The sequence below is a fragment of the Xiphophorus couchianus genome, chromosome 24 (assembly GCF_001444195.1).
Source record: "Xiphophorus couchianus chromosome 24, X_couchianus-1.0, whole genome shotgun sequence".
Lineage (NCBI taxonomy): Eukaryota > Metazoa > Chordata > Actinopteri > Cyprinodontiformes > Poeciliidae > Xiphophorus > Xiphophorus couchianus.
The window spans coordinates 184,486-256,574 of NC_040251.1; the positions used below are offsets into that span (position 1 = coordinate 184,486).

The window sequence follows — 72,089 nt, forward strand, 5'->3', positions numbered from 1 at the left end:
TCATTTTTTTCAATATCTTAAACGCTTTGTTTCTCTGTTTAATAACTATTGAACATTCTATTGTCCACCAAGGAACTATTTTTTTCTTTATCCTATTCCCATTACTTTTGGGAATACTTAATTTGGCCGAATTTATTATACCCTTGCTAATTTCAGAATTAACCTCATTAATTGGATTATTTACATCTACCTTTTCCAAGCATTCTTCACTCATAACTCCAAACATACCCCAATTTGCTCTCCCAAACTTCCACCTTCCCTCAATGTGCCGAGGCTTCGAGGCGTGTGTCGAGTAATGGAGGGGGCGTATCGAGGCTTGCTTCATTTAGGGGAGGAGCCGAAAACGATGACGTCCGAAGCCTCGCTGCCCGGCTGTACCACGTGACTGCTTCGGGAAGTGGCTCAGATGTTGGCGCGGGGTTTGACAGCTTTAGAAACCCCACAGGCTCCATTCAAAATGTGGGTTGTTGTAGGCGAGTTGCGGTCAGTTGAGAGAGTGGAAAGAGTTTGGATAGCGGCTATTTAGTTTGAGACAGTTAGTTCGGTGTTTGGAGAGTTTAGGAGAGAGAGAGAGAAAGAGATAGGAGATTTAGGAGCGCGAGGACAGGACAGGAGTAGGATGGAGCCGGCGAGAAAGAGGAGGATTTCCCCTATGTGGGAACATTTCGATTTGATAAGCCCTAACAAGGTAAGGTGAACTGAACATTTGCAGATGCATTAGGTTTGCTTATGAGGAACTGTATTTTTCACTGTTTCTTATTTTCTGTAAAGGTGAGGTGTTTATTGTGCTCCAAGGAGTTGGAGTACAATAATAACACCTCATCCATGTAGTGTCAAAAAAGTGAAATCGTTTGAAACCAAAAACTGTGGAGAAATTGTTGTTTCTTAATAAAAATGCATGAAATCATCCAAGTTACACAAGCATTAGCCTATGCACTACCCCCTCCCTAGTTCCACAAGCACTTTAACTGTCCTCTGCCTGATTAAGCCCAGGCCATTTTTCTAGAGTCACAGAAAAACTTTATTACACAACATGCCATATCACATGACACTACTATTTTGGGAATAATTACACACAGAGAATACATTCAAACAATATTTTATTATACACATATGTGTATACATAATTTATGTAGACAAATGATTTCGTCCTACATCTTTTGTGAAGTCATTCCCAAGAGCCATAATAGACAAAAATTCAATGCATCATACGTTAAGATACAGCTGGCTGTGATTATACACCTGGCCAGTAGGTGGTTTCGTGTGCACATGAAGCCTCAAGAAATGAACCCTTTCTCGAACCAGTTGGCTCAAGTGGTTCAATGCCTCATGAGGCTTCATCTCACCATCACTAGAGACAACGCTGAAAAAACAATTATCTTATATACTTTTACATCAGAAACGGGTTAAAATCTTCACTCACACTGAGATTCTGAAAGTGTCACCAGTTAATCCAGGTTTGGTTTGCTTCTTAAAGCACGAGGTGTCCGTTAGATCAGAATCAATAACAGGTAGGATTATTGGACTTCTGTCGGTCGATATACACTGCTCAAAAAAATAAAGGGAACACTTAAACAACACAATATAACTCCAAGTAAATCAAACTTCTGTGAAATCAAACTGTCCACTTAGGAAGCAACACTGATTGACAATCAATTTCACCTGCTGTTGTGCAAATGGAACTTTGTACAGAACAAAGTATTCAATGAGAATATTTCTTTCATTCAGATCTAGGATGTGTTATTTGAGTGTTCCCTTTATTTTTTTGAGCAGTGTAGTTTAGTAGATAAAACATTGCTCTCGGAGCTCAGCGACCGCTTGTACGAGTTCAGTTAGAGATGTAGTCTGATTCACTTTTTGGACCAGTTTATTTTATTGTCTAAAATAATAAAATTCACTTGCTGCCAACATTTTGAAGGTAACATCGTTTAACAAGTTTGCCAGGCAAACTTTTAACTGTAAGGATATTGTGAAATTACTAAATTACACAGCTTTGCGTCTGCAGCCCAGTTAAGGTGCAAACGAAATAATGTGGCTTCCATTAAATGAGCCAGGAATTAGTTTGCATATCAGAACTGTTTACATTTATTGACATCTTTGCAGAACATGTCAGTCAATATAAGACCGAGAAGATGTAAAATAATCGTAATTGCTCTAACAATGCTGGGTGATAGAAATTCTTACAGTTTAGCACAATGTCCTCTTGAAGTGTGGTATATTTTGGTGATATTTCAATATATTCTTAAATATTCCTTCACATACAATGAATTATTATTGTTTTGAAGAGATAATAGAGAAAGAGACATTTTCTAATCCGTTTATTTACGTTTGTCGCGTTTTGATCAGGAAACTACACATCCACCTAAATTTTACAAACATCTGCGTTGAGGACCCCGTCTGGCTGTCACTAGTTAATTCAGGTCTTAATGCGGCTTGTTTTGTTTTTAAGTTTATTTCCCCTCGTCACCAGCCTGCAAACTGCAGAGAACACACAGACAAATACTGTAGATATGGCTCATAATCTGTTGGTGGTATCTGACAGTAATGTAGAAACTTTTATTATTATAATTTTGGCTTGTCAATTTGGATATCACCACCAACTACAATATTGACTGTTAACTTTATATCATTTAGATTTAGTTTCTGACATTAAAGTCAGAAAGTCAGAATTCTGAGATCATCTGTATAATGCTCAGTTCTACCTTCTTCCCACTTTTTCTGCCATCTGTCCTTAACCTTTTGTTTAAGTAATTTCCTAGATATTTATATTTGTTGTATTTATTTAGTTTCTCTGCTGTTCGCTTGATGTCCTATACTCCAGTCCAGCAGGTGGTGGTAATGCATTTTTACAATAGTTGCCAAACGCAAACAACGTCAACAGAAAAAAAAAACGACGGGAGTTTGCAAAGTGCGGAAGGCGCGTCAAATAAACAGGGTGGTGATTTTGAATTTGAATTATTTTGCTGTACTTCTAGTGAAACTTTTGTTTTCCTGCATGGCTCAGCAGGACGACTCCTGGTCCAGCTGTAAGCGGCCTGCTGAGGTCGTTCGGCTGAGGAGAAAAAGAGCCCGTAGTGTCGCTGAGAGTCCCGGACCGAGCGGCTCTTCTCCGGCTTCTGGCCTCTCCTCAGCAACTCCCAGCCTCCACAGCCAGTCCACAAGCAGAGGGAAACGCAGGAATCCTTTTTTGACTTGGGATAACACTGTCAGTCGTCCGAAGAAAGTTTTAGTCGAAGACTGTGAAAATGTGTGTACTTTTATAAAGCTAATGTCCGCTGAGAAGACATCAGGGGACCGCAGAAGTGGTCCACCAGGAGACAGCTCGGCGGAGGTAGGATCAATAACTCGCTCTGAGACAAACCAGTTTTATATCTGCTCCGTAAAACTAATTTTTCCAACATGTCTGCCAAATAAACATGTTTCCTATGTACTGATTATGCTTACAACATAAAGCCTTTAATCAGGCCACTGTGTTGTTAAGCGCTCTGAATTACAACCATGACGCAATTCACCTAGGGCGTGGCAATAAATCAATAACAATACCATACCATGCCAACTTTATTTATGAAGCACTTTATACATCAACAGGACCAAAGTGCTATACACAATAAAATACAATGCGATTATAAAATAGAAAAGACTGAAATATAAAATACATACAGACCCAATAAAACAAAGTGTAACCTCTCAGATTGTGCCAAAAGCCAAAGAAAAAAGATGGGTCTTAAGAAGGGACTTAAAAACATCAAGTGAAGAGGCCTGTCTTATGCCCAAAGGGAGATCATTCCATAGCTTGGGGGCTGCCACAGAAAAAGCACGGCCCCCTCTGAGCTGCACTTTGTTGTTGGTACCTTCAGAAGCAGCTGATAAGCTGACCTGAGGGAAAGGGAGGGTGTGTAAGAATGTAACAGCTCAGACAGATAGGGAGGGGTGAGGCCATTAAGAGCTTTAAAAACAAATAAAAAGATTTTTTAAATGAATCCTAAAATGTACTGGCAACCAGTATAAGGAAGCTAAAATAGGGGAAATACGGTCATATTTTCGTGTACCTGTTAAAAGACGTGCAGCAGCATTTTGTACCCTCTGAAGCTGGGAAATATATAAATCACTGACTCCTATGTAAAGTGCATTACAGTAATCCAGCCGTATGGTCACAAATGCATGGATCACTGTTTCAAAGTGCTGTCTGGAGAGAATAGGTTTTACTTTGGCTAGCTGCCTTAAGTGGAAAAAGCTGGATTTTACAACGGCTTTAATTTGTGCTTCCAGCTTAAGACCGGCATCCATCTTGACCCCTAAATTTGTAATAACCTGGCTTGACATACTGGGCCAAAGTGCCAAGATTGGTCAGGGAATCTAAAGTGCATCTGCCAAAAATCGCCATCTCTGTCTTATCCTCATTAAGTTTCAAGAAATTTAGGCCCAACCAGGCCTTCAAATCTTCCAGACATAAAAACAGAGAGCGAAGAGAGGTGAAGTCTGTATAACAATGAAAAGCAATACAATAAAGAAAACACGTGATCAATATCAATAGAAAATATATCTAATGGAATATTTAATACTGTCACTAAACTTCAATCCAGAACCGCTGGTATAGTTTTTTGATTAACTATACCAGCACAGCATTCTGGGGGTTGTAAGCAGAGGAAAGACTCAAACTCTCACAGCAAGCTAAAAAGGTTGGTATAGCATTTGCTCAGTCATGGTTTCCCAGCAGCAACTTGTTGAGTAAAAATAATTAAATAAATGAATAGATACATAAATAAGAGATTAAAACCAATATCTAAGAAAATGAACCAAAAATGTTGCTAAAAAGAAATGTCTTAAGATCAGTCAGTGGCTTGTGATGCCCTCACATTGTCAGGTAGATCATTCCTTAGACGTGGAGCGACACCAGAGAAGACCCTATCCCCCATGGTTCTCAGTTTTTTTTGGGTATGTGGAGAAGGTTTGAGTGGGCGGAGTGGAGTGAAAGAGTTGTTTTTGTGGGTTAAATAGTTCTTTGAGATAGTTGGGGCTAGGCCTGTCGCGATAAACGATAAATCGATTAATCGTATGATAAATTAAAACTATCGACGTCATTTCAATTATCGGCATTATCGTCTCTTTTTCTCTTTCTGTTGATGACACCGAATGAAAAAAGGCTCAACTCCGGTGCTCTCCACCGACTCCTCCCTTCCTCATTTCCTCAGTGTAAAGCCCAGCGCGCACGACACGATCTTAGAGCTGTCGGCCGATTGTCGGCCCATTTTTAAAACCTGACAGACCAAACATTAGCCGACAGAAATCCTAGCTATAACGGTTCGATCGGGTTCGTTCCTGCCGTGTGGTGTCCAACAATGGGCACAAAATAATGGCTACAAGTCCAGTGAACTAATTTTAAAACCAGGCATTAATCAATGCTTTACTACAATCTACCTGCAATGTATGTTGCTAGTGTCAGCGTAAAGTCCTGACTGAATGAAAATCATTAGAACCTATTTACGTCACGTTAACGAAGAACAGCTGAAAAGTTACCGGGTTTATCAACTGCGGTAGCAATTTCGCTCCAACTCCTCCTCTTGTCATTTCTATATTCTTTGCATGTTGAATAAACATTAATATTGTTTCCACTTCGGCTGGACTTCGGGTTGCACCGTGTCAGCTGTTTGGGATTCCCCGACGTAATTTCCCCTCAGAAAACACGGAGGAGAATCCGTGCTTTCTGATTGGCTCTGATTGGTCACATTCAACAGGTGTAGTTAAAGCTGCCAGTGGGAAAAACCCCTGATTTGGATCGGAGCGAGAAAGACCAACGTTTTAAGATTGTCATAAGGGGAAAAATAGGAGCAAAAATATCATGTAGTGTGAACTATTGCATCAGGTAGTCAATGTGCCCATCTTCTCTATTTAAATCTAATTATTACTGAAGGGCAACATAATATACAGACTTCATAATCTGCAGTCTTTAGGTTGAATGCAGTATTTATTTCCACTTTGGCTTTATGTTGTTTAGTTTTTATCAAGTACATTTTTTGTTAATGGAGACTGAGAATCCATTTTGTTTTTGGTTGTTTTGTTTACTTTGTTTATCAGTTCCAGTGTTAAATATTCTTTTGAAAATAAAGTGTATCTATCTTTAGCAGGAAATCACATGCATTATTACATCATTTCCATTAAATCAGTGTAAAAATGTCTTCAGACAATATTATCGTTTATCGCAATAATTTTTTGAGACAATTAATCGCTCAGCAAAATTTGCTATCGTGACAGGCCTAGTTGGGGCCATTTCCATAGATGCATTGTGTGTGTGTGAAGAGGGAAATCTTGAATTCAGTCCTGGTGAAAATGGGAAGCCAATGGAGAGAGTGGAGGATGGAAGAGATGTGGCCATGTTTGCATTTGTAAATTAATATAAATAATATGTATTAATTTATAATGTATAAATGTAAATAAATAAATAATGTCACTTATTTGTTATTTTTGATACTTATCTCTGTGAAGAGAGAAAAATGTAATAGATTGCAGTTACATGAATGCATGCCTTTGTATCTACAGCCTATAAATAACGTAAGGTTGGAAAAGTTTTGATGATTGGGGTATGAGCCTTTTTCAGTTCATTTTCTGCTTTAAAGTACATTTAAGAAGTGATTTTAGCTGTTTCCACAAACCCCTTTAATTTCAGAGTAATAACTGATTTCTATAGAATAATAACAGCTAAAATTATTTTATTTACATATAAAAAAAGCTATTGCCTTAATTATCTGCCAACTGATTTATCTGTGCCCATTTCCTTAATTTTGCGAGATCTGTGATCAGCTGATACTTACACGTGAGGCCGATCTTATCCACCTCATCAAAGGTCTAAAAATCAGCTAGACGGACCACCAGGTTATGTCTGCACATTTGCAGTTAACAATAGTCACCCACTGTTACCAACTCAGCAACTTTCTTGCTATTTTCAGACAAAAAAATCAGTATTGGCCAAAATCAAAATCAGCAGGTCAAGCATTTTAAAGATCGGTAATCGTCGAAAACTGCAATCGGTCCTACCCTTAATAACTTCTGCAGCAAAGTCAGACTCTGCTGCAACCGTAGCGATGAAGAGTGAGGTTAATTGGAAATAAACCATAAGTTTTACTGTAAGAGCTGTATGTGCAGACGCACAAAAAAGGACAGTGTAAACTACAGACCACGCTCTTACAACCGTAACGTTAGTAACTAAAAATAACGTTCACCACTAAAATATAAACTCTTAATTCAAAAACTATACCCTAGTGTTTGATTACAATAAAACAAATTCACAATTTCAACCGATCAATATTAGAAATATCCTTATTTACAAAATAAACATACCATGTGCCTCTATTAAGGGGGACTTTAATAAGATACATTTAAATAAGGCTGTCACAACTTGTCTTCCATTCTTTTTGTCGTTAAGCTGCCACCCTATAATACATGCAGCGGAAGTTATTGTATCAAAATAAAGGCATCAAATCAGAAACCGGAAGTCAACGGTATATTATACGAATAAAACGATGTAACGGCAATGAGAGTTAAAAAGGTGACACAACAAATAAGGAACTTAATTTGGGGTTACTTACAACTTATTTTAAACAAATGTTGTTCAAAATTTCTAGGCCGAATTCCCCTGCCTGATAAACAAAAAATAAACAAGAAGTCAAAGAACAACCGCTTAATACCTTGTACACCAAAGGCTGTGAGATTGTTGAAATTTAGAACCTATGCTTATCAAGAATTTTACCAAAATAGTTTTTTTGTTTCAGCAAAAGACAATTTTTTTTGTTGAAAATTAATTTTTCAACAAAATTAGAAAAACTGATTTTGTTGCTCAGGGTTGAATTGCAAGAGCAATAAAAAAGAGTAAAACATTAAAGGTATTGCAGGGATCAAACAAAGAACAAAAACATGCTGATGAAAAAATTGCATGTATTTTGTTGTAGAAGTCTCTGTCTGAAGACAACCCTCTGTTGGAAACAGAGGAGCAACATACTGACAATCTGCTGTTCAAGGTGGGCTTTTTCTGTTATATTAATACAAGCAGATATGTAGCATCAGAATGTTAGTCTGTAGCCTTAAATGTGCTCACATGTCCTCACTGTTTTTCCATTAGAACCCACTGACCATTACACCCGTCTCCATAGCTCCTGTTAGCTGTGCAGAGTATCCAGCTGACTGGAGCTTGAAAACTCGGGTCATCTTCACCTCTCCAGCCTCCTTGTCGTGGACAGGGCAACCGAAAGCTCAGGAAGAAGCTCTGGGGCTCAGCAACAGCTGCAGAGCTAAGTTTACTATGCTCCCGCACAATCTGCAGGTAGTTAATGTTATTAGCTCACCTCTTTCTGAAGCAAATAGCGCTTTCCTCATTTATCTTTTTAACTTTACAATTGAATTTGAGAATTCCTTTTTGAGAATTCCTTTTAATGTTATTGTGCACGAATAAAGCAAAAAAAATTTTAAAACAAAGCAACTCTTGAAGAAACACAGAAGCAATGTTAACTCAGAATAAATAAAGAATAAATAAATAAGTAAATAAATAAATAAAGATCAGGTTTTAGATGAATTTGCTGTCTTTTGGGCAACAACAGCTCTTGGGTAGAAACTATTTTTTAGTATGTTTGTCTTTGACTTTAGTGCCCTGAAACGCCTCCCAGAAGGTAGGGTGTGAGGGATCCTTGATGATGCTGCGAGCTCTTCAGAAGCAGCGGGTTCTGTAGAACTCCTCCATAGATGGAAAAGGGCAGCTAATTAATCTCTGGATGGTGTTTATGACCCTCTAGAGCTGCTTCCTCTTTGCTGCAGTGCAGCTGGAGAACCACAGCAAGAGTCCATGGCTCAATCACAATACAGAACAGAGATAGGAGGACACCAAAAGCTCAGTTCTCAGGTTGTTCTGAGAATCCTCAGGAATAGACTGAAAGTAAAAAAAGAAAAAAAAATAATTTTTTGATCTGATTGATTCCTAATCAAAGTTTCTAAAACTCCCAGTGCAAACTGCAAACCTTGCAAAAAATGAAGTTCATGTCAAGCGGCTCCCCCACTCAGTTCCATCAGACTAGCCAGCAACAATTAGCAATAATTAGCAACAATTAGTTGGTGCCCCTGCAACAGACTGGCGACCTGTCCAGGGTGACCTCGCCTCCTGCCCGAAATGTTTGCTGGAGACAGGCACCAGCACCCCTCCTGACCCCACAAGGGTGTTAGAAAATGGATGGATGGATTGTAGGTGCCCTGTGCTCATTATATGAGCTACTTCTCAGTGCAGTGCTGGTAAAAATTGTTTTTAAAGAATTAATGTAGATCCAAGATGTTGTGAGGACTTCCTAAAGGTGAAGTTTCAGAAAATACCGTGTTTTTAAAGAATCAAAGGCCCAATTTCAAAAGGTTATATATCAAAGTCAAATTTATTTTAAGTAATATTTTACATATACTGTGTTTCTATTACAACTGAAAGTAACATAGTTACTTGATTGTGCGGTAAATCATAAGGGCAGTATTATGTTCTTCCAGGCTGGAAGCACATAATACTGCCCTGTCAGGGTTCTTGACCACCGTCCTGCTAGGGAATCATATATATATATATATATATATATGTGTGTGTGTGTGTGTATATATATATATATATATATGTATATATACACACACACACCCCCACACACACACACACACATATATTTATTTATTTATTTTTTTACATTTCCTGTCAACTTAACATCTTTTAATACAAAAACAAGGTGGACCACCGGAGGACCGCTTTGGCGCTCTGACCACCGAGCTTAGCAAGTTTTCTGGGGGAAACCCTGAATATCATGCTTAGTTTAGTTAGTTGTTATTTGTTCATCTATTTTGCTGAATGTAATGCTGTGCGTGTGTTGCAGGAGCCCAGGTCCTGGTCCGACGTCCGGTCTGCCTTCCAGCAGAGCTTGGTGTACTGGCAGCACCCTTCTCTGCCCTGGCTCTCTTTGTTCCCCAGGATCAATGCTGAAAAGAACTTCTCTGGGAAGAACATGCCCTGGACTCAGGATGAAGCAGTACACGAGAGTCTTGTGAAGGAATGGTGAGGTGGTTAGACTTTCTGCTCTCTCCTTGAGGTCTGGGAGGATAGCATCCAATAAAAAGCTTTTTTCTCTCCTTAGGTCTGTCAGTTTGTCATCTCTCTACAGCCTTTTAAAGGTGGGGCTGTGCCCATACTTCTATGTCTGCTCCTATCAGGTACATTAACCTGCTTTGGTGTTTGATAGCTTCTGTTTTTATTTCCCTAATTGGCTCTTCTTTGCATCAGTTCACAGTGTTGTTCAAGGCAGCAGGCCTTGCAGGGTCAGACTGCATAACTGCCTTAATTTCTCCTACGACTCGAGGTCTCAGAGAAGCAATGAAGGCTGAAGGTACTCATAAAAGATTAGCATGTACCAATTGGGTCATGTTAACAGAATATTTTCCATATTTGACCGTTTTTTTTGTTTTGTTTTGTTGTTTTTAACGACGGAAAAATGTGAAGCCCGTCCATCATTTTGACAGGTAATAATTAACACCCTTGACTGGTGCACATGGGCAGACATTATAGACTTTATGCAATTAGTTCATCGCAGAGGAAACTAAAATCAATCAATAAAAAGATGCTTTCTGAATATTATCTTATGGACACTGAACTAAATGTGTCTTTCTGACCGGGAGCTGACAGCGTGTTGAAGAGTTATGGACCGGACGCTTTGGTATAGAAGGGCATTCCAAACATTTGGTTGAAATGGCATCTTTAATTCCAGTCTCCATTACATACAGGACAGAGAAAACTGAAGAGAATGCAATGTTGTGTTAATTCGTTTACAGTCTAAACAGAGGAGCTGAGAGTTCATCGTGAGGAAATAAGTAAAGTTTCAGAAGTTAATTAGACTGTAAAAGCGCACACCCGGACCGCTCATAGGGTAAAAAGCTAGCAGAGTTCAATTGATCTGTTTGGATCAGACAGATCCAACTGAGTGATGAACTAGTGCAGATTTCTCTGCAGATGGGAACCAGGAGGAATTTGTGAGGCTGTGCATTCAGACTCCAGCAGGTGAAGTGCTTGTAATTTAAGTGGAGTCGTTTAATTAAACTTATTATAAGTCATTGGAGTCGCAGTCTGTGGTTTTTGTCACTATGGAGAAAAAGTTAGATGTGTTCATCTGCTTTATGTGTGATGGGACCTGGACTCATGGTTCAACTAGGTCAACATTAACTAAACCACATGAAAAATGTGGCTGAATAGCCTATGTTAATGTGATTATAATTTGAGGAGTAAATATAGTAAATGACAGATTTCTTTTTTTATGCTGTCAGTCAAAATGACAGACAACAAAAAAGTCTAGTGCGACCTCTGGTACCAACTATCCCTTGTGCTGCTGTGCTTCATCTGTGACCCATGTATTTGTTAAGGTGTGGAGTTCAGTCTTCCCCTGCTGAAGGAAAGGAGGCGGATTAGTGAGCAACATAAAAGTATTCAAAAGGGAGAAGAGGAAATGGAAAACGAGAACAAAGATTTGTGAGACTTTTACTTTGTCTGCACTGTTGATGACGAATCTGAATTCTGTGTTCTTTAATATATTTAAAATTTTCTTTTTCTGGTTTAACTGCTGCAATGATTCAAAATGTAAATGTTGCAGCTTGCAGGTGGATGAGGACTATCAGAATTGGGATGAAGAAGATGATGGATACAGCCAAGGTGAAGATGACAGCTTGTCTTGGCTAAAGGAGATAGGAATCCAGGACAAACTCAGGCAGCCTGAATGCATTAACATACAGCTGTATCCTTCACTGCTCCTTGTTTTTGCAACGTTTCAGTTAAAAACAGTGAATACTGAATGCACCTTGACTGCTTGTATAGACAAAAAGAAGCTCCGACTCTGTCTCTAGACCATAAACCTGAGTCGGCTGTATGTGTGGAGGGATCCAACTCTTTCAATCTCATCAACTTCCTAATTAACTGGAAAAGTGTGGTGGCTGCAGCTGGTTCTCAGACCGGTCTGCCACCAACCTTGCTGGCCCCCACTGCCTTCAGAGGGGCTACCATGAATGTGCTGAAGGTATAGGAGTTATCCATGTCATCGTTTCTGAGTCAATACACAAGGTTTTTTTTGTTTTGAAGGACTGAAAATGAAATATAAGATCAACCTTTACTAATAACTCTGTCTTTATTAACCCCTGGTTGACAGTCTGGTTTATGATGTGTTTTCCAGGGCCGCAGCGTTAATGTCAAGAACTTGGTCGATTGTACCTACCAGAACATTAGCAGTCTGGAGCTCACAGGTACAGAACCAGAACTGGAAAGTTGTTTTTAACTTCTGAATTGCAGATGTTCTTTTTGAGTTTTTAAAACTATAACCCTGTTCAGATTGATATTGTATTGGTGGTATTACAGTACAGACCAAAAGTTTGGACACACCTTCTAATTCAATGGGTTTTCTTTTTTTTCATGACCATTTATAAGGCAAGAAATCCCACTTATTAACCTGACAGGACACACCTATGAAGTGAAAACCATTTCAGGTGACTACCTCTTGAAGCTCATCAAGAAAGTGCAGAGTGTGTGCAAAGCAGTAATCACAGCAAAAGGTTGCTACTTTGAAGAAACTAGAATATAAGGGGTATTTTCAGTTGTTTTACACTTTTTTGTTTAGTGCATATTTCCACATGTATTATTCATAGTTTTGATGCCTTCAATGTGATTCTACAATGTCATTAGACTTGAAAATAAAGGAAACTCATTGAATTAAAAGGTGTGTCCAAACGTTTGGTCTGTACTGTATGTTAAATCAACTTTTTTGAGCTTTACATGATATAATGTTATTCCTTCACCAAAAAACATATGTGGAGTGTTGCTTTGATTCTTTCATGCATGTCTGAGAAATTCTTTAATCTTCCATGGCTACCATTCAACTGTGCAAAACGCCTTTAGTGAACCTGGCGACGCCTTTGAAGCACAGCTCCTGTACTTCAGAGCTTCCACCTCACAGAGCAACCCCTCCCACAACTTCACCACCCTGGTCCTTTAAACTACCAGGCAGCAATTAGCAAAAAGCTGGTGGAACTGTGCATCTACTGAGCTGATTAAACAAGCTATGTCTAAGTGCAATGCTGGTAAAAATGTTGTTAAACGGTTAATAGGGGAGCGATGTTGTGGCGACTTCCTGACGATGGAGTTTCAGAAAGAGCAGGAGTCTTAAGAGGTGTTAAAATACTGTATCAAATTTCTTTAAAGTCACATTTGATATATGGTATTCTTATAACAACTGAAGGTAACATAGTTACTTAATTGTGTTATAAAATGGCATTATGTGCATAGGAAATATACATTGGTTACGGAAAGTATTCAGGCCCCTTTAAATTTTTCACTCTTTGTTTCATTTGCTAGAATCAAAACAGTTAATACTATTTCTCATTAATGAACACTCAGAATCCCATCTTGACAGAAATGTAGAATTTTTTGCAAATGTATTGGCAAAAGAAAAACTGAAATATCAGTTGGTCAAAAGTATTCAGACCCTTTGCTCTGATACTCATCACAGCAAAGGGAGATGAGTTTCAACCTTTGCTGACACTCATCAGCAAAGGTTGGGCAGCATGTGACTGAAATGGGCAGCAGTCACATGCTGACCATTTCTTCGGATCCTCCTATGAAAACCTGCATAGAGTTAGCCAAAAAACACACGAAAGACTCCCAGAATATAAGAAATAAGATTCTCTGGTCTCATGAGACAAAGATTGAACTTTATGGTATTAAGTCTAAGTGGTGTATGTGGAGAAAACCATGCACTGCTTGTCACCTGCCCATTACGATCCCAACAAAATAAAATCTTACCACACTCTGCTACTTTTTTCTGCTACTCTCCAGTTTTAAATTTGCCATTATTTTGGCTCTTGAACTGAGCTGAATGAAACCACAAAATTTTCAGGGAAACTTGAACGAAAATACCAGTAGGTGGCAGTAGCAGGTGATATTATCACAGTTTAGACAGATTCTTTTTCTGTGCCAGTCCCCTTTTCATGAAATGAAAATAAATTCAATTCCAAATACAAGATGCTCATTAAGCATTGTTTACTGTTTTCTGTGCTTGCTTTCTGTCCTCTCAAAGTCCTTCATAGATAACATTCTAAACTAAATTTGACTGCTTTACTTTACAAGATCAAACTGGACTGTATGTCAGTGACTCTGATCTGTGGATGATTGGATCTTACTGATGGGATTTTGTTGTGTATTTCTATATGATAGGAAACAAATGGGGTCTGTGTTTCTTAAGTGTTTTGAGATAACATTTGTTGTGAGTTGGTGGTGTACAAATGAACTTAAACTGACTTTCCTTTTGCACTTTAGGACCCATCCTTCCTTCATCTCTTCATGCCATCACAACTCTTCTTCAGACTGCACAAAAAGGCAACTTCTCTGCTGCTCTTTATACTCATACACCCACTGCTGTCATGAACATAGAAACCTACAGGAAACGGGTATGATATTAATCACATATTAGATGCACGCTAACACTAATATTGAATTGGTCACATCACAGTAAATATTGAGCAATCTCCCATGTTTCTGTGCTTTATAGTGTGGCAAGGCAGTGGGAGACCTGACTCACTGTGGTCTTCCTCCTGCTTCAATTAATCATCTCCAGCAGCCATCCACTCTTGGGAAAGCTACCCTGACACACATTACAATGAATAACTACAACTACACCTGGAAGATTGGATAAAACAAGAGACGGTGCATATCTGAAACCATCACACCTCAAGCAAAGAGACAACAGCCAATGGAATTTCTTCGATGCTTTAGATTTTGTTGGTCTTTCATCAAGCATAGGTGTATTTTTTGTAAATTGTTTTTAAAAAATAGTTCATAATAAATCCTATTTATGCAAGTAATTTTTCTACAATTTTTGTTTTTCAACAAGGTAATTTTATTGGAGAAAAAGTGTTTGACCACTTCCTGATTTCCTTTTTTTTCATGTTAGTGTTTCAAAACATCAAACCAATTTAAATTGGTTTGATGTTATTCTCTCTAAAGGAGAATAACGTCCCAACTTACATTACCCAATGTGAAAAGGTGATTGCTGCCATACCCTGAAAACTGGTAAGAGTTCAAAGAGTTCAACTTTATTCAGTCAACTTTTGTTTTCCCATAAGTCTTAAGGGTCATCAAGATGTGCTTTGGAAAGATTGAGACAACCCTTAAATGTTCTTTTTGCTTGTCTTAGAACAAGTGTAACCCAGAAGAGAAAACGTCCCCTTTTCTCTCCTATTCATATTAATAGATTTACGTTATTATTTTGAAAAGAAGTGTGATCCTCTTTTAGCTTTATTTCCTGTTTCAAAAGGAAGCATGATACTGTCTTCTTAACTTGGAATGCACGGTCAGCTTCACTTTGAAGATGTAAGGAGGCTGTAGACAAGCTGTGCTGAACTTTATGGTTATCATTAAAAATTAACAGCACTTTCCAGAAGTTAATTTTTAATATCTATTATGCTAAGTTGATGGGAGCGTGAGCTAGCGAAACGGTGTTGCTGTATCCATTGATACCTGGTCTTGGTGAGTTAGCATTGTGCTAATGCTGAATTGCTATTGGTTTTGTTTCCGTTTAAAAACATTCTTTAACAAAAATATTATTTTTGTTAAAATATGATTTTACCCAGTCAGATTTAAGTTCACAATATTATACGGAATCATTCAAAGTTTTTTTGCACTATTTTTTCAGTTCAATGTACTGTTTATTGATCTTAAATAGGTTTTCTTTGTGATTTAACAGGAGAAGGTTTAGTAGAGTGATTCATTAATTTTATTTCATGCCATAATTTACAAAACCTGAAAAAATTATTTAAATCAATTATTTAATTGGCTAAAGAACACTAATCCGATTTATATGGTTAAATAAATTCATTTATTTGTTTACATGGTTAAAAATAAAATATTACAAAAGATATTGAGTTAAAAACAAGAACATGCATGTAAAATATTACTGTGGTAATATGGAAACTAAAGCTATAAGAATACATGAAAAAAAAGATTTTATTGTCTGTATACAATAATGCCATTGTGTGTAGGCAAGGTTTTTTTTTTTTTAAACAGCTGTTCTAACTATCTGCTACCCATCAATCCGTCCTACCTTGTGGCAATGCCTCTGCGCAAGTCGGTGTCACATACTGCTTACTCAACAGATTTATTCATACATCCTATCTGTGGAGGTTTTCTTTTGTCTGTTTTATTCCATTGAAGATTAAGGTAAGCTTTATCTAATTTATTTTGTACCTGTCTTTAGTAAGCTGTTGTATTATGCATTTTTAAGGCAGCTTGTAAACATATTTGTAAATGATTAGTTTGCTGTCTGCAATGTCCTTACTGTACTGCATACTGTAAACAAGAAAGTCATTGCTTGGCGTCAACCACGTGAATCAGGACAAAGTACGTTGTTTTGTGGGCTATGTTGTCCCTATACTTTAAAAAATTTTAATTTAATAATACTTTTTTTTTTATTCAACTGCCAAATAGAGCATTTTGGTAGCGATATTATGTGGGATTGAAGCTGTGTATTTCTACGGTATAGTGTATATTAAGATATCCTATCATTTCAGGTGCACAGTGGCCTGTGACGTTTGGTGGACACAATTTGACTGCTTCATTTGATAGACTGTCATACAATGTATTAATGTACAAAGAAGAGTTTGCAGAGATCTGTATTTGTAGATGTCTTATTTAATTTCAATAAAAACTTGTTTCCGCTGTCTGATGCTGTTTCATTCTTTGAAACACCTCTGCATTTAAAATATTTTTAAAAAGGTAGGATATTCTGATGCAGGGTCTTAATGCACTGCTATGCTCTACCCACACATTTACCAGGTAGGATATTCTGATGAAGGCGTTTTGATGCATCAGCATGTGCTACCTCTGCATTTAATAATGATATTCAAATGAAGGAATGTACTGTAGCAAAATGTGCTACCCACACATTTCATTACCAGGTAGGATATTTTGCTGGAGTTTTGGTAGATCAATATGTTCTACCATGTGTATTTTGTGAAGGTAGGATTTCTAATGGGGTTTTAGTACCAGCTTTACATGATAAAACAGGTACGCTATTCTCAAGAATGTTTTAAGTGCATTTACACAAGGTGTTCTTAAACAAGGGATTCATATGCTTTTAGAAAAATGTCATTCACATATTTTTTTCAAATTCTACTTATCCTGGTTAAGTGCAAATCCATTCCCTTAAATATAATAATGGGAAATCAGTATTTAACATTGGCACTAACTGCTAAGGTCTTTTGTATGTAAGTATGATTAGCGGTTTTCGAGAGGTAGTACCGACAATAGCTATTAATAGAAAATTTGACATGTTAGCACAGATAGTCAGAACACTGGGACAATGCAGTGGTCATAAAAAAAGGAAACATCAACAGTTTGCATAAACTTGATTCACTTGTCATTAACAGCTTATGGTTTATGAAATGTTTATTATTAAACTTCAGAATACCAGACACCTGACAATAAGCTATAACAAGAGTCAAGCAGTGAAGTTTATAAAATGTGCGTAAGGATCAAATCTTTTGGGAATAACTGCATAATGAATCCATTGCTGTGATGTTGGGAGATGAAGGACCCAATAAAAACATAGGACAACGATTTGTAGGTGAAGACACTATAATTTTAAGAGTTCCATTCAGAGCAAACAAAATGGTCAGAAGGGAAAATCCAAAGGACAGCCAGCTGGAGGCAAGACTGATGGAGCCTGGACATGTACAGAGGGCTTGGTGCATTTCTTGGACAACAGATGTTAAACATGGAACTGCTAGTGATGAAGAAAAGGCTGCAGAGAAGATTAATGGGTAAAGTGAAAGAGGACATGCAAAGTCAATGTGGCAGAAGAAGATGCTTGGCTTAGCATGAAATGGGGGATTATAATCTGCAGTGGCAATCAAAAGAAGAATAAATATGATTGATTACACAAAGGTGTAATGAGTGTCATTCAGCCTGGAAAATACAATATGCATCTGATGCACTAAAATATGGCCTTTGAAAATAAGATTAATACTAGTAGCCCTTATTTTTTTGGAAGGACTTCACTTTGCTACTCTTGCATTTTTGCAGAAATATGAAACCGATTAAAGTGTTAAATTCAAGTTAGCTAACATAAAATAAATGTCTGCATACTTTCCAACTCTTTAATTGGCATCCAGTGTATAGAACCAATGCCTTTTACCTTTGACTTTTTACCTCTGACTCTAAGTGTATGTGTCCAGATCTGAGACACTGAATCCCATACATTTGTGAAGTAAAACTCCTTTCTGAGCAAAAATGTAAAACAAGTCTTGAGTGAGTAAGTTGCACAAACTGACACGTTTCTTCATTGGTATAAAAACACATGCTGTACTGTTGGTGATCTGCATTCGCACAGTCCTAGTGTGAAACCAATTGGAATTACATTCACTAGAAATGACACCAAAATCTACATATTTGTGGTTCAGTAACATTTTGTAAACCCTACAGAAAATGAACAGCTTACTCAACAGGTCAAAGCTTTTTTAAGAAAACAAAAAGAAAACAATACATTACCGGTAATGTTTGGAGATTTCATGAGATAAAGTTATTTTGTGTATCTGGTGCAAAAATCAGGAGGCCATAAAGATTGAATAGCTTATCCAATTCCAATTTGACAGGGTGAAAACTGGCTTTTTTTCAATCTGTCAAACAACAGGGACAGACAAGGGCCAGTGCCCCTGCAGAAAGTCCTGAACCCTGTTATGACCTCTGTAATAAAGTGATAATACTAAATCAATTTATGATGATATGAGACTACATAGGTGGCATTTTGGGGAAATTGTAATTAGTCATTTTACAGCAAAGATTCAACACGTTCTAATGCCACACAACTTTTATAAAATTTGAGATGCTGTGAGAGTTTTGGTGGAGCCAGCTGCACATTGTCCACCCCTCCTACCCCCCAACCCCCCCAAAAAACAAACCATCATCCTTCTACTACTTCCTGTCTTCTTCTGGTTTTCGCCAGTAGTAACATCCTGCTCATTACTCTTGTGATGTGAAAAAAGTGTTTCAATACGGCCGAAAAACCACTTCATCCTAGCGCAAATGCTTTTTATCGAAAAACGTTAGTTTTTTTGTTTTTTTTTAAAATTGGATGCATTTTGAAGAAAACAAAAAGAAAACAATATTACTGGTAATGTCTTGAGATTTCATGAGATAAAGTGGAATTTACAAAATTGTGTTATGTGAATTTTGCGAATTCGCTTAACAGATAATTGCACAAATTGTCCATTAACTGTATAATTTGCGCAATTATATGGTTAACGGAAAGGCAGCTATTGCTATGTTGGGCCAATTACATTGGTTTCCTTGTTTTATTTTAACAATGAATTAATAATTAAAGTTGCAATATATACCGTTTATCAATAACATGTTTTTTACATAATTGTTAAAACTGTCACCATATCTTAACAGTACGAGACATATAATCTGCCTAAAGATCAATCTTCCTCCCTGAGCTGCTCCCGACCAAAAACAACCAATCAGAGCCAGGAGGAGGGTCTTGGTGCCACCACTAATCCTCATGTACTCGCTGCTAAATGTGCTAATGGCGGAGAAACAACTTACTGTTACAGAAAAACGATTTTAGCCGCTGCTATGCTAACTAGCCTGAGCACTCACAACAGAATCTGTTGGCAAAAGCTGGCAGCACCACAGGACACTGTGAATGACAGCGCTAACCCCCACCTCCGGGCTCTGATTGGTTGTTCTAGTTAGCACGGGGAGAAGGCAGAGGAGCTAAATTTTTTTTCACTGATTCTCTGCCTCATACCACGACAGTGACAGCTTCAACAAATATGTTTAAAAAAATTTTTTAATAAAAATTTCATACTGCGGCTTTAAAGTGTTGCTCTTTTAGTTTCAGCTGCATTGAGATAGAATAACAGTTTTCATCTGTTATTTCATTTCATCAGCTTGATCCCTTGATCCACAGAACCAAATGGCTCTGTGGCTTACTTAACTTATGAAATATTGCCCTGTTTTTTTTTTTATTGTTTTGAAAAAGAACTGCTCCACCCCCTGCCGGTAAATCTAGTCTAGAACCGCCACTGTCAAACAACTTAAATGATGTAAAGATAAGACTCGCATAGTCCTTGAGTTGTCATTATATAAAATATACTCATTTCAGGTGAGTCTACTCTTAGCAGCATTGCTGTGATAAGAGTAGAAAAATCTGTTATCACTGTCTCAGGTGACTCAATATGGTCTCCATACAGCTTCAGCAGCAACCATGTTTGTTGGTGAGCTACTGTGGCTGGATTCCACCTCCACACCCACTCCCTCATTCTGATTAGGCAAAGAAGGGTGTAGAAGAGAAGAACCTGTGGATGCAGTGGTACAAGGGGGGAGGATACGAGGTGGAGAATGTGAGTCACTGCCGCCTCCTCCCCCGGCCATCATAGAGAACTGGTATGAGCCGGTGGTGGCTGAGTAGTACAGGTGGTATGGAGATGAAGTAGACTGGAACGGCCCATTCTGAGTTTGGTGAGGGGTGTTTGCAGGATACGGTGGAGGCAAATATGTATGGTACCGTCCTGTTTGGGTGGTTGCCATGGCTGTCGCCATAGTGATGCTGATGGCACCATTAGAGACTGGATTATGGGTTGGCGTGTATGTGAATGCAGCTCCTGTAGGAGGATAGTGCACCCGAGGGTTAGAGAAACGAGAGTCGGGCAGGGAGGGAAGGGAGCTAAAAGGCCGCTCCAAAGCCATCCTGGGGTCACCAAAGGCTGTAAGGTCAGGACCTGAGGGAAAACAAATGTCATAGAATATCATCTGGTTGAGCCTCATATATGCTTATGGTGTATGTTGATGTTTTACCTGTGAGTCTTGAGGACAGGTCACCAAGAGAAGAGCGACCAGGTGAAAGTGGAGCAGTTGTGTGAACAGTGGGAGTAGTTATCTGGCCAAGGTAGGGATAAGACTGATCATAGGACCAGGATGGAGAAGACTGTATCTGTCTGGAATCTGAGGCAAACAGAAATGAATTAAATGGTTTAGGTAGCAGAGCTGGATGATATCAGAATAAGAGAAATTATTCTTGAATAGTATAATAACCATTGTGATTCATACATTTTTTTTTCTTTTCCATCAACATGATGTCCATATCCCTAAGGATTAGCATCTTTTAGCCACTTACTAAATATTTAAAATTTCATTGTGCTTCTGTCTGTGTACAATGACAATAAAAGGGATTCTGATTCTAACATCTACATAATGTTTGGGCTCAAAGTGACTAAAGGTAATTTCAGTTTGAATGCATGGCTCTCCTGAAAAGATATAATGTACCAAATATTGCATCAAACCACTCCTTATTAATTGTGTTTGTGATTGCACTCATTAATATTGTGACAATGACTTTGACTGGATATTGTGCAGTATTTCCTTCTGAGTGTTATTCCCACAATATTTGAATTTCTAACCAAATGTACTTCATTAGCCACTGTTATTGTACAGGCTTGAATTATAGCAGAATTCTAAAAAAATTAGGGGTCTAAAATTAGACTCTTATGCTACCTCTCCATCCATGTATTCAGTGGGGAGGCAGTGTCTCAGAATGAAGAATAGTCAACTTGAAATCAAGAACGTGTTACTGGACTGCTTTTTTTCGCCTATACCATCTGGTTGGAATAAATCCCAAAATGTTTATAACGATGTCTTAGCAGCAGAATCCCATGGAGTTGAACCAGAGAAATTTTTAGTCTTTCAAACACCCGAATAGCATATCTAAAATAGTATCCAAAAAATCCATAAATACAGTGGGCCCTCACCTATTCGCAGTTTAATATTCATGGATTCACCTATTTGCGAAAATTTAGACTTCTGTTGAATGTGACTCCAAATTATTTGCAGAAAATATTCTTATTCACAATGTTTTTTGTAGAGCATACATGAAATAGTTAAAAGGAAATGCAGGGCGTGCCGTGGTGGCGTAGTGGCTAGCGCGACCCGTATTTGGAGGCCTTGAGTCCTCGACGCGGCTGTCGCGGGTTCGACTCCCGGACCCGACGACATTTGCCGCATGTCTTCCCCCCTCTCCTTCCCCGTTTCCTGTCAGCCTACTATCATATAAGGGACACTAGAGCCCACAAAAGACCCCCTGGAGGGGTAAAAAAAAAAAAAAAAAAGAAATGCAGCTTGGGAAGCTGAAATACCTAGGTGTAATGCGACCTCATTTGCGTTTGTCTGCCATTTGCAAAGCAGTCAGTGCAGCAAGTTTTATTTTCCTTGCCACTAATTGGCTGCTCTCCTCCATACTAGAGATAAGAAAAACGTGGATATTAGCTTCTGTGGAAGAGTTATGACGGTTTTCATTGTGTGTATTGATGCATGATAAGGTATATTTGGTGTTTGAGCAATTATATTAGGCAGTCACACACATTTTTATAGGAGGTCTTGAGTATTCATAGATTTAATCTATTTGGTTGTGGTCTCATCCCTGCAAACCAGGGTCTGCATTAATTTTTGCTATTTGGAATAAAGCACAATTATTTGTCCTGATTACAGAGTAGTCACAGCAAATATTCTGGGAATTATAGTTGTTCTCAGATATCCTGGGCGTCAATTGTATAGAAGAAGCACCTCGCCATGCTGTCAGGAATAACAAATTGAAAAAACTTTCAAACAAACAAATCTTTTATTGAAGTAGAATAACTTCAATCCGAATATTTTCAGATCCAATCTTTAGTTTGATGAAGTGCTGCAGTGCACACAGTTTTACTGTCTTACCAGCTGTTAGTCCAGAGTGTGGAGGGCTAGAAAATGTTGCTGAAGTGAGGACTGCAGATTGGTGGCTGTTTGCAGATTGCTGATGATGATGATGATTATGAGGAGGTGTTACTCTGATAGAGCTCCTTCTCAGCTGTTCCAGCTCTGTAAGCCTCTCAGAGAAAGCCAATGAGCCAGGTTTGACCTCTTCCAGCTTCTGACGATGACCTGGAGGCCAAAACACAAAGGTTCTCTTTTTAGATCGGTCAACAAAACAAGGTTCACTTGTAATCTGACACAATACTATTTTTTTTTCTCTCGATAAAACCTGTAACTCTTTAGACTACATGTTAGTGATACAGCATTAATACTGTGAAAAAAACATATAATTTAGTATATTTTAAACATACTTACATTTGTGTAAGTACATTTTAAGTATACTAAGTATTAAGTGTACTACATATAAATACATCGAGTATACTAACAGCATGCTTGTACCAATTTTAACATAACTTTAAACACACTTAAATATAATTGTACCAAAATACACTTTTAAGAAATAAGGTATATTAAAGTATACTTTAAGTGAGCAAAATATGTATTTGCTCAAGTGTACCAATAAAACAATATGCTTTTAAAGATTAAAGAATATACTGAAATTTCAGTATGTTTTAATTTACATCTCACTGTATACTTTAGGCTAATAAAGTATGTCTTTTTATGTGCCTTAATAATCTTTTACTTCTTTGTTAAAATGGCAAAGAATAAAAAAAATTAACAATCCTTGTAGTGGAATAATGTGTTTATGCCTCAAAACATCAAACATTTTATAGTGACTGAGGTTCTACAACAAAAACAAATGCAAATGTAGCAGGTATCTTCAGTTTTATATCTCTCTGAATATGATCTGTTGTTTTCAGTTTTTTAACTAAAACATAAAAGCTATTTTTTTTACATAATCCATTTTCAGATATATGATGTATTAGTGAACGGCATTACCTCCAGTTCTCACTCCAGACTAGATGGTGGGGGTAATGCACACTTTCAGTTTTTTTTTTTGTTCTTTTGTCTTTTTTAGAAAAGCGCCATAAAAAGAAGAACAGCATCACCGTGAAGCCAGGGAAGATAAGGGATGCTCTTTAAAGTCGCCATTTTTACTTCCATAGTATTGCCTTAAAACAAGAGACATCCTTGATAATAGTTAGTTTTGGTAAATTCAAGCTGGTGATGTCCTAGTCCGAGTTAGAGGAAAACACAACAGGACAAGAACCGGATGGAAATTAAATGTGGGTCATGAAAGGAGCCCAAAGGTGCGAAGGCTGCTAACATGTTGCTAGCTGGTGATAAGTTTGCTTCAAAATGCTAATTATCTTCGTCTAATTATAAACAGTGCAGTACATATATAAACAAACTTAAGTTTGTTTCAGAAATAGTCATTTCATCAATTTTATTGTGATTATTATTAGTATTTTTATAGCAACTTCATGTTATAACTGCTTGGATTCTCTGTGTGTTGCGACTTAGTATCATAAACGTAACCTGGTTTTAATTAAGCTCAGTATGCCAAAGAGACTTTGATATTATGAGGCTGTTGTTATAACTCGTTCATCTTTGTTTTTATCTTCAACATATTTTTGCAATAAGCATGATTTGATTTAAAAATAATTTGACAGAATTGATTCCTCTTGTTAGTCTACCATTTCTCTTTCATACATTTTATTCATTGTTATCTTTCAGGGCCCTGTGATGGACTGGTGACCCGTCCGGGGTGAACCCTGCCTCTCATCTGATGACTGCTGGAGATGGGCACCACCAGCCCCCCTCACCACCCTGCAAGGATCAGATCATGGATGGAAAGATTTTAAGGTAGTTTCCCTTTAAGGTAGTCTATCTATCTTAAGTCCACACTTAAAACAACTTTATAGTTAATGCCAACATTAACTGATTTTATAATATTACTGACTATTGTTTCTACTTTAACATAAACAGGCAAAGAAGACACCCAGAAATGTTTATCCACTCCAGGCATCTGGTCCCAATCATCATCATTTCTGATGATGTCACACAACGTTTTTAAATTGTAAGTCGTACTTTTTTATTTGCCGTTTTACTGTACTCTTTAAAATACAAGTGCTTTCTCTGTTTAATTGCTTTATTGTTTTATTTTATTTTTTTTATAGATTTCTGTAAAGTTCAATGACTGGTTCTGTCGTTGATCCTTACTGTTCTTAGGAAGGAGAAATGTCAGTTTGTCTGCAGTAATACTGGAATACTGTCTCATTGTATTAAAACAATACTGTGTCCTTGGGGAAATATTTTTCACATTTCCTCTAAAGTGTACCTGTTGTTTTATTGTGCTAATTTTCATAAGCATGTTGTCTGTAAACTTTTAATATATTGCCAATTTGTACAATTCTCTGATAGTATATTGGCAATGTACTCTTGAAAAATGTGAATATATTGAGTACACAGTGTAATCTTTCTCAGCTGGAAGGTGTGTTGTAATTGATCTTTCTGTGTACTGTAGCCTGATATGTTTGCAGTACTGTAGTGTGTATGTATGAAGCATGTAATGTACAAAGTGACAAAGCAAAAATAATAAAAGACATTGATAAGGAACTGAAGATTGTACTTCACTAGCAATTATAATAAACCAAAAGTGTAGTTGGAGCATACTATGATCACACTACTAATATATAACATATGTAATGCTTGTAAACGTAGAAGACATTCTAAATATGTTTTAAATGTAATCTGATCACAAAAATAGTACACTTATGATAAACTAATCAAGCATGCTTATATTATGTAAATAGCAGTATAATTTGAATTAGATTGGTATCCACTTGAATGTAACCAGGTTTGGTAATTACAAAGGCATGTCATACATTTTAGAATTGAAGTTATTCATAAACTGTTACAAGTTCCAGTATATGTGCTGTAGGATTACAAAAGTATGCAAGCCATACCATTAGTTGTTCCAAAAAAGTATGTGATAGTACACTGAGTACACTTTAAATTGTGATTTTCTATTACTATTAAAATACACAAAATTAGTTGTTCTAAAATGACATACTTCAAGTATACTGATGATTAGTGTGGCTTCAAGTATGCTAAATTTAACATGCTTAGTATATTTATTATACTATGCTTAGTATCTTTATTATACTAAGCATAGTATAATATGCTTAGTATAGAATATATACTAAGCATATATTACATATGCTTAAAACAGGGTAATATATATATACCCTGTTTTTAAACAACCAGGGTTGTTTAAAAACAGTATGTGTGGTTTAATGTTTATGGAATGGTGATGGATTAAGCCGAGGGCTAAAGGTGACTGAGTGTGTGTCCCACAATGTGTGATGCTTGTTTTTTCTTGGATATCTTCAAAGTGATCCACTTTTCGTGTGATCCATGTTTTTAGTCTGGGTGTGGGAAAGTTGTGACTTGCTAATGGGGAAAGTTTTGTACCTCTTCTGTAGTTTTTCATTCGTACAAGATTATAGGGCTATTTTATGCTTATAATGTTGCACATTTATGTGTCCTGTGTTGAACCATGAGTGATGGTGATACTTTGAGGTGCCTCTTGTGTGTTATTAAAGCATTCATGTTGATGCAACTGTCAGATTGCAATGGTTTAGAACAATGTAATCTCACATTATTTAGGATCTGTTGAAAAAATGTTTTTGAGCAGAATTCAGAGTAATAAAACATTGAATCAAGACTTAAAATTTTTCTAACTTAATATTAGTTATTTTATGTTGACAATATGAGTGAAAATTATACAGCAATATGTGCTTCAATAGATCAGGGCAGTTTTCTTGTAATTATTTTGTGAAATAATATAATTTTGAATGCAGTTCAACCAGTTTTGAATCATTAGTCACAATTCAAGACTAATGATCTATTAGAACTTGAGAAACTGCTTTGGCAACTTGCCAAAGTTAAATATACTTGAGGAACTGTCATTTCTGAGTTAAAAAACTATTTTCTAGTTCACATGCATCTTTAAGGCAGCAGGTGAATGTTTATTTTCAAGGTAAACTAACTTCAAATGTTTTTACAGTGTGGGTGCTGAGGATCTGTAATCTTTAATAACCTTTAATAATTGTACAGTATTATTATTATTATTATTATTATTATTATTATTATTATTATTATTATTATGTTGTAAATTTGCCCTTACTGCACAGTCTCTTATTTTTATTTTTCTGGTTTTGTCACCATTCACCCTTAATTTGCTACTAAATGTTTACTCCTGACAGATGATAGAAACACTCATCAAACTCTGCACCAATTTTCTTACTTTTAGGAGATCGGTGATCGGCTGATACTTGCACATGAAGCTGAACCTATTCCCCAATCTTATCTAACTCAGCAAAGGTTTAATAATCAACCACTGTCCTCTTCTGCTCTCTGAGAGGTCTGACTGACAGACAGGCCCACCAGATTATATCTGCATGTTTGCATTTAACAATATTCACCCCACTGTTGTGAACTCAGCAACTTTCTTGACCTATTTAGTGACATTTCGGACAAAAAAAATTATACTGGCCAAAATCGAATCGGCCGGCCAGGCTTTTTAGATTGGTGACTGGCTATTGTTCAAAAAACTGCAATTGATCCACCCCTACTCAGATATATTTATGTAAGTATGTCAGGATTACTCACGTCGTGGCTCTCTGGGACCATCCACTGTGATTTTGATAGCTCTTTGATATGTAGCCACTTGGGGAGGGTTGGTGAACACCGTGATCGTGAGAGTGAAACTTTTTCCTGAAGAGGGTCAACAAGGCAACCATGGGGAAAGAATAGAGACAGGAAAGGTAAAATATAAGAGTAATTCCTTTAGATTTGGTATCCACTTGAATGTAACCAGGTTTGGTAATTACAAAGGCATGTCATACATTTTAGAATTGAAGTTATTCATAAACACTGTTACAAGTTCCAGTGTACGTGCCGTAGGATTACAAAACAGCTTTAAAGCCTCATGTTATTTTTCAACTCCATGAGCAAATTTAATAATGGCCACAAGGTGGCACCTAAAAAGTCTATTCCTCCATTTAGTCATTTATTCTACACTACATACTTTAACACAGTATATACTGCACATTCATTACTGTACAGAAACCAATCCATAGGAATATGAAAATATAATTTGGAGAAACTATAAGTTCATTTAGAGTTTACATACAGTCTGACAGACAGGAAGAGAAATAACTGCCAAAGCTATTGTGTCTGATTTTTGGAGGAGATGAACTAAGCTCTGTCTTTGGCTTAGTACTCAGATATTGCAAAAGAAAATAATAAGTGTTCTGTTTAAAAGAGGAACTATAAGAAAGACTGAAAACTTGTCACAAATGACACACAGAGACATGCACAGATTAGTGTAGCATTGAGTACATTAAGAACTTTGTGGATTTCATTAACTTATTTTTTCTTTATAAAAACTGAGTTAATTCTCTTTTTTAAGGAATTGTACATTTTAGGTAAACAAATCAAGCTCAAAAGGTTGCTAAGTGTTTGTTATGAAGAAAATGTATCAAACTATAACAAACTTCTCTGTTTGTTGTTGTAAACGTTTTCATCCGCACCGCTTTACACACTCAAGTAATGATTTTGCTACATATCAGAATCACATTTTGTTGTTCAACTACCTGCAGCAATTCTCTTTTAATTAAGTGAATTGCAGTTGTGAAGTGATCCAGATCTTTAACTTTTATCTTTGTGGCCTGTAGTAAAGCTGGGAATTCAACCACCACAATGTTGCTTTTAACTAAAAGTGCATTAATGATTTTTTCTGCAATACTGTGAAATCCCTCAATAAAGTTCTGACAGTTGTGTCTATATTTTCAACAGGGCAAAAGACTAAGCACAGCTTTCAACATTACTAAATGTGTGGAAGTGCAGAAGGAATTTGTGTACTCAGGAGTGCTGTTTTAAATAGATAGGCAGGGACATTTGCCTATGGCTGATTTAGAGTAACTGTGGTCCAGTGTTTCCGTTAGAGACAGAAATGGGGAGGGCGTGGCTTGGCAGAGGCAGGTAAATGAAGTGTTAGGAGGAAGTTGAATGAATGCTGTTCTTATTCACATGTATTTCCCCTATTTTATCCATTCAGCACTAAGTGCCTGTTCAAAACGTGTCCATTAAAATTCAACCATGGTGAGACAAGAAGAACCCACAGACTCTCCCTAGTATTTCATGTTCTGTGTCATGTATCCATACCTCTCCCGCTGCGGCCGACAAATCGCAGGTCATTGAATCGGGCCACTTGATTCTTGATGACCGCGGTGGCATTGCGAAGCTCTGCTGAATAGTTCTCATCGTTTCCAGCCATCACAGTTACCAAAGTACCATCAGGAATATCACCCAGGGTCACTAACTGGACGAACACCAAACAAAATTATGACAGTCTAGAAACTTTTGTCTTGTTAAACCCTAGTACAAAATAAAATGATATTATTTTTAGCTTTATATACAATTTTATTCTACTTACTGGGAAATGGATAAAAGTTCTGAAAGTTAAAACTTAAAGGCTAACATTCTAATGCTATTAATGAAACCTTTGGTTCTTATTGATCACCCATTAGCTCTGCTTAAATGTATCACACCATTTAGATAGACACTTCAGTTGTGCGGGTCCTGCTTGGTACAGACTGACATATCTATAAGTCTCTTGAAGTCATCCCAAAGTATTAAAGGCGGAGTACTTTCCAGGTATACAGTGCCACTCTATAGCACAATCAAGTAACAATGTTAACTTCAGCTCTTTCAAAAATGCTATTCATATCAAATGTGATTTAAAAGAAATTTTGCCTTGAAATTGGGTCTCTATTACTTTAAAAACTCCTGCTCTTTCTGAAACTTTGCCTTCATGAAGTCATCACAAAATGGCTCCTCAATTAACCCTGTAATTAGAGGGTTAATATTAATTCTCCGTGTTGGTCATCTTGAAATCTTGAAAACATGTCACACCATGTGTTGGTCTGTCATGGTGTGACAGACCAACACAAAGCAATGCATGATTGTGAAGAGGATGGAAAATAAAGATGTAGCGAAGCAACAGCCAACAGAATTGTGGTAACTCTGGAGGAGCTGTGGAGAATTTACCGCTCAGATGGAGAAATGGCAAACATGTGGAGGAAGGTGCTATGGTCAGATGAGATCAAAATTGAATAATTGGCAACATGTAAAGAAAAACTAACACTTTACATCACCCTGAATATAGCAGCTTAGTAAGAGCATGGTAAGAGTTGACAGGAAGATGGATGGGGGTAAATCGAGTAAAAACTTGAAAGAAAAAAGGTTACAGGCTGTAGAACACTTCCAGCACCTTCCAGCAGGACAACAGATGTTTATGATGAATAGATTCATGTGTTACAATGGCCTAGCTAAAGTCCAGCCAAATTAATGGACTGATCAAACTTTTTATAGAGCATTTTTCATACAATCACACACTTCACAATGACGCACTGCTTTGTGCCATTTTATCACATCCTGAAATCAATTAAGGTTTGTGTTTCGGATGGGACAAAATCCAAAAAAGTTAATGGGTGTGAATACTTTAGAAAATGTAAAATGAGGGCTTTAGTGTCCATTCTTGTCTTTAACACCTGCTGTTATTGAGCCCCAGCAAGGCTTATTTCCATAAAAACGCTAATCTACCATTGCTGTGCAAATGTCCGGGATAGATATAGTACTATGGATTGTTTCTCTTCTCACATTGGGCTCTCTAAGCAAACAACTGCAACCTGTGTTGACTGACAAGCTGCCATTAATCTGTGAGTTAAACATTGATTGTAATGTACTTCAATAATCAAATGTTGATGTTTGCATTGAGTTGTCAAAAATAAATAAATAAGGGCAGTAAAAGACTGAAAAATCAAGCAAAAAAAAGCAACAGAATTTAGAATGTGCAGATATCTGTAGAAAAAAATTATGAAATACCTGTCTGCATATCCATCATATTTGTGCTATAACATACATTTAGATAGGCGCTTTTATGGGTGTGCATGAAATGTGCATTATATGTGCATTACATCCATTTTCAGTAAGACGTAGCTACAGCCACTCATTATGCTCCATAATGATGCATTATGTTCCAAATTCACAAACAAGCAGAGAAATGCGTGTGGGAAGGCTAATGCATAAAACTCAATAAATCAATCTGCTGTGTGTTCTGCAGCTTAGAGATGCTGTTCCATAAATGCACTGAGTCTGAAAGAGGAGAAAAGCTTCCTACCATACATTCACATGTGAGTGAATACCCTGGAAACAAATAAAACACCAGACAGTGAGCTTTCAGAATGAAAGCACACTGTCTGGTGGACTAAGATGTTGAAATACAGATAAAAAATGTTTGGAGATATTATCACTTTTTTATTAGCAGTAAATTATATTAATATATTTCTGCTAAAGATCACAGTCCATAAATTTAGTCCTGAAAAAAAAAGACAAAATATTTTTAACACAGTCCAATAAAGAATTAAATCTGTCATAAACAGTTTTTTGGTTGATGTTTATGTTAATGAATGTACAGTGGACCCCCAGTTAGAAAATAGCTTTAGTCTGCGAATTCTGGAGATCTCCTCTAAAACAATAACTACCTATTTTAATATTTCAAACACTAAATATACCTTAATATTGATAGAAAAAATGGAAACCAGCTTAGCACTGGGTTAGGGTTAGGGTTATAATAATCAACATTCACAGTCTTCCTTCTCTCCATTGAAGTGGTATAGATATTTCAAGTTTCCCAAGCTTTCAAATATTTTAAATAGTACTGAATGAAAAAAGCTTCAAACTGAACTGGAAATAGGTGGGGGTCCACTGTAATGATTTTAACATATGAACTTCAGGTTGGAGAGTTACTATAAGGGCAAAAAACAAAGGATCCAGCACAAATACATTTCAGTGAGGGTTTACTCTTTCTGATCCAAACCCCAGCAACTACACAAAATAAGTGTGTGAAGACCTATTATTAGGAGGATTAGGAACACACATGTGAAATAAACTCACAAACACACACTTACATATATATGCAATGCCAATAAAATTTTTTTAGTACACACCTTAAAAGCAATGGGAAGAGTCTTGTTACACCTCCAGTGAGTGGGCAGGACAGAGCAGAGGAAATTTGGGCTGTCAGTTTTTACCAGCTCTCCTGGATGATCAGAAATCACCTACAAAGATGAAAAAGGGCATCACATTTTTTGTTTTTGATTATAAGTCAAAGCACTTCAATTATTGAAGAATTTGTTGCTGTACTTCAGCCATGCTGTGGTCCGCTATGCGGAACTTGCCCATCACGGTGGCCCCTCCACCAGCCTCCTGGGCTCCTAGAGGCAAAGCCTCAGCCATTTTCCCCCCCGAGGCAAGGGAAGTGGAGGGGGGAGTGTATCGCCTACCAGGGGCTGGATCTGGGAGAAAATGAACATGGTGGCATGAGTCATACTACAGATATACACATACAATAATATTGAAAACAAATAAATTCTTTAAAAAAGTGATTTTTCTATTATATAAAACATTTAGCAAACACTTTACCAGTAATTTTTCTATTAATTTAAAAATCACTGAATTTTAGATGGTATGAACATCTGAATTCAGTTGATTTATACAGTGCCATTTCACAACAAATGTTGTCCGAAGGCACATTACAAAAAATACATTTCAGTTCTGCCACACACATTCCACTTGTTCCTAATTAACAAACAGTGAATTAGGTGCAGTTTATTATTCAAAATCAATCATTGACTTGAAGCATTCACTCCTCCTGGATGAGCACGTAGCGACAGTAGACAATCTCTTGCGTTGTCATTGACTTTACAGCAGTCCCTCAGCTGTAAAGTGCATGTAGCGACAGTGGAAAGGAAAAAGTCTCCTTTATCAGGAAGAAACCTCCAGCAGAACCAGAACCCGGCTCAGTACGAGCGGCCATCTGCTACGACTGACTGAGGGTTTGAGAATACGGAGCACGTACACCAAAAATAAACTAAATAACTGATGCAGCAGTAGTTCCTATGTTAATGACATGCAACAAGTTAATAGCAGGAGAAGGAGAGGAAGTAGTTGGTGACAGCATTGCCTCAGTTGCTAATTAGAACCCCTGTGAAGACTCCTGAAAAGTTATTGTCATCTTTTATTGCATAATTGTAACCTCATAATATTTAGAATTTTTAAATATCCCATGTTAATACTTTTTTTTAAACAAAAAACTTTCCTCAGTCTCAAATATCAACATGCTTTTTTTCTTTACTATAAATATAACTGGAGGACTTTTATAATTTAAACTATATTGGGTCGTTCTAAGCGTTGACAAACTATTACAGAGCAATTCACAATTCCCTGTTTGCCAACAGGTATGAATATGGTGTAACAGATTCATATTATGAATGCCATTTAGGGAACTCGCCTAAATTTGCTCATATCTATAGTGAGAGCTATAAAAACTAACTGTAACATGCAGGGGTGGATGAGGACCCACAGTAAAGCTAAATGATTTATTAACCTGGCAAATTTAACTTAAAATGTTTTTTTCATTACAAAAAAATTAAGTAGGAGTATCAGTACTGAAAAAAAATCTGATTTTTTTTTTTTTTACATTTCTTTAAGAATGCCATGCTTCATATATATTTTTTTTTTAATTTTTCTCAGCAATCAATAAAAAATCATTTTTGGGATTCCAACTGCTGAACAGCTTTCTCAATTATTGGGACAATCAGTCTGGTGATAAGCTCCAGGTCTTTGGGTTTGGAAGGCCTCAAAACCATTACCCTAATCTTTAGCTCTATGCATAGTTTAAAGTCAGTACTGGGCTGCTATGAATCATTTTTGACTAAACCGCAAATTTATTTTGCCACCATTTATAAAGAGCAGGGTGCAGGCGGCATATCTATGCCGGTTATATAAAACGGTGGGCTTTTTGCATTTATTTACCAAAACTGAGTCTTTGGGTCAGTGTAGTTTTTGACCAAGCCACACTGAAGAGTGTGATCAAGGAACTAAAGGAAAAAGAAGTATATGTTCATAATCAATATCTGTTAATTTAAGCAAATGTACTTGAATGCTTCCAGAAATCCCAACATTTCTAAAGATTTAGTTGCAGTACAGAATAAGTCCCCCAGGAGCCTGTAAATAACTCAGTTTTAAAGTGCGAGAAGAGTTTGAGACTTTTAAAGCGTTGGAATCCAGAGACTTCAGCCGCCAAATGAGGACAGACCCGGGCTGTAAATATGAAACATTTCTACTGAAATGTGTTTGCATGCAGCAGTAATATTTCCCTTCACTTTCACTTTTAAATTATTTCCAGTAAAATGTAATAGTTATGTTGCAGCTCTTGGATGCTTTAAGCAGCAGTTGTCTTATTAAAGGCAAAATCAACCCCTCCTTCACATTTTTTGCTTCTGCATTCACTAAATGTCTTAATTGTTCATGCTATTGTGGCAACAAGAAATAGTGTTCACACACACAACCCTGCAGTTTTCTATGCATTCTGCTCATTAACTGTGGAAGAGGATGTTTAAGCGGAATTACTTTTTGATTTGAAGTGTGGCTGCTTTTTTTTTGACATGAACTAATTTTGATCAACTGAATTTCAATCAGGACTCATCAAATGCTCATTACAATATATCCTCATTACAGAACAATGTTTAATTTCTTCAGTAATATTTAAAAAATGCCTAAGTCATATGTGTAGTTCAAACATGATTGCATGTTGTTTACAGAGAGAAAAGGCTATTTTTTAAATATGGACGTTTATGGCTCATTTTCTATAGTCAACATATAATGGGACAAATACCCTTAAAATGATTAATAGAAACTCAAATTTTGAGTGCCCAGAATAACTCAAAATTTTATATCATGCTTAGTTTTCTACATTCTTTATTATCCAGGCTTGAACTCTACAGACCTAAAAGCATTGCATAAATACAAATTTTAATTAAATAAGGTACACAAAATAAAATGCTAATTTTGTATAAAGAATTTTTACATCTACATTAAACTTTTAGAATCCAACCATCAAGTTGCATTTACTTTGAATCTTCGGGACAACTTAAGATATTTTTAGAACCTAATAATTTAATCAAAAATGTCTGAAATATGTGAGGATAGTATAGAGAAAAGTTACTTCTTCATCTTCTACTAGAGCGTTATTAACAAAAGCAGAATTTCTTTGAACAGACGGATTGAGACGTTGCCGTCCTCAACCGAGCTTGAAGCGCCTTTTAGCGTATTTGTCAGGTTTAAAATTTGGACCGGGATTTCTAGACTCAAAAACACTAAAGTGCAGTTTATCGTTCCTTTTTTTTCTAGCCTGGACTGATGAAGTCATAAAAACACGTCCAATGTTTTGGGGGGTGGAGAGTCGTCAATGATGGTTATTAAGTTGTTCTCTGCCAAGTGAAGAACAAGGAGCCCGGCTGGAAGTTGTGCAGGCCTACCGTATTTTGCATCCCACAGAAACACCATCTGTGCGCCTCAGTGCCAGCAACACGACCTCAGAACTCTCCAGGACCTTCGCCTGCAGTCCCGCAGTTCTTTCACACTACTCGGTACTCTTTAAAATCTGCAGAGGTGCTGGTTGTTATTTCTGGTATGTGGGTAAAATCCGAGACGCGCCGGTTGAGCCAGATGCAAGCCCAAAGTGGCTCAGCTCTCCAAAACAAAAAGAGGTTTGTTAAGATCTGTGATCGATCTGAGAAAAAAGTGTCGAGCAGAAACTGGGCTTCCCAACAACTAGGAAGTGAAAGGAGAAGTTAGATAGAAAAAGGAGATGTGCGGGTGTGAAGCAGCTGCGCTCTCGCTCTCTCTCTCTCTCTCTCTCTCTCTCTGTCTCTCTCTCTCTCTCTCTGTCTCTCCGGGCTTTTTAGTCTCTTCTACACATGAATGGCCATCCTGATGGAGACAACATGCTTTTACCGGCATAGAGCACTATTTGCATACTGACAGCATGGCTCAGGTATTAACCAATTAGGAAGCTCATCACAGGTTTGGGTTAATGCAACTGACCAATCAGCGTGTCGTCCGCCCGACACATTTAATTTCGAACCATAGCAAATGCAAAGCGCCTTGAAAGTCAGAAATGACTACAGTGGAGTTCACTGGAGCCAGAACGTGACCGTCACATTGACCAGAAGGAACACGACGTGCTTAGTAGGGCTGCGCGTCAACGGCACACTTTCAGAACTGAACGGGTCCAGCAGGGGGCAGTAGTTCATGCAAAATTTGACGAAAGGAAAGGCTGAAACAAATTATTTTAACAAATTCAATCCGTAAAAATGACAATTCTCTATATCCTCACTCGTATTATGACTTCGTTTATTTATTTATACATATAATTATTTAAGAATCTTCAACATTAAATTATGTGATAAAAGTTTTTTTTCTCAACCAAGGCACAGATAAATATCTAACCTCTGTTTTATTTATTCATACATCTAAATATCTACAGACATGGTATCAGTCTTTATATTCATGACCTAATTCCAACAGTATGGAATTCATATCTAAATGATCATTTTCTTTAGTTTTTATTATTATTAATTTCCAAATAATTTATACATATTTGAATGTTTTTATGCCTTAAATATCCTCTTTCTGTAACTATAATCTTCAGTCCTAAAATTCAGCATTTGAATGGCAATATAATATAACTTGTAAATATTTTATTGTATTGAGAAATATAGATGATTTTTGATTAGTTTGTAAAGCAGTTTATACCTATTTTTTATTTGATGTGTAAATGACATCAATAAAAATACAACAAAATTGTAGAAAACAAGTATTTTCATCCCTTCTTGTCCTTGACAATAGCAGAAGCATTTTATTAAAATCTTTCTATGGACTTTTTTGCCAGGAAGAAATCTGATATTATTGCACAGTTGGAAGAAATGTTGATATAGCTATTATACCTCATATCCATGCTCTTATAGTTTTAGATAAAGACCACACTATCTTTGCTTCTCCTGTCTGTTGCCAAAAGTGGACTATTGAAAATGTGTATTAGACCTTAGATGAACATGACATGAATAGCTATTGCAAATATTCATATTTCTATTTTTCCTTAATTAGTTGTTCAGTACTTTAAGGAGGAAAATAAATAACAACCGTTAATAAATTAACTACTACTCATACTTTCCAAAAGGATTTACTAAATTAGTCTACACGTTCCAGGCACAAACCTTAATGTGTATCACTTCATAAATCAGTAAAAAGAAGTTCTTCATAATAAAACTTTCTACATTCTTTTGAAAGCAGCTCAATTTCAGTCGATGAACATCAGTTTGTAAGTTATTGCCATAGATTTTCAGTTGAATTTAGGTTTAGAATTATAATTCAAACATATGAATCAGCTTTGATCTAAACCAGCGGTGTGGAACTCCAGGCCTTGAGGACGGTTCCCTGCAACGTTTAGATGCGTCTCGACTTCCAACACACCTGAGTTCAATAATGCAGTTATTAGCAGGACTTTGGAGAACGTGACTACAATTGGGACGTGATTCAGCTATTTGATTGAAAAGTGTGTTGGATCAGAGAGACATCTAAGAGTTGCAGGACTCTTTGGGGACTGGGATTGCCCTCCCTGATCTAAACCTATTAAATCTTTGGTTGTATATCATGGTTGACCTGCTGGAAGGTGAACCTTACACCCAGTCTCAAGTCATCTGCAGCCTCCAACAAATTTCCTTCCAGAATTACCCTGGATTTAGCTCCATCCACACAGCATAATGCTGCCACCACCATGTTTCTTGTATTGCTTTTCCAACATACCTTATATCACTGGATTTCTTATGGCTTTCTTGTTTCTATTCTTCCAATAAGGCCAGATTTATGGAGTAGAATGTATCATATGGACAGATTCTTCTACTTCAGCTGTAGATAGTGAGCCACAGCCCTGAACGGCTTCACTGTACCTTACAGAGATACAATATTGCCATCATTATGCTCCTCTCAGTTGGTATATTCATGAAGAAATTGGGGGAAAAAAATCACTCTTGTTTTCCCTTAGCTGACCATCTTCTTCATGTTTGCTCTGTCCTCTGCATGGCTTGTGATAAACTGCAAGCAGGACTTCTGACTTTCTTTCAACATTGTGTTTATTCATAACACCCTTATATAAAAATAGAATTTCCAGAATGCATGATGATGGTTGTTCTGTCAGCAGATTCTCCTAGAATGAACTGTGCATCTCTGCAGCTCATCCAGAGTTATCATGAACTTCTTGGTAGCTTCTCTCCTTGGTAGCAGTTTAGTCCAGAAACCAAGCAGCTCTAACTATATTCAAAATAAATTACGCACAGCTGAATTCTACTGGCTATGATATCTGAAAGTACTTGATTTTATTTAGTGGTACTGAATCAAAAGGGGCAGAATACTGTAGACATTTATTTGTAAATAAATATTGCAGAATCATGTATTGCATAAGGACACTTCTGGTTATGCTACGACTAAACTGAAACGTTTGTAAAAGGGGTAGGAATATTTTTGTTATTTCATTGCCTACCACAAATACTTATCAGCATAAATGATTTATAATCATTAGTTTGAATGAATACATAAAAAAATGTTGTTGGTTGCTAAGAATTGCTACTGAATTAAAGATTTAAAATCTTAAGCTTGATAAGTAAATTATTAGTCAATATTACTGAAGGTTTAAATGTTGCCTAATAAAAATAATATCCTAACAACCCACACGAGAGACGTTAAAGTTTCCTTTAAAGAAACATGACAGAGTGAGTGGTGTTGAGTTTCAGTCATCTAACATTTCCCATAGACAGCTTGTAATACGATCTTCATTGCTGTCCTCTGATCCAGAATCTATACTGGATAGCCTTAATCACCTATCAAACTTCCTGAGAATGTTATTGGCCTTTCCCTTTGCTAATACAAAAAGAGTAAAAACAATAATTTCTTTTCTTCTTGTTGTTTTTTTTTTAACTTAAACTATCAATTATGTGGTTTACAAATTCTTGTGAGGCACCTCAGCTGATATTGCTAAACAGAGGAGTCATCGTCGTCTTCATCTTCAGTTTTACAATGTCATAGGCGCAAAGTCAGACATTCAACTAGACTTATTGTCATTGAACAAAGACATGACAGTGAATTTTGCAATGAAATGTATTAGAGTACACAGGAGAAATACTGAAAAAACTATGTGACTATAAAAACATATATACAAGCATTACTGGTGCATGTAAAAAGAAGAAAGTATATAAAAAATAGTTATGTTCTATGCATTTATGTTCTGGGGTATATCTTGGGTTCTTATGGCTGCTTTGTTTACACCATTGACTGCCAACCTAGATCTCTAACACCACTTCAAGCACTAAATGCCCTTCTTCTTTTTAGCACCATTTGCTATTTTCTTAGCTCTGAGAACCATATTAAAAATGATTCTAGTCTAAAGGTTCCATCAAAACTTTGAGAGCCAGACTTTGTCAGGCCATTAGATTAAGCTCAATCACTTTCCATATTGTCTGGGAAGAAGGCAGGACCACATTTTTTGCATTTGAATTTTTTTGTTTGGTTTATTCTTTCACAGTGGTGTTAGAAGTAAGACGCCATGGAACATGCCCATGGAACATGCTTCTCTGAACAAACATCAGACAAAAAATACAATTTTTTTTAATTTAACGTCATTCCACAACATTGAAAATGAGACACAACAGTTATGATAACTTTACCAAAGAGTCCGCTGCCCGTGTGGCCTTTCCTCATCAGATACATGGCCCAGGACAGGGGGCCAGGGCTGGTGAACGTCCCTGGGTTCATGACTCGATCCTTTCCAACAGACAGGAGAAGATAAAAGAAAAGAAAAAAATTTAAAAGTGGATGAAGAAATATTCCAGTTTTTACAGTTTATATTTGAAACAAAATGGGAGCTGCCAAGAAAAATCACAATCTTCACTTCTACTTTTTCTCACCTTTAAAACCTGCTTTTATACCCTTTTATTCATCCCCTCACCCACTCTACCCCCTCTCTTTTACTTATCCTATATTTGTTAAACAACTAAAGAGTGGGAGGGATTATGAAAAAGGGCAAGAGGAGGGGGGAAATATCCACTGAAGCTTAATTCATTCCCTCCTTCTGTAAAGTGTAGCCCCAGGGGACAGAACTTCACTTTGCCCTTAGGCTCTTTAAGGCTGCTAATTTCATTTAGCTGTAAAAATGATTTTCTCCCTCCTTTCTCCAACCAACCCCATTTTTCTGTCACCATCTTTCTTTCACTAGTTTCAAGATCTGGTTAAAAATTGAGGACATTGCTTGAAAAACAACGTATCGCCCCTGCAGATGCTTGCTTCATTAATCTGAAGATGGTGTGTTTTTATTATTATTTTTTATGTTTTCAAGACGGAAGTGACTAATTGGCGTTATTTGCTTTAAGTGTTTTTAAATGATTTTTTATTTGAAATTTTTAAATACATCTTGTGGTCGCTGTATGTGAGAAGCTCAACAGTGTGTGGTTCAATAATCACGCTAGAATGAAGGGCACATATTAAAAATGTTAAAGGAAGCAAAGAGCTTCAACTTCTCCAACAGAAGATTGATCAACATCCTCCATTTTTATATAGAAAGATGAATTAGATCACTTTAGAATAAAAACCCTGGGTGAGAGGTGGGTTACATCCTGGACTGGTTTTCACCCACCTTTCAATTTTTTCCACTTTCCTTCAAACAACAAACACCATTCAATTTCATTATGATCACATGTGACATGGAAACACTGGAAAAAAGTAAGTAGAATTTCTAACATTTATTGAGCAAGAGAATACTATTAAATTAGATTTTATGGTCTCAGCAATGATAAATTAAAATATTTACAATTGTTTAACATTTAAATGTGAGACTTAAAAGGAATTAGCAAGTTTACTTAATAAAAGTGCAAATAATTATCTTGTTTGGTTGTGTTGCATAACAACAATATTTAGTCTTTGCGTTTTGAGGTCGGTTTGTTCACAGATACACTGATAATTGGTTATTTGACTCAAATAACCAATTATCAGTGTCTGCTTTTAAGCTCAGCCAATTAAACTTGGACCCCTTTCCCAGATTCCACCAAATTTACATTGAAACACCATTGTGGTGATGGTCTTAACATATGCTGATGGCTTTTTTTTACATTTTTTTTTACTTCCTAATGCGGACAATCAAAAAAGATTGTTTCTGGTCTCCATAAATGCTGGATCTGTATCTAGAGCCTAAACAAAAATAGAACTTTGCAGATGCACCTAATCTTGTCTCTGTGGGGACAGTGCCACATAGAGACCAGATTGCCAGCCCTGGCATAAATGCATAATCCACTTTAATCAAACTCTAGTTCATTTGTCTAGGAAGTCTGGTTTGTTTTCGGAGGGGTGAATGCACAAACAACCTCTAATGCAGAGCAAAAAAGCTAACTCTAGTCCACCTAAAAACTTAGGTCTCAGTTCACTTTCAAAAGAAAAATCCTACAACTGCTAAAATTTGACACCACTCCATTTTTATTTACATTTTGTGAAGAAGGAAGTTGTTTCCTTCAATTGTTTCTGGTGCAGCGCCACCACAAGACGGTGAACAAGATTTTCACTTAGTTTGGATCATTTGATAGTGCACTGTGAAGGTGAACAGCAACCGATGAAAATGTAGCAAATGTTGCAATTTTGGTCACCAATTGAACCAAGTCTACTGGACAGTGAAGTATGAAAGCACCTTTAAAGTTTTATCCTTAATGTCCGGTTGGAGGTGACATAAGAGGTGGACCCATTATGACTGGTCCGGTGGGGGGCCCAGAGACCGACATGATTCAGGAAGACCTGGGGCCTCGTGTATAAAGCATGCATATGCACAAAAAATGTCCAACGCCATATTTTACAAACAAGTCAGCATGTATAAAAATGAAGGTGGCATGAAAGTTTTCGTAAATATGCAGAAACTGCTGGACTACTGTGAAAATGTGCGGCAGCCACACAAACTTTTTTTGTGGACAATAAACTACAAAGCATCAAAAACTCACCTAAATCCACTGAAATCTGAATACATCCAGTTATTTAGAACAAGAAGCATCAAATCTGATATTTTTTCATGATTTTGATATTTTATTGTTTGAACGTAAACTATAACCCTGAACAACATTTATCTTTAGACAATAACATAATAACCACACAAAATAAAGAAAATAAAAATAAACGTATGTGAAAGCCTCACTCCAATGTAAATAGTACTTTTCCTCAGTTTTTGTCTCTTAAAGATGTCATTGTTCTGTGCGCCGCAGCACATGAAGTGCATCTATGGGGTAATCTAATTCTGACTGAAAGAGAAAACAGCAGATTAACTCCAAACAGGTTTGATTATTTTAAAGGTGATCAAGGTGTGTATACAGTCACATGTATATAAATATGTGTGTTTGTCACACGTATTCTCTGATGGAGAACATCGCCAATGGAAGGATTCAGAGGGAGAGTTTAATCAGAGATCATATTGATCTGTTGGGAAATGTTGATGGCTTATTAGTGTATAGATTGCCCAGCCCCAAACTGATCATCTTGGAGCTCTGAGCAAAACTTAAAGAGCTGTGCGGTACCGGTACCGGCCCAGCTGCAGTCATCCTTCAGTCGAGCCGCCTGCTTTGTGAATGCGCCTTATGGACAGAAAGCATCTCTATTCTGTAAATGTATAACTTATGCACATGATTCTATTATTTAGAATAAATGTTGACATTCCTTTTATTTTTTGTGAGATGACCTTATGTGCCCTGAAAGCACCTTTTAAACACAGGTATGTGTTCAGTCTTGTGGAGGCTAGCTTTGGGCTTATCACTTGGGGGCTTGGACGGAGGCCCACTTACTGTGGCTGAAGCTGCGGCTGGTGCTGGAGGGGAGATTGGAGCTGTGGAGGAGGATGAAGAATGTGAAGTGACTTCCATTGAAGTCACTTCTAAACGCTAACCCCCACAGATCGCCGCTTCCGTCCATCTTCCTCTCCAACGTCCGCTCTCTGGACAACAAAATAGACCATCTGCAACTGTCTTCAAAGAGAGAGTTGAGGAACTGCTGCGCTCTCATTCTGACAGAGACATGGCTCAACTCGACCATACCGGACAACGTTGTTAGCCTGGAGGGGCTCGCTACATTCCGCGCAGACAGGAGCAGCGCTCTCAGCGGTAAAACCCGAGGAGGGGGGCTGTGTATTTACATCAACAACAACTGGTGTAAAAATGCCATGACTGTCGCCAGTTACTGCTCCCCGGACATCGAGCTTCTGACTGTTAACTGCAGACCATTCTACCTGCCCAGGGAGTTTACTGTTGTTAGCATCACTGCTGTGTATGTGCCCCCCAGTGCTAACACTAAAGAGGCTATGAGTGTTCTCTACTGGACCATCAGTGAGTTGCAATCCAGAGGGCGTTTTCATCATTGCTGGGGGATTTTAACCAGGCCAACATGAAGCCTGTTCTCCCTCACTTCAACCAGTATGTGAATTTTCCAACCAGGGGAGTGAATACTCTAGACTTGGCCTACACCAACATCAAAGAAGCATTCAGAGCAGCCCCCCGCCCCCACCTTGGCTCTTCAGACCACCTATCTGTCATGCTAATTTCTGCATACAAGCCCCTCCTGATCAGAACAAAACCTACAGTGAAGCAGGTGAGGGTGTGGACTGAGGGGGCCATGGAGGCACTTCAGGACTGTTTTGAGTGCTCTGACTGGGAGATGTTCAAGGCAGCAGCCATTTACAATGACCAGATCAACATCGATGAGTACGCCATGACTGTGTCAGCCTACATCAACAAGTGCACAGAGGACGTCAGCATCACTAAGAACATTATCACCCGGGCCAACCAAAAACCCTGGATGACTAAGGAGGTATGGGAAATGCTAAAAGCACGGAACTCAGCCTTCAAGTCTGGTGACAAGGAGGCACTGAGGACAGCGAGAGCCAACTTGAACCGTGCTATCAGGTTGGCAAAGCGAACCCACAGTCAGAAAATACAGGAGTTCTTCCACGACACCAGCAACACCAGGAGTATGTGGCAAGGCATACGGGCGATCACAGATTACAATCCATCCTCCCCCCCAGTGGGCGAAGTTGATGCTGACTTTCTAAATGGACTCAATAACTTCTCTGGGAGGTTCGAGGCACTGAACAGTACTCCGGCAAAGAAAACTGTTCCCCACCAGGAAGAGGAGGCACTCTGCCTGGACACAGCCGATGTGTTGAAGACTCTGAAAAGAGTCAACCCACGGAAGGCCCCAGGCCCCGACAACATACCTGGGCGGGTGTTCAGGGAATGCGCAGGTCAGCTGGCTGGTGTCCTAACAGACATTTTTAACACCTCACTGGACCAAGCCACAGTGCCAGCCTGTCTCAAAATTGCCTCCATCATTCCGGTGCCAAAGAAACCTCAAGTCGCCTCTTTCAACGATTACCGGCCTGTGGCACTGACTCCCATCATGATGAAGTGCTTTGAAAGGCTGGTAAAAGAACACATCGTCTCCAGACTCCCCTCCACATTCGACCCGTTCCAGTTTGCCTAACGCCGAAACCGCTCCACTGAGGACGCCATCTCCTCCGCCCTACACCTGAGCCTGGCTCACCTGGAGGAGAAGAACACTCATGTGCGGATGTTGTTCCTGGACTTCAGCTCAGCGTTCAACACAATCATCCCACAGCATCTGGCAGGAAAACTGGGACACCTGGGCTTCAGCACCCCCCTGCGCAACTGGCTGCTAGACTTCCTCACCGACAGACCTCAGTCAGTCCGGATTGGACAACACACCTCCGATGTCATCACCCTCAGCACAGGCTCCCCTCAGGGCTGCGTCCTGAGCCCTCCGCTGTTCACTCTGATGACACACGACTGCACCCCCAGGTTCGCCACCAATCACATCGTGAAGTTCGCGGACAACACAACTGTGGTGGGCCTCATCAGAGACGACAACGACCTGGACTACAGAGAGGAGGTGGAGCAGCTGGTGGACTGGTGCAGAGACAACAGCCTGATCCTGAACGTTGACAAGACGAAGGAGATGATCGTCGACTTCAGGAAGAACCGGCCCAGCCACGCTCCACTGCTCATCAACAGCTCGGCTGTGGAGATGGTCAGCAGCACCAAATTCCTGGGGGTGCACATCACAAACGACCTCACCTGGACTATGAACACCACGTCTCTGGTCAAGAGGGCACAGAAACACTTGTATTTCCTGCGGAGGATGAGAAGAGCACACCTGCCCCCGCCCATCCTCAAGACGTTCTACAGAAGCACCATAGAGAGCATTCTGACCAGCTGCCTCTCTGTGTGGTGTGGAGGCTGCAGCGCCTCCGACTGGAAGAACGTGAGGAGAGTGGTGCGGACAGCAGAGAGGATCATCGGGGCCCCCCTTCCCTCCATTCAGGACATTTCATCCCAGCGCTGGTGTCCCGAGGCCGAAACATCGTCAGTGACCCCTCACACCCCCACCATGGACTGTTCTCCCTGCTGCCCTCTAGAAAGAGGTTCTGCAGCATCCAATGCAGGTCCACCAGGTTCCGAAACAGCTTTTTCCCACTTGCCATCAGACTGCTGAACTCTTAACTGGACTGCACTCAAAAACTGGTCTCCACTTCATACCTTGCACATGTACATAACTAAAAACTTCTATTTTACTGTTATTCCTGCCCTTTATATTTTATATTTATATACCGGAGTAACCTCATAACATTGGAACCTCAAAACATTGTTCTGAGCCGTATGCAACGAAATTTCGTTCTGTATACACCCTGTGCATGCAAAATGATAATAAAGTCAGTCTAAGTCTAAGTTCTTGGCTTCGATGGAAGTGTCTCCACAGCCATTACAGCCAGAGCTACCTGCTGTTCCCACCTCGTCTCCTCCAACAGCACTTTCAAGCCCAGAGAAGGGACGTGAGGTGTCTAATGCTCTGAAGGATAACACACATCTTATTGCTATTCCGAGGCAACCAGATGTGTGTTAGCAAGCAGAGTATGGTTTGGTGGTAGAGTCTATGCAGTTTATATTGTAGATTTTACATATTTTAGCAAATCTGCTGGGTCCATGTTGTGAATTTTTGTCCCTTCCGAGACCTGATGGTAGTAAAGTTGGTCGGGTCCTTGTCATAAAGTGTGGTTGTTTGATAATAAATATTAATACATTTTATTTGTAGGCACCTTTCTGGATACTCAAGGCCACCTTAGATAGTTTTACATAAAAACAAACACAAAATGTAAGTGTATAGTAAAAATTAGTACAAAACAAGATTTAAAAAGACAATGCAATTGCAATCAAAGTTTGGACTTTAAGTGTGGCAAAGAGTCGATGTTACGGAGATCAGGTGGGAGTGAGATCCAGAGTTTGTGAGCAGAGCGACTGAATGCTCCGCTCGCTAAAGTGACAAGATGGATGGGGGAACAGAGAGATAAACAGAAGAAAAGGATCTGAGGGTTCAGGTGGGCGTAGCAATGTGAAGGAGCTCCAAAAGATATGGGGAGGGGATGAGGTTGTGAAACGCTTTGAAAATTAGGAGTATTTTATAGTTGATGCAATATGAGTTGGGAAGCCAATGAAATTGTTGTAAAACAGGTGAGATTTGATGAATTGAAAGGGTCCATGTGATGATACAAGTGGCTGAATTTTGAACCAATTGTGATTTAGTGAGAGTTTTCTGTGGCAGACCAAAGAGAGGAGAATTACAGTAATCTAAATGAGAAGAGACCAGAACAGCAGTGGAGTGAGGAGTGAGAGAAGGACAGAGACGATGAATATTTCAGAGATGGATGTAGGCTGACCCAGTGATATTATTGACAAGGGAAGCAAAAGGGTGCTGTCGAGGATGACACCCAGACTTTTAACCTGAGGGGAGGGAAAAATGGAAGAGTTATCAACTGAAATGGAGAAGTTATTAAATTGGCTTAGCAAAGTTGCGGGCTTGTCATCCGCATAGCAGTGAAACTGAATATTATGTTTGAGAAAAATATAACCAAGGGGGAAAAGTTAAATGATAAACAGCAAGGGTCCCAGAACAGAGCCCTGGGGAACACCTGAGGTAACGGGAACAGGATGAGAGATAAGGTGAGGATGGAGGCGGTGAACCCAGGCAGTAGTAGAAAAATGATGGTTTTAACAAAGTCAAAAAAAAAAAAAAAGTACAAAGTCTAGGCAGCACAGGTGAGCAAAATTCAAGTAGCACTGACATTGGTAACAACTGGAGAACGCATACAGCTGGACAGCAATGACATGATGTACCTAGGACCCAACGAGGAAACACAGACACAGGTGGGATTAAATACACAGAGAGCTATCAGGGGAAACGAGGGACAGCTGGAAACAATTAAGGGGTAGCCACACAGGGACTAATTAACACACAGAAAACTGAATTCTTACAATTAGAAACCGCTCACTGTGTAATATTTTAGTGGTGAAAAAACTTTATGTTCTGAGTTATTCCACTGGTAGGATCCCATTATGGAACCACACTGGAGTTTACTAAGCTCTTTCACAAATGTTTATAGTGACTGAATACTTTTTACCAAAGCTGTGTTAGACTTAAGCTCACAATTAGTCATCTCTCTGCAGATTTAGATTTGGAAATATTAAAATTCAACCAAAATGTTTCTTTCTGTAAGTAAATGAGAATACAACATGTCTGAAAGGCAGTGAAGCAATGTGTAAGCAGTATCAGTATTGAAAAAAACACTGTTAATTGTTTTTATTCACAAAGAAAATGGCATGCTAAAATGATTTAACCTTCTCAAAGAAAAAATATCTTTTGTGGCATTTGAGCAATCAAAACTTTCTTATAATTGTTGAGGAACATTTTACATGTTTCCTCTGGAGTTCTAGCAAGTTATCTTTGTTGATATTCTCCAGGAGTTTGGTGTTAGAAGGCCTCTTTACCATCACTCTAATCACTAAAGTCCTACAGAATTAGGTCAGGACTCTGTTTGGAACTGCACTTCCAGCAGAAACCTATGCAGTAGGTTATATCAATCTGCCAGTGGTATGAATACTTTGGGCTTATCTGTAAATGTGCCACTTCGATATGGTGTGTAAAGTGTTGTGAAAGTAAAGTGAAAAAAATTGCTAACTTTTACAGGTAAAAAAATGACAACATTATTTGGTATATGGGAAACATTTTGTGCAAGTCTGTGCTAATTATATGTTTACACAAACATTATGTTCAGAGAATTACTATTATTATCTAATAGAAAATCCAACTTTGCACCAAATGAACTTAGAAGTTACAGAATTCTTAGTTTAAGAAGAAACAAGTGCAGGCACTTTAATCAGTGAAGTAGAACAACAAAAACAAAATGACATCCTCTCTGTGCCAGTAGCCACCCTGAGGCCAATCACAGCAGCAGGGATCAATACCACACACACACACCCACCCACCCCCACACACGCCCCCGCCCCCACACAAACGCACGCACACCCCCCCACACACCCATTCCCGTACACCCCCACAGACACACATACACACGCACAGTATGTCTTTTTATCTTCATGAGAACTTTGCATTGACTCCATTCCCTTTTCAATCATTTCTACAGCCTAATCCTGACCTTTACCCTTAAGACACAATCACAGCCAGGGAATATCACATATTTGGGGATCAATTTTGCTCCTGGCTGGTCAATATACCAAAACTAAGCCAAATTCCACTTTTAAAGAGAGTTGAAGATGATCTTGCTAAATAGTAATCTCTACCCATATTACTCATGGGAATGGCCGTTTTGCCTAAAGTCTATTACTTATTTTCGATGATTCCAAGCAAACGTCATATGACTGGTTTGGTTATCTGGACTCCTCCATCTAGAGAGGATGGAGGAGTCCAGATAGCCATCTTTCCAAAGGAATTTAGAGAGATTCCTTTGGAAAGACAAACCCCCTCATATTAGCTTAAAGTGCTACAGAGGAGTAAAGATAAAGGAGAATTAACTCTTCCTTAGGAAACTGGGGTGTTTGTGTGGTTGGCTTTCACTGTTTCTGGAGCCTTAAGTCTCCAATGTAGGGAAAAATGGGACCGGAGCTGGCAGATGAAGTTGAGCAGGTGTGCTTTTGTGTACCTGTCAAATATCAAGTCATCACCTGAAATATATTAGTAGCTGGCTGCCCCTTTTGTTTAACTGGAGTGGTGAACAAAGGCCCTTTGAGTTTCCTCGTGATAGTCTGTGTTAAACTATTGCCAAAATCTTTTTGTGTTTCTCCACCTTCAAAGAGACCCTCGAGCTGAAAGCAAGTTTTATCCTATGTATGCTCCTGGATTTCTCGCCACAAACCATTTGCAAAAACTACAACCTTCAAATCTAGGGTTAGGGTTAGGGTTAAATCATAAAGCTATGATTAACCAAAAGGAAGGAGTAATGACAAGCTACCTAGAAATGTAGAGAAGTTGTAAGTACAATATTTGTCTTTAAAATATAGTGGAGTGAAAATCATAAGTTTCCCAAAAAATAAATGCTAAAGTAAAGATACTCACAAAATGTACGTAAATACACTACTCAAGTGAATGTGCTCCATTTGTGTCCACAACTGATGTGCGGTCATAAATACATCTTAGGCTACAGGTTACATTAGATCTCAATGTGGTTAAAACTCCTTAACTCTCACCACTGGAAAATACAATGGAAAAACGAAACTCGGGTGTTCTGCTGCATGTTAAGGGGTTAAATGAGAGCCGTTAACTTCACCTAATTATGTTGTTCCTTCAGCTGGAGAGCAATTAAATTTGTTGATTTATTTAAACTAATACCTGTCTAAGTCATGCAGTTTGGGGTTCCTGGCAACCAGCAGATAAGTTGGAATTTGTGTGTGACGTTCTGGTGGATCAGTAACTCCAATACTAAACCCAGTTCAGCAAATGGTGACTCCAAGAGCAATGCTCTAGGGCAGAGGTGCCCAAAGTCGGTCCTTGAAACGGGCATCCTGCACATTTTAGTTCTATCCCTGGTGGTACCAACAACCTTTTCAGCAGGTCAATGTTCTTCTTAGGCCTCTAACGAGCCATCATTTGATCCAGGTGCATTAAACCAGGGAGAGAACTAAAACATGCAGGATACCAGCCCTCCAGGACCCACTTTGGGCACCCCTGCTTTAGGGAGTCTAAATCAACAGATAAGTTAGTCATCATGGGCCAGAAGACTTTGGTGATCCCTAAAAATGCTTTCCGTCCTGATTCTTTCAGTCACGTCTTCATTTATACATATTTTTGGTGTTTATTGGGAAGAACCCACAGAATCCTCTGGTGCCAAACTAATCAGAATTAGTGGAAGACTAACTTGGCCTCATTGACAAATTCCTCTTAAATAAACCTTCATACTAAAATGAAATCAAGCCATAATTTTATTGGTTCTTGTAGATTTTTATAGTTTTCACTTTTTAGTAATTTTAGTTCATGTCATCTTTTCAATTTGTACTTAGTATTTTTGTTGAGAGTTACTTGCTTAGTAAATTTGTTGATATAAATACAGTAATTAACTGTAACCTTTAATGTTTTTATTAATAAACTTGTATATGGAGAGAATTTGTCTGTTTATTTCATGCATGTGTAGAGTCTTGCTGGACTTATTTCTTCATTTATTGTTGTGTTAATACAATACCTAATTCTTCTCAGGCAGGAATAATTTATAAACAATAAGACTGAATGTTGTGGCTATTATTTTCCTGGTAATCATATGGTGCCCGGACTTAGTAATTTTGACATAAATTACTAGTTTTATTAATTGCAGTTGAAAATTATTTCGAGTTATTCGTACTAGTCCTGTTGCTGCACAAAAATATTTTGTGGACAACCACAGAGGCCAGAAATTGAACACATGCAGCTGGACTCAGTTTACTACTGATCTCTGCACTGGAGCGAAATACAAATGTACACCAAACACTTGCAATTTTTACTTTCGAAAAACTCAATCACTTGTCATTATCTTTGCACTTCATGATGATGCATCACTTTTTGTTAGTTTATCAGATAAAAACTTAATAAAATAAATTAAGGTCGTTAGATGTAATTAGACAAAATATGAAAAGGTCTGAGATATGATTTGCAATACCCTGAAAAAAGCCCCCCCTCCCAGTCCCTTACAATAAACGGTTATCCAGGTCAATATTCAAACATGAGAAATACTTATTGTGAGAGCAACAGTTTTAACCACCACCAGTCCAGTGTTAAAGAAAATTCACTAAAAAGAGAAAATAATAAGGCAGAGATAATATAAAAGAGTATTTTCCAAAATCGTCTAAATTATTTATAGAAGAAAAAATAAAACCCTGCAACTTAAATGTGTACATCCATCCTTTTATGGAGTTTGTACTTACTTATTAAAGCAGCCAATGTCCTGACAAGTGTGTTTTATTCTTGGTAAGCTGAAATTGATTTTCTGACACATAAAATGAAAAACACAGAGTGGTGGGGGAACATACCTATTCAGTCATGCAAAGAGTCAAGGTTTGTTAAATGTTCATTCTTTCAATCGAGAAATGAAAATAAGCTAGAGGAAGACTGAAAAAAAAGAAGTTTTCTATGTCTGACAGAAGTGAAGGAAGGAGAGAAAAATACATACTGAAGAAGAAAGCAGTAGATAGAGATGCCCCAGGCTGCATTTACTTCAATATGAATGACTGAACAGGTGCATTAGACCAGAAATGTCTCTCTCTCTTCCTCTCTTTATCGCCATAGTTACACACGCACACACACGCCCACACACCCACACGCACAGCCAGTTTGTATTTCTACACATATTCTAACTTCCATTCATATTAGCTACTGAACTTATGCCTGACCCTGAACACAACCCCTAACTCTTGTGGCGATGTTTCCTGGGCTTCTTTCTGGCTTTGAGTTTCCCTTGGTCCTCTACGACCTGCTCCTAGGGTCCTAGGTGAGGAACTAGACAAAGCGCAGCCCAATAAGCCCTTATGATGAATAAAACGTTTGGAATCAGTATTCCCTTGCCTGGACGCGGGTCACCAGGGCCCCACTCTGGATCTGGGCCTAGAGGTAGGGCACTTTGGTGAGGGCCTGGTGAATGGGCTTTAACGCGTGGAGCCCGGCTGGACTCAGCCCGAAGAGGAGATGTGGGTCCCCTTTCCCATGAGCTCACCACTTATGGGAGGGACTAAAGGGGTCGGGTGCAGTGTGGGATGGGTGGTGGGTTTGGGTGGGGACCTTGGCGATCTTATCCTAGGCTACAGAAGCTGGCTCTTTGGACATGGAATGTCACCTCTGGTGGGGAAGGAGCCCGAGCTAGTGTGTGAGGTTGAGAGGTTCTGGTTAGAAATAAGCGTTGTAGTGACAAGCCTCTTATATTTGTTTATTATGCAGCATTTTAGGGAAATTGTAGTCAGCAATTTTACTGAAGACATTTAAATGACTGTGATGGAAAAATTACAATAAGGTCACATCTGCTAGTCATGTTATATGAATGATTGTGAACTCTCACCAAAAGAACTATTTGGGTTACATGTAACCCAAATAATTCTTTTGGAAGTTGTTTTCTACAGCTGCATCAGAACCAGACTGTCTTGCCCTTTGTTGTTAATTCTTTATCCTTGGTATAAAACTCATGTGTAGTCTCTGCCTGACGGAGCTTTTCATCCAGACCTGCTTCATTACTGATTGTCTCTGTATTGTGCACAATATATGAATAAACCTGATTGAGTGATTTCACCTGAACAGTGCTTGGAAATAGTACTTTTTCCACGACATTGACAAACAACTTTTTATGAACTGTAAGATGCTATGGTGAGAGTTATGGTGGAGCCAGCTGCATAATTGCCAGAAAAAACAAACAAACACTGTCATCTTCCTACTACTTCCTGTCATCTTTTCTGTAGTTTTCACTAGTAGTAACATCCAGCTCATGAGATGTGAAAAAAGTGTTTACATTGCAGTTTTGCAAAATCATAATGTAAAACCACCTCATTCTAGTGCAAAAATACAAACACAAAACCATGAGGTTTTTTTTTTTTTTTGAAAGTGCTGTGTTTCCATAATGTGAATACATTCAATTTGGGAAACTTTTGGTTAATGGAATCACAGTGTCTCCTGCTTCTGAATCTGCTGATAAGTTGTCTCTGCCATCTGAGACATAGATTTAGTGATCATGTTTTGATAATTGCACATGGTTTGGGAATTCAGTCCATTTCTTATATCTTTATTGGAGGTAAGGATAGGTTCTGTCTTATTGTCATACCAAAGGTTAGACAGTTACTTCACTGGATTGGTTTGACCCTAAGAAGAGAGTATTGACAAATGTGGAGAGTTATGGTGCCAGATTTATGTGAAAAGTAGATGGGAGCACTTACATTCATCATGCGCATATGTTATGCTCCATAAGCACGGTGAATGTCCCATGTGCTCACAATTCAGTGACCACGAGTACCAAATGTGTACTTTCTCAACACCTCTAACAAACTTGTTTTTCTTCTAATGAATCAATCTTTCTAGTAGTATTTTAAGCAATGCAAAGTTTTTCTTTTGCAAAATTGCTACAACTTTTGCACAAAGGTGTACAACCTAAACAACACATTATATCATATGTTGAGTTAATTGAGCAGCAAAGAGAGAAAATATATTTAGAGAATCATTTTTTTCCCAAATGTTTGGTGTGCTCTCAGTGTAAATGTGTTTTTAGGATTTAGTAAATTTATTTGATTTATTTGTGATGTAGGAAAGTTCCATCATCATGAAATGTTAGAAATTATATCCCCAAAACACTTTGACTTTAACACTATTATTCTCAGTAAAATTCACAAGTTCATTGTGACAAACCAAAATTCCAAGCATTACCCATCATTCCAGAGTACAAAAGTCAATAATTGACTTAATAGATGATTCCTGACAGTCAAGAACATTTTTAATTAGACATTCACACCCCTAAGGCTTTGCTATATGCTTTTAGTTCTGTGTAAGTGGGCAAACATGTTGTGTCATCCCACACCCTCCTCAACACACACAAAAAAACAACAATTTCCGAAAAACATTTTTAATTACAGTGAAAGGCCCCAGATGAAGCGACCAATCAAATGGAGAAATTTCTACCTCAGAAGGATACAACAGTCTTAAACGAGCCAATAAATAAGTCAGGAAACACAATTTACAAGAGAGAACATAAGGTCGCTAATGGGTATAGACCACATGTACCACAATGTGGGGATTAATGATGAAAAAGGGAAGGAAGAGGGTGAGGAAGAGTGAGAAGAGGGTGAGGGACCTCTTTGCATGACTTCTTTGTTAACCACAAGACTTAAGGGACGTTGCCTCACACACACAGGACGTCTGTCACATCATGATTTACAGACATGCACCATCCATTTTGCCCATTAAGGCAGAAGAAATATTAATATGGTTTAGAATGAAGAGGGCTAGAAACAGCTTTATTATAAAAGAGCTGAAAGTCAGTGAAGGGGTGTATTGGCACTATGTTCAAGAAACTGAAAGGAGATAATATGCATCACCAGTCTGTGAGCTAATTAAGTTCTTTATGAACATTTTTACATTGTCACTACAGTGACAAACGTGATATACCAGCTCAATGTAGTGCTTAGATGGGCAGTATTATGTAAAATTGACTTTTTGAGCTTTATGCCATATTATAATGTTATTCCCTCATCAAAAATGTACCTGCTTGGATTCTTTCATGCATGTTTGAGAAATCTTTTAATCTCTGTGGCAACCATTAAGCTGTGCAAAACACTTGGGTGGACCTACAAACAAAGCTCCTACTTGGAGATACAGTTTCCAAGTTCCAAGCTTCGGCCTCACAGAACAGCCCTCCTCCCCAACTAGCTTGTAGCAATTAGCAGACACTTGGTGCTGGTGTTTGCATCTCTTCAGTGTAATACTGGTAAAAATGTTGTTAAAGTTCATAGAGGAACAATGTGTTAACTTCCTGAAAGCAAAGGTTAAGAAAATCAGGAGTTTTTAAAGGGACAGAGATCTAGTTTCAAAGCGTTAAATTACAATGTCAAATTTCTTTTAAATTGTATTTAATATATACAGCATTTTTTACAACAACTAAAGGTAACAAAGCTGCTTGACTGATCCATAAAATGGCACTATGTACCCATAAAACATAATATTGCTCCTTTAACTGAGAAGTGGAAGGAAAGGGATAGAAATTGATATTTTGCACAAAATTAGTAAGTTTAAGGATTTTCCCATGTTTCTATTGCTAAAACTAGGCCAGGTTCAGGAACTGTACCTTTGCCCCATCTTTCTATCTAATGATTTTCATGGGTTTCTATGCTGCATTTGTAGTTGTTTGTAGATGTGCGGCACTCTAACCAGATCCATCCAGTGACTTACAGGATTATCCAGAAAATGCAGGTGTTGATGATCCCTCTATATCTATGTTAGAGAACTGCTTCCAGATGTGGTTTAGCAGCTTCTAATTTTATATAGTCTATATATACTGTATATCCCAATCTATTGACTATCTGGGGCTGGTGTTCATTAGAGAACTCATCCAAAGACTAATCAATACTGACCTGACTGGGACACCTACAGTATGCATCAACATGTAGATGCAGATGACACTGAAGGTCAATTTAACTGAACACACAAAAACTTCATTTAGTTCATGGAACATAATACATCTAATTTCATTGTTTATGTTTGTTTTTCTTTAGTTAATGGCATTCTTTTCAATCAAAACTTTTTTGTCTCACAGAAACCTGGATGCATTGGGAAGATTCTAAATAAAGAGCTGCTGATAGCTGTTGGCAGAAACAATCTCCTGTAATGGTCGACTGACTGCTTGTCAACAACAGGCTGTCGTCAGTCTCTTGGAGAAGATCAGGGTAGTCCATAATTTTCTTAATTTTCTTAAGAATTCTTCTGTGCAATGTAATTTGCAGTGGGGTTTCCATAGTTAATCCCAGAAAAGAGCCAGCCTTATTCATGAAGTTGTTTAACTTTTAAATTCCTGGAGACGATTCGGCTACCTCTACAATGATAGCAGAATAGATTGCACTCTCCATAAAAGTCATAAAAGCAGACATGTAGCATCTTACTGCAAACACTGAAGACTCTAAGCTGCCTCAAGAACTAAGGTCCACTTCATCCCTGTTTTTTTTTATTATTATATCGGCTGAGTAGTTTTTCACATCTTTGACCACTCATGAATTCACCTGAAATATGTTGCCAGACCATAAAAGGGCAATAAAGAGATAACAATTATGCATACACACTCACACTTAAGTACAACTTAGAGCTAAACAGATTTAAATGAATATATTAGTTGTGGAGCTCATATGTCTATTTATTCAACAATTCAGTGCACACAATGACACACACACTGTTCTGTATTTTCCTTCTATAGTTCTGGTTCTTTTTGAATTTTTAGGCAGAATGTCTGAAAAGTGCTTTCTAACTTCTTCTAGTGAGACATGTAGTGCATTACAAACATTTCTGCCTTCATCTCAGCACTGATAGAACTTGTTTCATTGTTTGACCCCACTTTAACCTAGGAAGTTGCAGCTGGAGGAGTGTTACGTCTAAAAGAAGGCATGGGTCAGCTGGTCAGGAGCCTCCCACTGGGCTCTCCCAGGGTATTCTTTAACGCCTGCATTTGTGATTCTATGGCTGATCTGATATCAAAATTAACACCAGCTAGTAAATTAATGAAACTTACAAAACAAAAATAATACTAGATGTTGTGAACAATAAAAAACAAAAAACACCAAAACAAATAGTTCTCAGAATCTCAACACAAATACGATGTGCAAAGATTATTTCAAAGTTAGAAAATATCTAAAATAATCAGCAAAAATAGATATGATAAAATATGAATAACAAGAAATTAAATGTAGAATAAAAAACATGACAGATTATACCTATTAAGCTCGACTAAGGTTAGCTTGAGTTGTCTTTAATGTACTTTTTAAAAACTCTCATCTGTCTGCATGTTGTCAGTAAGTGAGCATTATATTTCCCTTTGCTGTGGCACACTGCAGTGAATTTATCATAACTACGTCTCCAGATTTCATTTAGTTAACAAAATTGTTCTACTGTGGCAGACTGCTTTGTTACAGTAAATACAGTAAAGTACGTGTTAAAAAAAATGTCTTTTTGCCCTTCAGCATTGTGCACATGTGCAAAATTTCCAGATATAAACAACAACATACAGGGGGTTTAACGCAGGATTATATTAGCATTTTTGTAATGCAAATGTGAGCATGGAACATTATTTGCATAAACGGGAATATACTTCCCATTTATAGCAAAATTCATCTCATGGTGATTTGAGGAAAGGGACACATGCCTAATTTATGTCCAGTTCAAATTAAGTAAACAAGCTGCTGAATGTGATGATGCATTCAAGAGTCAGGGATTAGTTGGGTGTGATTATATATTTTCAGATAATCTTCCAACCTCTAACTCACATTCTTGAATACAGATATTTAGCAATTCATATTTTGAAAGATAGTGCATATGAAACTGCATTTACTTTATTATTTATTTAGCCCCTGATTCCTAAAAAATTGGTATCAGACCCACAACACTGGCATCAAGACAAAACATCCAAAAAGCAAAGATTTTCTGTGCACAAGCTACAATGAGATAAAACAACAGATTATTTTATTCTAAGTAGTGTGTGATCGTTGACAACTAGGTATCTCTGTTGTGACTTATACTGACACTTTGTTCTAAGACAAAATATCAACCATCAAAAATTAATAAATTACTAGTTGTAACTAATATTGTCCAAGTTTCTTCAAACTTGGGCAATATTAGATGGTGATGGCTGTGGTGTGGCTGTGGGCAGGAAGGATCTTCTGTAGTCTGTACTGACAGAGCCTCTGTCTGAAAACATTGTTGTTGTGTAAATGTCTCATCAAAAGTTTTGGTTTTTTTATAAAGAAATCCTTAAAACAATCTTCTCCAGAGGGTCAATCAATCAATCAATCAAATTTTATTTGTATAGCCCATTTCAGCAGCAAGGCATTTCAAAGTGCTTTACATCATATCAAACACAGAAACACAATGCAACATAGAATCAACAATCAAAACACGACATTAAGTCAGGTTCCATCAATAAATTTGTAATTGATTATGTTTCAAATACAATTCTAAACAGGTGGGTTTTTAGTCGAGTTTTCATCCATAAAAGGTTTACCTGTTACACTCCTACTGTGTTATATGGAACAAAATACCTATTGCTATTTTTATTCCCACTCACGCTCACAATCACACAGTTTAAAACGACGTAGACAGCATTTTAATGGGCTTCTGGCACAAGGCTCCGTACACCTCTTTCACGGAATTTCGAGCAGGGACTCTGCCGTCCCTCACGGATTTTTGTGCAATTCTGCGGTATCTGTTAGTGTCTAGAATTTACAGGGTTTCCGTTACGCGCAATGACCCTCAGTCACTCGTCGTTTTTCTTCCGGCATGGGGATCCGTATACCTCTTTCACTGAATTTTGCTCTGGGACTCCATCGTCCCTCACGGATTTCAACATAGAATCAACAATCAAAACATGACATTAAGTAAAGTTCCATCATTAAATTTGTAATTGATTACGTTTCAAATACAATCCTAAACAGGTGGGTTTTTAATTGAGATTTAAAAGAAGTCAGTGTTTCAGCTGTTTTACAGTTTTCTGGAAGTTTGTTCCAAATTTGTGGTGCATAGATGCTGCTTCTCTGGTTCTGGGGATGCAGAGCAGAACCAGAACCAGAAGACCTGAGAGGTCTAGAAGGTTGATACACCAACATCAGATTTTTAATGTATTGTGGTGCTAAGCCGTTCAGTGATTTGTAAACTAACAACAGTATTTTAAAGTCGATTCTTTGAGCTACAGGGAGCCAGTGGACTTTAAAACTGGTGTTATGTGCTCTATCTTTCTGGTTTTAGTGAGAACGCAAGCAGCAGCATTCTGGATCAGCTGCAGCTGTTTGATTGATTTGTTGGACAGACCTGTGAAGACGCAATATGACTGAAGATAAACGCATGAATTAGTTTCTCTAGATCTGGCTGAGACATAAGTCCTTTAATCCTGGAAATGTGGGTCCAGAGCAGTCTCCGGAAAAGAACATGCCATCTTCATCAGCTTGTTTAGTCATTTATAATCCCAGGGTCGGATGTTGCTACCACAACAGATGATAGCAGAAAAGATGGGCAACTAACTGTCAACAACATACTTTTAGAATTAGCACCTTGCTTCACATCTTGAATGATCTTAGTTTCCTCCACAAGCCCAGTCTGCTCTGTCCTTTCTTGTAGACGCTTCACTGTTGCATCTCTAGTCCAGTCAGTTGTCCAGGTGATCACTGAGGTATTTGTATTGCTTCACCAACTCTCCACTTCCTCTCCCATAATGGAAACAGGATTTGACCTTACTCTGTTTCTCTCTAAATCTGAAATGATATCCTTTGTTTTATTCACATCCAAAATAAGATGACTATTTCCACACCATGCCACAAAGTGGTCTTCTAGATCTCTGTACTCAGCCTCTTGTACATCTCTGATACACCTGAAGACCTGAAGGTGTACAAAGTGAAAAGGAGTGGTCAGAGTATGGGTCCCTGTGGAGCTCCTGTATTGCTGACCATCAGGTCCACAATCCTTCAGTCTCAAAAATCATGTTTTTAAGATTAAAGATCCCTGTTTCTGTTTAGGTGGTGATGCAAACATTGCTTGTAAAGTGCTTGCTCATATCACGTAGTCTGCATTATATGTCATTATGGAGCAATTTGTCATATCTGTTTTTAGTTTAATGTAGCTGTTGTCAATAATGGTATTAATTATGAAGCAAACAAACTAGGATGCTGCTGATACAACTTAGCATCCCAAAGAAATATGTGCAGTGCATTATCTGTCATGAAGTGCGGTGTAGGCGGTGGTGAGGCAGACGCTGTAGACCCAGGAGGTGATAAATGAATGATGTTAATGGTGAATGTCCAGCCAAAAACAGTCCAAAATAACGGGCAGCAAGGCCGAGCGGAAACCAGGGCTCGACGCCGGTAGCAACCGTAAAAATGAAAGGACAACGGAACAACACGAACACACATTAGACGAGGACCCGACAGAGACGCAGAGACACAGATGACACTAAATACACACGGGGTAATTAGGGAACGAGAAACACCTGGGAGTAATTGAGGGGAGAACAGGACAACACGGAGACACAGAGACACCGAAAACTCGAAATTAACACACAGAAAACACAGAACATGACATTATCATGCAACTAATGCTATCCTTCAACTTACACAATGGTGGGATGATTTACTATAAATATTTAAATAATTTCTTTTTGACTTTCAAACCAAAAGCTTTTATTTTTAAAAGTTATGTAGTTAGGCAATGTTTGTTACATCTTTAATTTGAGCCTTTGCAGTAGCACACAAGGAAATCATTTTGTAACCGATGTACTTCACTTGTAGTAGGGTGTTGTGACATTGGGCTGCATAGTGCCCAATGTCACAATGCAGAATGAAAGAGCAAGCAACACATTCTGCCTTCTTTCCTTTAATCCAACTTAACTTGTGTCCCAAAAACCGAACGGACCCACCAGAACTTCCCAGATGAGCCACGTTCTCTTGATTACTCAATAAAGGCCTGATACCTAGAGAAAATGGGAAAACAGGCAAACTCCTCACAAAAGAAGCCTCTTCCCAAGGAGGATTCAAACCCAGGAATCTCACGGTTCCATCCTTCTCACAGTTATCTTGACAAAAATGTTACACCACCTTTTTATTTGAAGTTCTGTATAGTTCGTATGTCTAGGGTTAACATACTTTGATTTCCTTTTTTTCATATCAGCTTCACCTTGGCTTTAATCAGCAATGAAATATTGTTTTGTGGCTTTATAAACTTGAGGTATGGGAAATTTACAGTCATAGTGACAAGAAAGTACACCCTCAGTTGATTTTAGTGTTATGAATGATTAAGTAAAGTATGAATGATTAAGTAAAGACTTAATCATTCATAACACTAAAATCAACTGAGGGTGTACTTTCTTGTCACTATGACTGTAAATTTCCCATTTCCTTCTTTTGCCTTAGAAATAGTTTTTTGAAGGTTGATTTGCATCTTTGTTGTTATTCTCTTTGCTAATTTATTTCTGTTTGCAAATTCTGAACAGTCCTCTTGAACAGTTTGTCAACCAAACTTACTTTGCAACATTGCTTGGATTTCCCAGCCATATTATATATGTCTTTTCATAACCGAATCAGATTATCTCAATCCTCCACCTGCTGTGGTTATGTGTGTGAGGATCCAGAAGACAAAAAGAAAGCGTGTTATCAAGCAGCAACAGTGTTTAACAGAGGAAACTCCACAGGTCTGGGACTTGCTGATTTAAAGTTGGTGATCCTGGAATATGTAGCAACATCCAGAAAGACTTGAATGTTCTGAGGCAACTCTGCTATTGGTGGTTTCTCACATCATAACTTATCAGCATCAAACACACCCATGTAGAGCAAACAATGCCTACCTGTTATGTCTATGTCTTTTCTTTGCTGGTCTTTTCAGTGTGACTCAGGCTCATGTTCTGTTTTAAACTTGATATTCTGTTTTCTGAATATTGACTGTATTCAAAATGAGTTTGAATAGAGTGAACTGTTTGTGATTAATGAAAGGGCTCAAAATCAGGATTGGTAAATGTCCTTCTTACGTTTGTCACTGATCGCTTTGATTAACTTGGAATATGTGTCACAAGAAGATTTAATCCCCTGTTTAAAAATAACTTCTTTCCCCTTCCGGTAACAGTGCAAGCAAACACTGTCAAGATGGTCTCCAATATTTGTGTTTCTAGTTGGTGGGATTAACTCAGCAAAAATGGTGCTACTTCCAAAATTTCTAGATTTGTTTTAATGGCTTACCATTCTGATTATCAAATCCTCTTTTAAATCTCTGGATTCTTTAATTATTTTATTTATATGGAATGGAAAATGGAAAACTGAGGACCTTCTTTTTATACTACTTCCTATCAGGTGTAAGAGCCGCTTCTACCTGGAGCAGTCATCACCTGTTTGAGTCACCATTGAGTCTCATTCGAACAGGAAGGTAGACTGGTAAAGAAAGTGTACAAACTATGACAGCATTATTTCCTCAAAACCTTCCAGACAACTCTGTCAACAGGTTTTTATCTCAAACCAACATCTGGTGGCATAATATCAGTTGCGTACCACTTTATTTTCAAATGTACTGAGCATCCTTTTTATCCCCTCTATGATGCCTTACGCAGGTCGAGCCCCCACAAACCAGCCTACCCAGCAGCCAGGGGCGCGAACAAGTAAATAGCAGTTTAAATAATTTAAATTGTAATTGGAAAGAAAACCTCTGATTAGCACAAACACAAAATATATTAACTCTTATTGTTAGGATCTGGGGTTGTTTGACTTTGGTTTTGGGTTTTATCATTTTTTGTGTTCCTTAGTTTTTCTCCATTTGTTCTTCCTTAGTGATTCTAGTTTATTTCTTGTTTCTAGTTCTTCTTTGTCTCTCTACTTTAATTGTTTCTTTAGTCTAGTTATTCTTTAGTGTTAGATTTATTTTCTGTTGCCCTGTTTACTCTCCCTCGTCCCCTGTCTCTCTCTCGTCAGCCTGTCTTCTGCTCTCTCCTCTCACACCTGCAACCTGTTTCTAATCAGCCGTCTGTTCCTTGTTCAGTATCAACATCTGCTGTATAAAACTCATTCTCAGTTCATCCTTGCTGGTTCCTATCGTCAACTTCTGTTATATCTCCCTGTCATCATTTTGTTTCTGGATTCCTGTGTTTTGTTGTACTCTGGTTCCCTGCATTCCTTGCGTCTCCACGGATTTTGTTGTAAGTTTTTGTTCTTAATTTTAATTAAAAAACACAAAATCTACTTGATGTCTTTGCCTGCTGCATTTATGTCTATCAACAAACACACAAGATGACAGTTTTGACAAATTGCAGCTTCCAAAGGTTCAATAAAAGTAGTAATTATTAAAGAAACACTTGTCATCTCTTTATCCTCCAGCTATTTACCATCCATCCTCTATAGGAGTTTTTCCAAGTATTTCTCTTTTCTTTTCTTCTTTTTATCTCTCAGTAGATCTAGAGCGCTCCCACGACATCAGACCCTGACATGTCGGAACCCTGCTCACAAGAGTCACTGTGCCGAGACTAAGGGGTGAGTAATCGCTATGTCTGTTCCTACCAGCTGCTAAAATACAGCAGTTGATTTGACCTTTGAGTTTCTGAATAAACAGAACAAAAAAAGATCAGATGAAAAGCCTTCTGTCTGATCACTGTGTACAAGCTTTTTACTTCCCTGCCATAAGCTTCCTGATCAAACTGAATTTTAGATTCATCCACTGAAATCTGAGTTCAAAACTGAGATCTGTAATACATATGAAGGGGATTGTACCTGAGGTGTATTAAGTATATACTTGTATGAGTGAATATTTGTGCAAGCTAATACAAAAGTATGTTGGTGTGTGATAAAGAGGAACCAACCAAATCTGACCTCAGTTATAGCACATTTTGTAAAACATGCTGTAAGACGTTTATTTAGGGAGGAAGTATTATGTGTTTTACAGGCACACAGTGCAATTTTATAGCATAATCAACTAAGAGTTAACTTCAGTTGTTATAAAAATGCTACATTTATATCAAATATAACTCAAAATAAGTTTCAGTTCCTAATTTAACACCTTTAAATTTACCAAAATGGCAATGAAATTCAAAGCTGAGAGGTTATTCTTAGTGAAATTAGTAACTGCCTTTCTTGTAAAACTGCAGCAGTTTTATTCGACATATATTTAGTGAATCATTTCCATTGAAGTCTTAGTGTTACAGCACAGAATATTCTCCCAGTTTTGCATTAGTTTTAAGGAGACTGTTGTTTAAAGAGGACAACATTGCAAGAAACCCAACACCCCAACCACATTGTTTACCATGGACATGCAGAAGCAGAGACTTCATGCCATCAAAGGCTAATGAGGGGAAACTATCTCAGAATTTGGTGCATCACTTTCTCTGTCAAGGCATGGATAAAGGAGGAGGAAAATGGAGCAGGGCAAATGTGATAATTGGTCCCATGTGTTTCTGTGTGTTTGTTTAAATGTGTGCATTTGTGTGGAAACATTCTATTTAATTCATAATATTTTTGAACAGGTTTTTTGACAACAATGTTTTGATTATAGACAATTGCAAACACTGTAAGACGAAAGAAAAAGAAAGAGAGAGAAGTAAAGAAAGGAAGAAGGAGAGAATGGAAAGAAAGCAAAAAGAAAAACATATATGTTGAAAAATTTTATTTACAAACGCATCCAAAACAAATACTCATTGTCTCATATTTTGCGGTGACAAAACTGTTTTAATAATTGTTTTGAACCTCATTTTATCTAAATTTTTACAAAGAAAATTTTACACTAACTAGTCAGTATAAAACTCCTCATGAGTGCAACATTTTATGTCTCATTATTTGCGATTTTTCAAATCCAAATTTGGATCATATCAGGTCAAGTCACCTAACAAATGGTGCTTTATGAAGAAAGGAAGAACAAAAATAATGGAATGAAAAACAAAAAACAAATGTTTGTTGTCAGTATCATGAAGGCATCTCCCATAAAGACATAGATCATGCATATACTGTTGAATTTCTCAAACCTCTACTGCATATATAGTCTCCCTTACATACTAATATGTGAATATTTATTCAAATGTGATGTCAGGTTTGATAAAAATCAATAAGGCAATCAAGTTGATGCCATCAAATCGCTGCGTTTGCGGCATTTTGCATATTCACCGTTGCTCGCATCATTAAAAATAAATCCATCGATGCCACCACCACGACTTGCTTTTAATTAGTTCCAGCAAACATATTGAACAGTGTCTCAAGCAAAACACACACACATGCGCACTCCCACAAACACACTAACTTTTTTAAGTGTGTGAATCTTTGCTCAGCAATATTGCTGAATTGATAAAAAAAAATTGTCAAAAGAAAATCCTGAAAGGTGGAAAACTTAGTAGTTTCATGCAAAGGTGCCAAGTACCTGAATCTCTTTTGTAGACAAAAAGTGTGCAAGACAAGACTTCAGCAAGAGAATACAATTGAATAACACTGTGAAAATATTGTACCTATTGTTTGATTCAATTCAGTTCAATTTAATTGTGTAGCATGTTGGAGTAACTATGTTACTTTTGCCAGGGTTTATAAAATTCAAACATTTTCAATGTATTTTTTCAGAACTACACTTTGGTGATTAAAACAATACAAGAGAACTAAATAGAACAGTTTCAATTCACTTTTATATGATATCATTTATTACTATTTTGCATTGTACGGCAGGGACAAGGTAAATCACTATATAACAAGCTTTAGTGTTTTGAGATGTCTCTCTCACACACACCCTCCACCAAAAACCTGGCAAACCTTTCTAGTGATACTTAAGCCTGAACTTAAGAAGCCTGAGAAATATGCTTGAACACAAAACTTGACAAGTAGTGGCCATATCTGATTTAAAAGTAAAATAACTAAATTATCTAGGGAATCTTTTGTCGTAAGTTGTGTTTATAAGGGATGTTTAATTCTGTTTGCACAATTGCACTAAACCATTGGAAAGAGATGACTGGTGTTTATTTTAAATATTTATCAACTAAGTAAACGAAGCTATTGTTTTTTCTTCTTATTTAGGCTCCTTTATTATTAATTTTACATTATATTTACAATTCCTATTTGCACTTTCGGATCCATTTGGAAGAGGGTTTGTTACCGTTTATTTTTCCATGTTTGACCAGGGTAGACAACTTATAGTTTTGTCTGTCTCAGTTGGTTGATTATTTGGTTTACATTAGCTGTCATACTCCAAATTGCACTGACTTAATAAATGAAAGTTGTTATTTCTACATGTTTGACCAAACTTGTGAAGCTATTGGTATATTTTAGTGTGCTGTACTGGTTTAGAGTTATCAGACAAATTTGTACTTCAGTACAGTTATATATCTGTGTTAAACAACGAAACCCTTTAAGTCAATTCACCACCTTTTCTGTATAGGTTTGATATCAGTTGATTCTAAACCTCAGATATACTGTATGTATTGGAATCAGAAGTGAAAAAAGAGGATTGGTGCAGCTCTAGTCTGAACCATCACTGGTTTCACTGCTGTCTTGTACACTTTTCTTTTCGTTCTTGCCGATATGCTTATCACACCTGACACTCTTCTATACCCATTCCAACCTGCTTGCACATGCTTCTTCACCTCATTTCCAAATTCTCCATCTTTCTGGATGATTTACTTTAAGTACCTCAGGTTATCTACCTTCTTCTACTTCCTGTAACACCACCATTTCCCTTGTGCCTCTTTCATTTGACCTCTTAACTATCATGAGGACATCTGTTCCTCATGGAACCTATCTGACATGTAAGCATTTTGGGGGTGACTGTTAAGGGCTGAAGTGAATGGATAACAGTGTCCATGTTTACATACATGTACATCAAGCCTTTATTTTTGAAAAAAAATGCTGCAACAATATACTGATAATATACAGTAAGCTGTTTGGTGTAAAATTTGATATTATTTTCCCCATTTCAACTGTATAGAACTTGTGTCCCACACCTGCCATAGTTTTGACACTGACCTCAGTTTGTTACTCAGTGGTGCTCCTGAAGTGGTTTTCCATGTCATCCCAATAGTAAGTAGAACTCAATGGAAAAAAAGTCTCTTGAAGCTGGACCTCGTTTGTCTCTATCAGCTATCTGTATCTCTCCCCCTCCTCCTCTCCCCCTGTGTTTGTGTCCTTTGCCCACTGCGGTGGGTCTCCGGTTACCTTAATGGTTCCCAAGATGCACTGTGGCTTTGTGTGTGCGGGAAAGCAAAAGAGGTTTGTGAATGTATGTGTGTGTGGCTCACAGTGAGTTGATGCGGTCATTTTGACACTTGAGAGGTTATCCATCAGCAGCCAGCAGCTACAGTCTGAGCTAGCCATTTCCAAAGGCACTTACACACACAACCACAGACCCACAGATTTCTGTCACCCCACAGGAATCTTAGACATGTTAACAGGAAGAAAATTCACACATTACCAAGATTAGAGTTAAAGTTCAAAAGAAGGTATGCTGATGGAGTTTATAATGCATTCTTAATTTTAAAAGCCTCAGCCTCACTCCCCTAAAGATTTCTTATTATTGTGTCCAAGCAACTCGTTTTTTCCTGTCTATCCACACAACATTTCATAAGAAGCCATTTGGCTTGTGCATGTCGGAAACATCAAGTTGACCTTTACATGTAGAGATGTCATCTTTTCAAGTCCAAGTCATTTTTCTAGTCCAAGTCAAGTGTCACAAGTATCTGATTCAGAGGAAAGTCTTAAGTCTTTATTGACTGAAGTAACTGCTTTTCAAATCAAAGCCATAACATTCATGTCACCACACTATATCACTCTTGGTTACCATTCCAAACCTGTCATTTGTCCTTTAGCCTAATTAACATGAACATTTATATAATTATCTGCCAATGTTTCAACAGTTGTCTTTTAATAATTTTATATTTAACTTATCAAGAAAAATGCAAAAGGATGTAAATTTTCTGAAAATGCTTCAGATGTAATATGTTGTCAGTTATGGCTCCTCCATCCACTCAACAAAATTGACAAAATACCATATCTTTATATTTTGATATATTTTATTTGATATTTTCTATGTTTTTTACCCTCTACATTGTTTTTGGTTCTTTAACAAACATTCATTCATCTTGTGACGCATCAGAATCATGAGTACCTGTCAATCATTTCCATTGTACCACATTTCAGTCAAATTTGAATTTTGTGTATTTTTTCACTTACATCCTACATTAAGTTCTAACTACGAAGGAGAATTAGGGCCATGCTAAGAAAAATAAAAAAGTAAAATTACGAGAATAAATTCAAAATGTAATGAGAACAAAGTTGAAGTGATATAAGAATAAAGTCATAATATTACAAGAAAAGTTTCATATAATGAGAATAAAGTTGTAATACTTTGACTTTATTCTCATACAACTTTATTCTCGAAACACTCTGACTTTTCTTTTTGTAATATTATGACTTCCTTCTCGTTATTTTATTTTATTATTTTATTACCATGGCTGTAACACTCTATTGTATAAAGACTAAACATGCACAACTTTGAGGCTTAATATTCACTTTGGGGGCGTCACTCAAAAGAAGAGGTGGAAAGAAAAGTGGTAAAAAAAAACCAACAAAAAAAACCAACACAGGACTGATCAAAAAATTTATGTTTGCAGGAAAAGTTTTCAGTTTCTCAGGATGAGTTGCAAAACTTTAACTTTTAGGACAACATTATGAGCTACAGCATGGCACCAGCACACAGATGTAGGTCTGCCCAGCATGGGGCTGCATTGTTGCGGCTGTGCTGAGTGACATGACAGTGATGAGGCAGTGAGCAGTGCATGCTGAATAAATGCATCTTAACACCTAAAATAAAATAATTATCAAGTTGAAAGAAAACATAGTTTATATATATTGTTTTTCTCTGCTCATTTGAATAAATTTCAAGCCAAGGAACTCGCCATCATGTAATGTTTGTTAAATGGTCCTCAGCATGAAAAGGTTTGGGAAACACTGTCAGGTCAACATGAGCCACTCACTACAAATTAGTCCTGCTAAAATGACTATAACAATGATTCAGCACAATGTAAGATTTAGTTGATCCACTTGAAATTATTATAAAATAAAATTATTTAGGAAATAAAATATTCAAAAGATATTCAGGTCCACTTAACTGCACTCTATGTATCACAGGACTCATAAAAAAGTAGAAATCTGTAGAAATATGAAGACGTTGGGATGCAAAAAAAAAAAAAAGGAGTAAATTTCCCAGTAATTGAAAAATAAACCCAAAAGACAGGAGATTTCCAGGATGTGTTTTGATAAAGGCTTACTGTAAATTCTAATTGTATAAAAGATGTTTGGAGTCTGGATGACTGTCACTCTTGGCCTCTGTCCTTTCCTTTATTCTTCATTCTTTCACACTAACAGTCTGTTTTTCTGTGTGTGTGCAGTTCTGATCTCTTTACAGTGACATTACAGCAGAGCACTGTCTCCTCTCGCTTTCTCAGACCGGCTGAGACTTTAAGTGTATTGCTGCCTAATAAAAAGACAGAGGGGGAGGGAGAGCATTGTTTTCTGGAAATGGACTTACACACACAGTTCATCAGCAATCATAGTCCCAACTCACTGGTAATGTTTGCTATAGTATCATATAGACCACTGTAGGTAACTTATGAACACATTGGAATTACACAGTCAGTGTAAAAACATTGAAGGGTATAAAATAAACAAAATTTCAGTGTATTAAATTTGAATATGCTTGTAATTATTTTTCACTAACTTAAATGCAACAAAAGGACATGAAAGCAAATTATGAGAAAAAACATTTCACAATTCTACTGCATCATCCACACACTACAGTGTGGCTCAACCAACAGTGTGAGTTCTGACTGAAAAGAAACCACATATCAAATCTATATTTTCACAAAATAAACCTCTTGTAGAATATAACCTTAAATTAAAACTATAATAAAATCCCAAAATTGAAAAACTAATCTAAAACGCATGTAACAAGAACTTGTACATACATTTTTGTCCTTCAGTTGAAACCAGGCCATGTTAAGGGAATCTTTCAAAGGGGGTGGGAGGTGATACTTCCTGGCTATCATATCACAATGATATAATTAGGTGTAGGGAAAAAAAAGCCTTTTCCACTCTATAAACATACCTATTAAAATTAATCATTTTAACAGCTCAATCTACAGATAATCAAATATAAACAGCACAACTCTGGAGTTTTATATCTTCACATTCACTTTCTAAGCCTTTTTTCTAAGCCTTCTGACTTTGAACTCAACATATTTCAGTTTATCTCACTATCTGTGTTTCCATTACTAATCTGCGCAAAACTTTGTCAATATGCTGCTAATGTCTAAGAAACACAAATTATGCAATTGCACTGTTTACATCAAACTCGTCAAATAATGTTGCCATGGCAGTGCATAGAGGTGCAGCAGCCACAGAAACACAGCTCCTGGAATTCAGCCTTATTTTAATTCATATATGGCTGATTTAGGCACTAATTCAATGCCATATTCAGGGCTAAAGTACAGCTCGGCCGAACTAATGGCTATCGGAGAAATTTCAGCTGTTAATACATCACAGTAGTTGAAATCCGCACTTGGCAAACAGCAGCTCTTAAGGACAATGGACTAGTGCAGCAGAGTGTGAGGAACAAAGGTCAAACGGAGACGTTGCGCCCGAAAACAGAAGAGAAGCTGAAGATTAGGAAGCCACTGATTGCAACTCTCTTTCTGGTCAATGTTTGCTCACTGGATAACAAAGTGGATTTGTTACATCTGAGGCTGAGTGTTTCTACAGAGAAGAAGTGTGCTGTTCTTTGTCTAACAGAAAACTGGCTTCACAGCCGAGTGGACCACGACCAATAGTCTGGAAAAACAAGGGACCCCCAGCGGTCTTTCATGTACTTGACCAATCTTCATTCATGTACATGAATGAAGTTTAGCGTATGAACTGTGGACTGATAAAAAGCTGCTGCTCTGAGGTGATAGAACTTATGACAGTAAAATGTCAACATGCTATCTGCCACGGGAGATTACTTCAGTGTTCGTCACTATTGCTTACATCCCACCGGGTGCTAATTGTCAGGAAGTGCGGGTGTGAGGTGGTGAGGCAGAGGCAGCGGACCCAGGTAAGATGAAAATGATGATTTTAATGGTAAATAAGTCCAGCAACAAGTAGCAGGCACAAGGAAACACTGACCACGACTAGACTGAACATTGACAACGACAACTAGACTCGACATTGACGAGGACCCGACGAGGAACAAGGAACACCGGTGGAGTTAAATACACGGGAGGGTAATCACAGAAACGAGACACACCTGGGAACAATCAAGGGGAGGACAGGACAACGAAGAGACTTAAGGACACAGAAAACTCTAAATAAACACAGAAAAACACAGATCCTGACACTAATGGCAAAAAAGCTTCGAAGAAGCTGTGTGACACCATTACCTCACTGGAGTCCCAACATCTCCTGTCTGGTCAGGAAGGCCCTCCAGTGTCTTTACTTCCTCAGGAAACTATGGTGAGCTGGACTTAGGAGCTCAGTCCTGAGGAGGTTCTATTGCTGTGTGGTGGAGAGTGTTCTCTGCATTTGCATCACCATGTGGCACTGCTGCACAGAGTACTGCGGGAAGTAGCCTTCCCTCCACCATAGATCTCTACACGTCACGATGCAGGAGGAGGACGCTCAACATCATGAAGACTCAACCATCCTGGACACAGACAGTTCCAGCCCCATCCCTCAGGCAGGATGCTCAGGAGCATTCAGAGCAAGTTGAGGCTGAGGAACAGTTTCTTCCCTTCAGATTTTATTGAAAAACTTGAGTTTTATTTTTTTACTGACATGGAATTAAGCAAATTTATTTTAGTAATTACAACTTGCACAATTATGTGGTCAGTGGAAATGTTGATCATCAGAAATAAATAACCAAACAGTTCTCTGTCTCTGCCAGTTATTGTTCTATGGAGCTGCGGTGTTACAAAAGTTAAATGAAAAACAGATGACCTGAACTTGTGCACCGGCATTCTCAAACAGCAAGACCTACACACACATACAGTACACAGAATAAATACCTACAGCTTCTCTCCAAAATAGAATAATTTAATAATAAAAAATACATCAACTTCCATTTGTCAGGAAATGCGGGTGGTGAGAGTGGTGAGGCAGATGCAGCGGACCCAGGTATGATGAATATGATGTTTTAATTACGGAAAGCCAGTCAAAACAACGAACAGCAGGCACAAGGAAACACTGACGACGAACTGACTAGACATAGACGAGGACCCGACGAGGAACAAGGAACACAGGTGGAGTTAAATACACGGGAGGGTAATCACAGAGACGAGACACACCTGGGAACAATCAAGGGGAGGACAGGACAACGAAGAGACTTAACGACACAGAAAACTCTAAATAAACAAGGAAAAACACAGATCATGACAGTACCCCCCCCTCAAGGGCGGCTACCAGACGCCCAAGGAAAAAAAAACCAAAAAACCCAACAAGGGTGGGTGGAGGGGTGCCGGACGGCGGGCCAGAGTCCAAACTAACAAAAAACAACCCACCATCGTGGGCGGAAAAACAAGAAGGGCCAAGAGTCCATAAACAACAAAAAAAAACTACCCACAGGGTGGGCGGAGGCAAAGGAGGCGGGAACCACTGAGGTGGTCCGGCGGTCGTCCGCGGCGGCGGGAACCACGGAGGTGGTCCGGCGGTCGTCCGCGGCGGCGGGAACCACGGAGGCGGTCCGGCGGTCGTCCGCGGCGGCGGGA

At 37.9% G+C, this 72,089-nt stretch overlaps 2 protein-coding genes across 3 annotated transcripts; one reads left to right on the forward strand and one right to left on the reverse strand.

The window, feature by feature from the left end:
* The first annotated feature begins 2,907 nt into the window (after positions 1–2,907).
* On the forward strand, positions 2,908–15,184 carry donson (DNA replication fork stabilization factor DONSON). 2 transcript variants are annotated; one of them, XM_028011070.1, is made up of 12 exons: positions 2,908–3,331; positions 7,944–8,012; positions 8,114–8,314; positions 9,879–10,057; positions 10,137–10,212; positions 10,283–10,385; positions 11,413–11,518; positions 11,640–11,780; positions 11,861–12,059; positions 12,213–12,282; positions 14,348–14,478; positions 14,580–15,184. In XM_028011070.1, exons 1-12 carry the CDS (start codon positions 2,996–2,998, stop codon positions 14,721–14,723), a joined length of 1,755 nt encoding a protein of 584 aa, XP_027866871.1. In that variant the 5' UTR covers positions 2,908–2,995; the 3' UTR covers positions 14,724–15,184. The 2 variants fall into 2 exon arrangements, with proteins under 2 accessions (XP_027866871.1, XP_027866873.1); XM_028011072.1 differs by lacking the exons at positions 7,944–8,012; positions 8,114–8,314.
* Positions 15,185–16,087: 903 nt separating this feature from the next.
* Positions 16,088–35,610, reverse strand: runx1 (RUNX family transcription factor 1). Its single transcript, XM_028011073.1, has 8 exons — positions 35,224–35,610; positions 32,048–32,199; positions 31,852–31,962; positions 29,006–29,162; positions 27,449–27,553; positions 22,793–22,999; positions 20,885–21,031; positions 16,088–20,808 (listed from the first exon to the last, which is right to left on the reverse strand). Exons 1-8 carry the CDS (start codon positions 35,249–35,251, stop codon positions 20,261–20,263), a joined length of 1,455 nt encoding a protein of 484 aa, XP_027866874.1. The 5' UTR covers positions 35,252–35,610; the 3' UTR covers positions 16,088–20,260.
* Positions 35,611–72,089: the final 36,479 nt, after the last annotated feature.

Bases quoted from the DNA above. Each gene is read 5' to 3' on its own strand.
- donson (XM_028011070.1), top strand. From the start codon at position 2,996: ATGGCTCAGCAGGACGACTCCTGGTCCAGCTGTAAGCGGCCTGCTGAG. The intron at 10,386-11,412 runs GTACTCATAAAA...GTATTTGTTAAG, and splicing joins AGAAGCAATGAAGGCTGAAG to GTGTGGAGTTCAGTCTTCCC. The intron at 14,479-14,579 runs GTATGATATTAA...TGTGCTTTATAG, and splicing joins TAGAAACCTACAGGAAACGG to TGTGGCAAGGCAGTGGGAGA.
- runx1 (XM_028011073.1), bottom strand. From the start codon at position 35,251: ATGGTGTTTCTGTGGGATGCAAAATACG. The intron at 29,163-31,851 runs GTGTGTACTAAA...GTGTTCGTCCAG, and splicing joins CTCTTCCCATTGCTTTTAAG to TTAGTGACCCTGGGTGATAT. The intron at 23,000-27,448 runs GTGAGTAATCCT...TTTGGCCTCCAG, and splicing joins TGGTCCCAGAGAGCCACGAC to GTCATCGTCAGAAGCTGGAA.